The 62,322-nt window shown below is 43.0% G+C and overlaps 4 protein-coding genes and 1 long non-coding RNA gene across 6 annotated transcripts; 4 read left to right on the top strand and 1 right to left on the bottom strand.

Annotated features, from left to right (window-relative positions):
* Positions 1-8,953: 8,953 nt before the first annotated feature.
* LOC146675626 (uncharacterized) lies at positions 8,954-16,733 on the top strand. Its single transcript, XM_085400653.1, has 5 exons — positions 8,954-9,256; positions 9,341-9,439; positions 9,598-9,696; positions 10,460-10,564; positions 16,438-16,733. Exons 1-5 carry the CDS (start codon positions 9,168-9,170, stop codon positions 16,553-16,555), a joined length of 510 nt encoding a protein of 169 aa, XP_085256779.1. The 5' UTR covers positions 8,954-9,167; the 3' UTR covers positions 16,556-16,733.
* LOC146675622 (protein NLRC3-like) lies at positions 13,281-60,949 on the top strand. The gene is made up of 6 exons (XM_085400617.1): positions 13,281-14,192; positions 48,812-48,947; positions 52,591-52,667; positions 52,784-54,623; positions 55,216-55,392; positions 60,696-60,949. Exons 2-6 carry the CDS (start codon positions 48,838-48,840, stop codon positions 60,889-60,891), a joined length of 2,400 nt encoding a protein of 799 aa, XP_085256743.1. The 5' UTR covers positions 13,281-14,192; positions 48,812-48,837; the 3' UTR covers positions 60,892-60,949.
* On the top strand, positions 26,160-28,320 carry LOC146675625 (protein NLRC3-like). The gene is made up of 2 exons (XM_085400628.1): positions 26,160-26,383; positions 26,525-28,320. The coding sequence occupies exons 1-2, from the start codon at positions 26,176-26,178 to the stop codon at positions 28,318-28,320; spliced, it is 2,004 nt and encodes a 667-aa protein (XP_085256754.1). The 5' UTR covers positions 26,160-26,175.
* Positions 40,291-42,738, top strand: LOC146675624 (uncharacterized). The gene is made up of 6 exons (XM_085400634.1): positions 40,291-40,326; positions 40,443-40,514; positions 40,615-40,733; positions 40,837-40,897; positions 41,012-41,106; positions 41,217-42,738. The coding sequence occupies exons 1-6, from the start codon at positions 40,291-40,293 to the stop codon at positions 42,736-42,738; spliced, it is 1,905 nt and encodes a 634-aa protein (XP_085256760.1).
* Positions 50,282-53,150, bottom strand: LOC146675623 (uncharacterized). Of its 2 annotated transcripts, none has more exons than XR_014910307.1 (3): positions 53,039-53,150; positions 51,539-51,608; positions 50,282-51,330 (listed from the first exon to the last, which is right to left on the bottom strand). It is a non-coding gene; the product is annotated as an uncharacterized LOC146675623 (long non-coding RNA). The 2 variants fall into 2 exon arrangements; XR_014910306.1 differs by having other exon boundaries at positions 52,947-53,076.
* Positions 60,950-62,322: the final 1,373 nt, after the last annotated feature.

Below are 62,322 nucleotides of genomic sequence, written 5' to 3'. Positions count from 1 at the left end.
CCTTCTCTATTGTGGCTCCAAAATTATGGAATAATTTGCCCATGCATGTTAGAGAGGCCCCTTCACTGTCCACTTTTAAATCACATCTTAAAACCCACTTTTATTCCTTGGCTTTTAACCTCAGTGAGACTTAGTTTCTTTTTTAATGCAGTAGTTATTTAATTAATGATTTCACTCTTCTTTTATTTGTTTTTTATTTATATCTCATGTAATTTTATTTTACAGTTCCAATGTACAGCACTTTGTGTCAGCTGTGGTTGTTTTAAAGTGCTTTATAAATAAAGTTGATGATGATGATGATGAAAATAGACAACAGCTCAGCAACCATGATGAACAGAAGTGGTGAGCTGCTACATCCCTGCCTTATCCCTCTATTAACCTCAAACCTTGAACATGTACCATGTTCTAGCAAAACAGAGCTGTTAATGTCATTATATAGCATCTCTATAACATTGATAAATTCCTCTCCAAAACCAAAAGACTGCAGAGTTTTTAATATGAACGTATGTTCAACTGAGTCAAATGCTTTGTAAAAATCCAAGAACAGGATGTACCCTCTCTCTTGGATTAATTCACTGTATTCAAGGAGATCCAAAACCAGCCTAATATTGTTATGAATTAGTCTTCCTTTCAAAAAACCTGATTGTGTTTCACTGATAATGTTTGAGATGCCTTTCTTTAGCCTCTCAGCTACAGCTCCAGACAGGATCTTATAGTCAGTGTTTAGTAAGGTGATGGGTCTTAAATTGTCTAAAATTCTTTTATCCTTACCCGATTTAGGGATCAGGGTTATCAGCCCTTGTTTCGTGCTCGGCATCACTTCTTTTTTCTCTATCGATTCCTTTAATGCATCAAACAATAAAGTTCTTAGGTCCTTCCAGAAGAATTGATAAAAATTAGTAGTGAGTCCATCTGTCCCTGGGGACTTGTTTAATGCCATTTTCATGACCACCAAATCCAGTTCCTCAATTTTAAGCTCTGAATCACACAGATCTTTGAACGGCTTGTCAATACATGGGATGAGATTATGAATCTTATCAAAGAAACTATCAGAATCAGCTGCTGAATATTCTGAGGAGTACAATTTGGAATAAAAAGTGAAGACTTCTTTTCCAATCTTTCTGAAATCTTTACATTCAGTCCCATTTATCAACAAGCTTGAGATTAGATTTCTCTGCTGTCTGCACTTTTCCAGCTTACTAAAATATGATGAGTTCTTTTCACCTGCCTCAATCCACTTGGCTCTCGATCTTATAAAGGCACCCTGGGCTTTCTCTAGGTAAAGATCGTCTAATTTAGTTTGTAACTCCATCAATTTATTCTTTTCTTGCACGTTTAGTTTTTCTTTACTACAGCACTGAGTTATTTCACGAAGTAAATTACTTTCATATTCCCGTTTTTCCCTGTTCAGTTCTTTGCAGAATTTTATAGTGAATTCTCTGATTTTGAATTTAATAAGTTCCCATTTCTGTATATTACCCACTACTGAGTCATCATTTTTTATATCTGTAATTTTATGTCTAATTTTATCACAATACTTGTCCTTATTTAAAAGGCTGGCATTAAATTTCCAATATCCCCTGCTACTACGTTTCATCCTTGTTGGTTCTAAGACAAGATCAATGAAACAGTGATCAGATAGGGGTGCTTTGGAGATTTTAGATGGTGAAGTACACCTCAAAATGTCATCGCTCACTAACCAATAATCAATTCTTGACCTGCTTTCTCCATTAGGTTTAAACCATGAATAATTCTTAACTCCAGGATTCAAACTTCTCCAAATGTCTGTAAAATTATTATCACTAGAAAAGTTCTCAATAATGTTATTCTGTTGCCTCCTTCCTAAGCGAGGAGGCCATCTGTCCATCCATTCATCTGAGGTCATGTTCCAGTCTCCTCCTACTAGGATGTAATCTGTGGGGTACATAACTTTAAACTCTGAAATAACATTTGTTAGATTTTCCAATAGACGTTTATTTTGACCTTCGTTATTATGTCCATAAAGATTTGTAACAATTAGAAATATACCTTCGCTCTTCAAGCTGCAGTTGACCAATGACCCTCACTATCAGCTTTATATGTTATAATCTCCCCTGGGAACTTATTAAAACAAATCGCCACACCTCCAGATCTGTTAGATCCACGACTGAAAAGAATCTTGTCTCCCCACTGATTAGCCCAAAAGGTAACATCGGCATCCACAGAGTGAGTCTCTTGTAAAAACAGACAGTGACATTTTTGCCCCTTGCAAAATAAAAAAAGTGCCTTTCTCTTAACAATTTCCTTCAAACCCCGAACGTTTAATGAACCAAAAGAAATTTTTGAGTGAACCATAATAAGAGTATGCTAAGAAAATAACTTTTTTTTTAAAAAAGAAAAGAAAAATATATAAACATGAGTTTAAATTGTAACACTTGTCACCAACTCAGTGACTAATAACCTTTAACTTTAAGTAGAACTCTTTTGTCCCATTAATAATATTCCACTGTATACAGTCTTACATCAAGTCTTTCATTCAACGTCGATGATCCTCCGTCCTTCGATGTATCCATGAGGACCCCGGAAAAAGGCCCGTTTCCCAGCCCGTCTGGCTTGTTCAATTTGCGGCCACAGCCGCCTCCTCTCTTCCCAGTCCTCCCGCGGCAGTACCTCAGCGAAGTGGAAACCCCCGTTCTTACAGACAGCCGAATCTTTGGTGCGACGCCAAATCTCCTCTTTCACGTGTCTCAGAGCAAACAGAATGATGATATGTCGGACCTTGTTCTCAATCTTCTTCCCAACTCTATGCACCACATCCACAGATTCTTCAAGCTTTGATATCATATCAGGTGCGATCTTGCCAAGAATTACAATAACCAGCGATCTGACACCTTCATCTCTTTTCTCTTCTAATCCTTTAATCCGGAGGCACCACCTCATTTTGTACCTTTCTTGCTGTCACACTCTCTCCTTGAGATCGTAGTTATCTTTGGTCAACTGCTCGTTTCGTCTCTCCAACTCTTTAACCTTTTGTTTACATTCTTTCACCTCCGAGTTGAACTGAACCGCTTTGGCTAGGCTGGCTAGCATCGTACTAGCTTGCTTGCATTGCACACTCAGGTCAGCTAGCTGCTCGTCCACTCTTTTTTCAAGGTTTTTTCTACGTAGTCATGATCCGTTCCTTCTCTGCTGTCTTCCTTTCCATCACATGGCGATGTTGTTTCTTGTTTTTTGAGGTCGAGTTTGAATTTAGCAGGTTTAACTATACTTGGGGCAGTCATTTTACTACTTTCGAGTGGAAACAATAACGAACACAAAGTAAATTCTGGGACAAGTTCAACGAGCTCCTAATTCGTGCGACTGCTCAACTCGCCATCTTGCGCCACCGTCTCACTACTAGATGAACTTGTGACACACATCTGCAGCAGAGGCTGAGTGGCTGCTCTCACACCTGGAGCATCCAAATCGACCCACAAACACGCTGAAAGATGCAATGCCATCAATGTGGATTGTCAAGACTGAGAGACCTCTTCCCTCTGACCCCTCCCCAAACCCTCAAACCCTCCTACCCACCTCGACATACAAACTCTGTGTGGCTTCACGTGTTCTGTTGATGTTTACATGATCGAAATAACTTGAACACAAACACAAACAAACAAAGAGGAAGACCGCACCGGAAGGAAACAACTACAAGTCCCAGCATCCTCTGTGTTTAGGGAGCAGCAGTGAAAGTGAAAGCAGGAGGAGGAAGGTGGAGGTGAGGCAGGTGAGTGTTAACATGAATATGTTTCTTCTTATGACATAAAATAATTCCACGCTGTTCGTGTCTGTGGGTGAAATGTGAGGCCGGTCGGCTCCTCTGAGCGCTGGGCCCTGTTTCAGGAAGCCGGTTTGGAAAACTCAGAGTGAAAAACGACACTCACGGTTGAGTAACCCCGAACTGTCCAACTCGGAATATTCGGTTTCAGAAAGGCTGATAACAATTAGTTCAGTCAACGCGGAGTTGCTTCAACCCCAAGTGAAGCGCGCGCACGAGGATACATAAAGCCCTGATAAACGGAGCACAGATTAAGCGAGTCACCATGGAGACGGAGGGAAAGAAGGCGTGGTCAATGTATTTTACAGCGCTTGAGGCCGAAATTCTGATGGCAGCATATGCCGATAACACGCAAATTCCGCGGAAAAAAGTAACACAGCCACAGCTGCGAAAGACAGGGAGCATGCATGGCAAAACATAGCCGACAGAGTCAATGCGTGAGTGTTAATATAAACATTGATCCAGGGATTTCCACCCATTTAACACGTTATTTTATCATATGTTATTTTATTTGTTATTTTATACATTTTATTTTGTGATGTGATGTGAGCGCAGGTGCAACCCAACAGGCCCCAAACGTTCCTGGCAGCAAGTAAAAATGAAATATAAAAATATAGTCCAAACAGGTGAGGTGTAATTGTATTATGAGCCATAGTGCTTGGTCTGTTTGTCCGATGTAAATCAATTGCAGTTAGAGGCTACATTAATTTCCTTTCTGTAAGCACTTATTGAAATTATCTGAGCACATTACAAGTACATATTTGCTTACTCTGTATGCTCAAATGTGGCCCGTTATAGCCAACAGAAAAAAAGCGGAGGCCCGAAAAACAGGTGGGGGTCCTCCACCACCACCACTCACAGAGGCTGAGCAGTTGGCCCTCAGCCAAAACGGTGGGCGCCCTGTGGCCGAAGGCATCTCTGCGGGGACATCCTCTGAGTCAATAACCCCGCAAGACACAAGTGCCTACATAGGGGGTAAATCCAAAATAATACATGATGTGCATACATCCTTTCTTCACAGTCACCTTTGCAGTGCTACTCATTCATTTGATAAAGTCTTTACCATAATGGATTATTTTGTAGTGAAGTTATTTTCCTACTGATTTTGCCTTCCCTCAGTCTTGGTTGTCTTTGAGAGCATAATGACAATGAAGTGTAAGGTGCTTGGTATGTTTGTTAATTGCCATTTGGTCCCTTGTAAGTTATAAGTGACCTGTATAAACCTCATATTCTATCAGTTGATGGTGGTGGTGTACTGCATCTGGTGCAGCCTCCTGTTGAGCCAGACCAACATGCAGTTGTGAGTAATACTCCACAGATTATATGAGTTTACAGTAGAACAGCAATGTTGTTTATTTCTTTACTACAGGAAAATAATGAAGAAACATTGACAGCTGTTACAGAGGAGGAAGCAACAGAGACACTTTATGAGGTTTACATCTTTTAATACTTTGTGTACAGGAAACACAGGTGACCAATAAAGCCAGTTGAACAAAAAATCTGTTTATTCTTCTTTCAACATGTTGAGGTGATGGGTCAAAAGAAATGATTGTGACATATGGTGTCTCTGACTGCTCTTCCATCTTGTATGTCCGTGGGAGGGTCAGGATGTTCATGGTTTGGATCACTGCTGATGTTTGGTTCAGAAGGACAGTGTTCTCCTCTAATTGTGGCAATGTTGTGAAGAATCACACATGCCACAATAATGTCACATGCCCTTTCTGGGGTGACCCTGAGTCTTTGCAGGCACTGGAACCGGGCCTTAAGCATTCCGATAGTCATTTCAATTCTGGCTCTTGTCCTGCAATTAGCCAGATTATATCGCTGCTGTGGGCCCGGTTCAGGGTCAGGGTAAGGGGTAAGCAAATAGGGTAAACATGGATACCCCCTATCACCAAGCAAGTAGCCAGTGAACTCTCCTAAGACAGAAGGATACACTCCAGTTCAAATGTCCCTGAAGCAATTGGTCTTTATATATTTTAAAGTATTCTCAACTCACCATGTCCAAATTTTGTGCTCAGTGTACATTCACGGAATATTTGTGAGTCATGGACAGAGCCTGGCCACTTGGCTTCCACATTTGTGATAATGTTGGCAGCATCACATATGATCTTCACAGTGCAGAGAACACAAATTAGCATCCATTACTATGATGAAATAATTTGTTAGTTTGAAATGCTACAGGGAACTATGTACCTGTACATTAATGCTGTGGAAAGACTTCCTGTTCACATAGTCTCCTTCATTTACTGAAGGAGCAATGATTGGAATGTGAGTGCCATCTATACAGCCAATCACGCCTGGGAACCGTGAGAATAAATGTAAAATTTAAGTAGTAGTCCAAGTATCACCACATCATGAATTAAGTTTTGTTCATCCTGATACCTGCAATTTTGTGGCATCCCTCTTTGATAAATCTTGTGGGTCTATGACCGGGGAACACCACAGACGAGTACAGGAGACGTTTCAGTGCAACTGTAACATTCCTGACTGCCCGACAGACGGTAGCCTTGGAAACGTGCTCAGCGTCACCAATATTATACAGAAAGCTCCCGTTTGCAAGAAACCGAAGTGCAATACAAATAATATGCAATGAACTGAGAGGATGTCCGCGATGTGTCACATGCGTAATATATGGCCTGAGGATGTTATCCAAATAAATTATAGATTGTGCTGAGAAACGGTAACGTTCGCACAGAAAATCATCAGGAAATGATAAAATGTCCAAACGCGCTCTGATCACTCTCTCCCGGCAGAGAGCTCTGCGGATAATTTGGGCTTCACGATCTACTGGCTCTTCAAGGAAGGGACACGCCATGTCCGACACTTCCTACTGTCAGGTTTCCGACAAAGGGGCGGAGACAGTCAGGGTTAGTTGTAGTAAACCTGCTAGGGGGCAGGTTAGCTTCACGGCGTGTGTCGTCATAGTGACTCACTCAGGCTTCAGCTGAACTCGCTTTGTGAAACCGAAAACCCAGAGTTTTCGTTAACTCAGGGTATACTTACTCAGTTTTTCCACTAAACCGGCTTCCTGAAACAGGGCCCTGGTTTCCTGTAAGTAGAGAGGAAGTGAGTTTAGCTGAGCCTCCGTTTAGTGTGAGAGAGCAGGAGGAGAGTGAGAGCTGTGCTGAGGCAGGGTGAGTGTTAACACCGCTCTGACATTACTGTGTCTCTGTGGCGGGAACAACAGGCTCCGTCAGTGGAGGCAAAAATAATCAGACTTTGGTTTTTCAAAGGAAACAACTTTATGTCGGAAGTTCCCGCACGCTCATTGGATAACGATGTGTCAATCTCGAGCTATTAGCCAATGAGCGTGCGGATTCACAGAAAGACCCGCCTTTATCACGGGACTTTAAAAACTACAATGGCGACAGAAACTCCGTGAGTGGAGTTCAGGGTGACGTTATGAAACTGTGACGTTTGAGCCACTTCCCGTTGAACGTGAAACTGATGGTTTCTGGTGTTTGGGTCTGTTTTTCTGTATTTATGCAGATAAAGTGTAAACTCAGATGAATTATACCATCAAATGTTAAAGGAAAATATCAGGATGAGTGTCTGTGAGCTGAGAAGGACGTGAAGCGAGCAGTTTATCCCAGAGCTGAAGCTGCTCTGTGTGCAGAGATGAGCTCAGATTCCTGCTGTGATTGATCAACAGTCACAGAAATGTAGACTTGTAGTTATTACTGCAGTATGGTCACAGCAGATACTGATGAACATGTATTATGAGGATGGATGATCAAGTTTCTCACTCTCTCCTTTAAATCTCAGTTTTTTCTTCTTCACAGTTTATCTGTTAATTTATTAATGAATAACACTGAAAGAGTTTCTGTTATATTTCCCCTTGAACATCAGCTTATTAGGGCGGCATTAGGAAATAGCCCCCCTCCAAAGAATGAATAAATGAATGATGATAATAATAAAATGATTCAAAAGCAGAGCTCAGAGTGGTAGAATGGTCAAACATGGATCCACGGGTGGTTCAACTGCATTTGGTGACGTGACTAAAGCAAATCTTTCAAATAATCCCACCATCAACGGGATGTTGTCTCCTTTACTACGGTTACTTTACTTGGTCGCCGTGTGAATTTCTTTGAAATGAACCAAATTCTTTTATTTGTTGGTTGTTGCATATTTAACCTCTACAGTCAGGAAAGGAGGAGATGAGGCCTCAACAATGTTGGGTTGTAGCTGTGCTTCAGGTTAGAGTGAGTGTCCATGGAATAAATGTAAGTCAGTGAACTGGAAACATGACTGTGTTCAAACTTTGTTTCCTTTTTATAATGAGTCTAATCAAAGGTGGACAGAAGTATCTCCACTGTGACTTTTCTGTGTCACCATCAGAGCTTCTGCACAGTGTTTCTGGGGCAGATAACATTGCAGCATTATGGAGACATTATGGAGACAAAAAGAAAAGCGTCTGGACTTCTTTAAGTTAAACTTAAAGAAGTCCAGACGCTTTTCTTGGACTGTTGGTTTCAGTGTTTAGTCTCATTCACACACTCCCTCAGACTCTTCACACACACTGATTTGCTGACATAAACACACTCCTGTGTGCTTTCTTGGCTTCACACACACACTGAGGACCATCTACAGACTGTGAGCTCCGTCTTCTTTGTCTTTGGAGCCGAACTCTGACAAAGTTAGGAACAAAACTTTCTCCAGCGTGTGAACTTTCCTCCTAGACTCAGTCTGAGCAGTCAGACCACATATTTCTAAAGCAGCACATGAAGGTGTGGCTCACACACACACAGGTGAAGGAAACAGCTGCAGTATTAAAAACTGCTTCACTGTCTACAAATATATGAACTGAATGTTTCTTTCAGGCTGTAAAAACCTTATTTATCCTCCATTACAGTCCTGCATTCAGAGCATTACTTCTGTTATATTAGTACATGTATTTTATTCTGATGAACACATGAAACTCTGAGCTGGATTGAATCCATTGAATCAGAGTCCAGGACTCAGACTAAACACACTGAATATGTCCTGAGCTCGGCCGCTGTTCCACAGTAACTGCTGTCAGAGTCACTGTTACTGAGTTAGCTTAGCTAGCAGAGCAGCTAGCAGTTAGAGTATGAACTCTGTAAGCAGTCAGCTCGGTCCTGGACATGGTTACTGACATAAAGCTGCTCTCTGCAGCCATGTTTGACCGGCTGCTTTGTAGGACTACAGCAATGGAGGATTTGGAGGCTGAAATGGGCTCTGTGACACTTTTTGTAGTGAACTGATGAAAGCTGCGTCTCAGATGGATGTTAGTCCAACACATCAGACACGACCTCTGCAGCTCTCAGTTGATGTGCACATGAATGATTTGTGTTTCCTCTGCAGGTGAAGGTAGAAAGTGTGTGTGAGCTGATGTGAATTGAGCAGCATGGATCAGTGTGAGGACAGAGAGGAGGGAGTCCCTCCCTCTAAAAGCACTCTGTGTGGGGAACATGAGAGCCAGACCAAAGCTCAGAGGTGAGATGACCATCTCTAACTGTCCATGACTCTTCTCCATGTCACAGCTCAGCACTCACATCACTGCTCCATCATTATTCACAGGAAACAGCCTGGACCTCCACCCAGCTCTGTGTCCTCTAAGAGCAAACGGGTGAAGCATTTCTTTCATAATTTAGGGCAAAAAAAGTCATCTGACAAAAAGTAAGTTCATGTCAGTGTTAAAATGTTTGAAATTTTAATCAGCTTTTTACTATTTAACGATTTAAATAATAAACTATTTACATAGTTTGTTTATACTTTTTATGTAATGTATTGGACACATTGGATGTGACACATGTTTCATGTTCACTTACTTTTAGCGTCAATCAGAAACCATCCAGCTCTGTGTCCTTAAAGAGTGACCGGTCCAATCATCGAGGCATTGATTTTAAATCCCAGCCTGTCTCTGCTGCAGCGAGGTGAGCTGTTAGTAACAAGAACTCTCTGATTTAAATGATTTTGATGTTTCCTGGTTTCTAAAATGCATCTCTGTAGCAAAGCAGTGTCTCCAAGGACACACAGGCTCAGCTGTAACTGTCAGTTTATCTGGTTTAAGACACATTTGGACTCAATTGGCTGTTTTTAACTATGTATTTTAATCAGAGGTGTAAATCTAGACCTCACACATCTGGATCCTAAACTATGATAGAAACAGCTGCTAGCAGTGGGTAGTTTGACTTTGATACGCTGCTCTAGAAAGCAAACAAAGGTTTGTGCAGCTCCTCTTCAGAAAAGTGTTCAGAGAGCAGCTGCTGTATTAGACAAAGGCTCGTCCTGTGAGCCCAGATGTGTGTAACAGCTGGATGAAGGAGAACCATCACAGTCGCGTCTCCATCCCGCCTTTATTAATGAACTTCCTGTTGCTTGCAGATGACAGGAACACAAAGTGTTTGTGCCACGTGATGCTGCAGGATTTGTTAACGTGTCCATGATGGTAACATCTCCTCGTCTAACTGCAAACACATGAGCGCTCCTAACGGCAGCTATCACAGCCACACAGGCAGACTGTGTCTCACTGTTGCATTCAGGGACATTTGTTTTCCTGTAGAAAGCTGAACTCTAATCTAAGAGGACTGTTACTGACAGGAAACAGCTGCATTATCTGCAGTCTGTGTGATCACAGCTGCTTCAATCACTTCATCAGAGAATTGATCATTGAATAAAACATGTTTGTGTCTGCAGAGGTCAGAGGTCACAGTCTGCAGGATCCAGCTGTCCGTCTGTGAGGAGTGACTGGTCCAAACAAAGAAACCCTCCAAACTTCAGTGCTGAACCTGGACCAACGAGGTCAGAGAACTGTGATGACTCCTTTACATGTTTGTGTTTTCCTGGATAAATATGACCGAAGATTCATTAAAAAGATAAAAATATTAGACTTTGTCCTGTAGCGCTGTGTGGCAGGCAGGATTGGCCCCAAACACAACAGGATGAAGTCAAAGAGGCAGCTTTATTTCAGCTGTGAACATGCAAACAGCAGAAATAAGAAAACATAACTGTAGGTTTGCAGTGAATGAAGCCTCAGCTCGACGCTGCACTTTGTCCCTCTTTTCCTTTTCCAAACAGCCACATCAGGAGTCTCTGATGGAGTTTTAAAATATTTAATTACAAATGTCCAAAGATGGGTTCAGGATACCTGAATCCACAGTTATTAAAGCTAAAATAGTTCACAGGGTTTGGACTTTGTTAGGTGACGAGAGAACATCAAAGTGTTTTTTATCTTTAAACAGTATTTTTATCACTTCAGTTGCTCTCACAGCCCTGTTTGTAATTTTACCAGAGCTCTTATGTTTCACTCAGTGCTCCCACCAAACACCTTGGAGGACACATTACAGGGAGTGCAGAATTATTAGGCAAGTTGTATTTTTGAGGAATAATGTTATTATTGAACAACAACCATGTTCTCAATGAACCCAAAAAACTCATTAATATCAAAGCTGAATGTTTTTGGAAGTAGTTTTTAGTTTGTTTTTAGTTTGAGCTATTTTAGGGGGATATCTGTGTGTGCAGGTGACTATTACTGTGCATAATTATTAGGCAACTTAACAAAAAACAAATATATACCCATTTCAATTATTTATTTTTACCAGTGAAACCAATATAACATCTCCACATTCACAAATATACATTTCTGACATTCAAAAACAAAACAAAAACAAATCAGCGACCAATATAGCCACCTTTCTTTGCAAGGACACTCAAAAGCCTGCCATCCATGGATTCTGTCAGTGTTTTGATCTGTTCACCATCAACATTGCGTGCAGCAGCAACCACAGCCTCCCAGACACTGTTCAGAGAGGTGTACTGTTTTCCCTCCTTGTAAATCTCACATTTGATGATGGACCACAGGTTCTCAATGGGGTTCAGATCAGGTGAACAAGGAGGCCATGTCATTAGTTTTTCTTCTTTTATACCCTTTCTTGCCAGCCACGCTGTGGAGTACTTGGACGCGTGTGATGGAGCATTGTCCTGCATGAAAATCATGTTTTTCTTGAAGGATGCAGACTTCTTCCTGTACCACTGCTTGAAGAAGGTGTCTTCCAGAAACTGGCAGTAGGACTGGGAGTTGAGCTTGACTCCATCCTCAACCCGAAAAGGCCCCACAAGCTCATCTTTGATGATACCAGCCCAAACCAGTACTCCACCTCCACCTTGCTGGCGTCTGAGTCGGACTGGAGCTCTCTGCCCTTTACCAATCCAGCCACGGGCCCATCCATCTGGCCCATCAAGACTCACTCTCATTTCATCAGTCCATAAAACCTTAGAAAAACCAGTCTTGAGATATTTCTTGGCCCAGTCTTGACGTTTCAGCTTGTGTGTCTTGTTCAGTGGTGGTCGTCTTTCAGCCTTTCTTACCTTGGCCATGTCTCTGAGTATTGCACACCTTGTGCTTTTGGGCACTCCAGTGATGTTGCAGCTCTGAAATATGGCCAAACTGGTGGCAAGTGGCATCTTGGCAGCTGCACGCTTGACTTTTCTCTGTTCATGGGCAGTTATTTTGCACCTTGGTTTTTCCACACGCTTCTTGCGACCCTGTTGACTATTTTGAATGAAACGCTTGATTGTTCGATGATCACGCTTCAGAAGCTTTGCAATTTTGAGACTGCTGCATCCCTCTGCAAGATATCTCACTATTTTTGACTTTTCTGAGCCTGTCAAGTCCTTCTTTTGACCCATTTTGCCAAAGGAAAGGACGTTGCCTAATAATTATGCACACCTGATATAGGGTGTTGATGTCATTAGACCACACCCCTTCTCATTACAGAGATGCACATCGCCTAATATGCTTAATTGGTAGTAGGCTTTCGAGCCTATACAGCTTGGAGTAAGACAACATGCATGAAGAGGATGATGTGGACAAAATACTCATTTGCCTAATAATTCTGCACTCCCTGTAGTGTGATTTAGATTTCATTGGTGCAAACACCAGTCACACAAGCTAACCCATGGAGGCAGCAGCAGGCTTTGTGTTTGGTCTGTTGGCTTAAACTAAGAGAGTTTAGTTTGTTAGCACAAAGAGCTGTCAGCTAAAGCCCCGAATGCACTTTGAATACAGACGAACTGAGAAAAACACTTTAAATACAGCAAACAGTCAAACTGACCACATGTTTTTCTGCTGATCATCCACAGCAGTACGTTTAGCATTCATGCTAGCAGCAGGCTATGACTGTCCACTCAGCACCAACACAGGTAGGAGTGAGCAGTGATGAAGCAGGACTGTGGGCAAGTCTGAGCTACAATCCTATTGGCTTCTCAGTTTCTCCAAAGAAAAGGGGAAAAATTCTTGGTGTTGTGAAGATGTGAGTTGGTCTTGTTGTCGTGGGGCTGGAAGGATGCTGGCAGTGAGAGGCTTTTCATACAGTGTTCAGTAACAGAATGAGAAGAAAGCCACTGCACATGAAACAAGGTGCTCGTAGTGTTTGTTTACTGTGTTTGTGCCACAATGTCAGATCAGTTGTAGATTCACATGCAGACTTGTCCAGTGAAACCAGTGCAAGTACTGGGCCCTGTTTCAGGAAGCCGGTTTGGAAAACTCAGAGTGAAAAACGACACTCACGGTTGAGTAACCCCGAACTGTCCAACTCGGAATATTCGGTTTCAGAAAGGCTGATAACAATTAGTTCAGTCAACGCGGAGTTGCTTTAACCCCAAGTGAAGCGCGCGGACGAGGATACATAAAGCCCTGATAAGCGGAGCACAGATTAAGCGAGTCACCATGGAGACGGAGGGAAAGAAGGCGCGGTCAATGTATTTCACAGCGCTTGAGGCCGAAATTCTGATGGCAGCATATGCCGATAACATGCAAATTCCGCGGAAAAAAGTAACACAGCCACAGCTGCAAAAGCATGCATGGCAAAACATAGCCGACAGAGTCAATGCGTGAGTGTTAATATAAACATTGATCGAGGGATTTCCACCCATTTAACACGTTATTTTATCATATGTTATTTTATTTGTTATTTTATACATTTTATTTTGTGATGTGATGTGAGCGCAGGTGCAACCCAACAGGCCCCAAACGTTCCTGGCAGCAAGTAAAAATGAAATATAAAAATATAGTCCAAACAGGTAAGGTGTAATTGTATTATGAGCCACAGTGCTTGGTCTGTTTGTCCCATGTAAATCAATTGCAGTTAGAGGCTACATTAATTTTCTTTCTGTAAGCACTTATTGAAATTATCTGAGCACATTACAAGTACATATTTGCTTACTCTGTATGCTCAAATGTGGCCCGTTATAGCCAACAGAAAAAAAGCGGAGGCCCGAAAAACAGGTGGGGGTCCTCCACCACCACCACTCACAGAGGCTGAGCAGTTGGCCCTCAGCCAAAACAGTGGGCGCCCTGTGGCCGAAGGCATCTCTGCGGGGACATCCTCTGAGTCAATAACCCCGCAAGACACAAGTGCCTACATAAGGGGTAAATTCAAAATAATACATGATGTGCATACATCCTTTCTTCACAGTCACCTTTGCAGTGCGACACATTCATTTGATAAACTCTCTACCATAATGAATTATTTTGTAGTGAAGTTATTTTCCGACTGATTTTGCCTACCCTCAGCCTTGGTTGTCTTTGAGAGCATAATGACAATGAAGTGTAAGGTGCTTGGTATGTTTGTTAATTGCCATTTGGTCCCTTGTAAGTTATAAGTGACCTGTATAAACCTCATATTCTATCAGTTGATGGTGATGGTGTACTGCATCTGGTGCAGCCTCCTGTTGAGCCAGACCAACATGCAGTTGTGAGTAATACTCCACAGATTATATGAGTTTACAGTAGAACAGCAATGTTGTCTATTTCTTTACTACAGGAAAATAATGAAGAAACATTGACAGCTGTTACAGAGGAGGAAGCAACAGAGACACTTTATGAGGTTTACATCTTTTAATACTTTGTGTACAGGAAATACAGGCGACCAATAAAGCCAGTTGAACAAAAAATCTGTTTATTCTTCTTTCAACATGTTGAGGTGATGGGTCAAAAGAAATGATTGTGACATATGGTGTCTCTGACTGCGCTTCCATCTTGTATGTCCGTGGGAGGGTCAGGATGTTCATGGTTTGGATCACTGCTGATGTTTGGTTCAAAAGGACAGTGTTCTCCTCTAATTGTGGCAATGTTGTGAAGAATCACACATGCCACAATAATGTCACATGCCCTTTCTGGGGTGACCCTGAGTCTTTGCAGGCACTGGAACCGGGCCTTAAGCATTCCGATAGTCATTTCAATTCTGGCTCTTGTCCTGCAATTAGCCAGATTATATCGCTGCTGTGGGCCCGGTTCAGGGTCAGGGTAAGGGGTAAGCAAATAGGGTAAACATGGATACCCCCTATCACCAAGCAAGTAGCCAGTGAACTCTCCTAAGACAGAAGGGTACACTTCAGTTCAAATGTCCCTGAAGCAATTGGTCTTTATATATTTTAAAGTATTCTCAACTCACCATGTCCACATTTTGTGCTCAGTGTACATTCACGGAATATTTGTGAGTCATGGACAGAGCCTGGCCACTTGGCTTCCACATTTGTGATAATGTTGGCAGCATCACATATGATCTTCACAGTGCAGAGAACACAAATTAGCATCCATTACTATAATGAAATAATTTGTTAGTTTGAAATGCTACAGGGAACTATGTACCTGTACATTAATGCTGTGGAAAGACTTCCTGTTCACATAGTCTCCTTCATTTACTGAAGGAGCAATGATTGGAATGTGAGTGCCATCTGTACAGCCAATCACGCCTGGGAACCCTGAAAATAAATGTACAATTTAAGTAGTAGTTCAAGTATCACCACATCATGAATTAAATTTTGTTCATCCTGATACCTGCAATTTTGTGGCATCCCTCTTTGATGAATCTTGTGGGTCTATGACCGGGGAACACCACAAACGAGTACAGGAGACGTTTCAGTGCAACTGTAACATTCCTGACTGCCCGACAGACGGTAGCCTTGGAAACGTGCTCAGCGTCACCAATATTATACAGAAAGCTCCCGTTTGCAAAAAAACGAAGTGCAATACAAATAATATGTACAGAACTGAGAGGATGTCCACGATGTCACATGCGTAATATATGGCCTGAGGATGTTATTCAAATGAATTATAGATTGTGCTGAGAAACGGTGACGTTCACACAGAAAATCATCAGGAAATGATAAAATGTCCAAACGCGCTCTGATCACTCTCTCCCGGCGGAGAGCTCTGCGGAGAATTTGGGCTTCACGATCTACTGGCTCTTCAAGGAAGTGGCACGCCATGTCCGACACTTCCTACTGTCAGGTTTCCGACAAAGGGGCGGAGACAGTCAGGGTTAGTTGTAGTAAACCTGCTAGGGGGCAGGTTAGCTTCACGGAGTGTGTCGTCATAGTGACTCACTCAGGCTGCAGCTGAACTCGCTTTGTGAAACCGAAAACCCAGAGTTTTCGTTAACTCAGGGTATACTTACTCAGTTTTTCCACTAAACCGGCTTCCTGAAACAGGGCCCTGCAGTACAGAGCAAAGACTAAGCAAGGGTGTTATTGTAAACTTTAACAAAAGACTGTTATGTGACAAAGAGTAAGTACATTATTTTTATGAGATTGTTCATCATGTCTTTAATTTAATATTTCCAGTTTTTCCTTCCTGTCTCATGAAGCTGTTACATTTATTGTTTTTCTCTTAGGATCAATAAGAGGCCAGAATCTCCTGGACCTGAACCCAGCTGTGTTTCCTTAAAGAGCAACGAGTCGAAGGATGTTGGTGTTTACTTTAAAGGCTGTTCTTCTGCTGCTGAGAGGTAATGTGTGTCTAGATGTTGTTCCTGACTCTGTATTTTTGAATAAATCCTCATGTTTAATATCAGCTCAGCTCTTTTTCACACATTTCTATGTTGGTATGTGAAGCGGTGTGTGTTGGAGTGTTTCCACAAACACAGCAGTCAGAGTGGAAAGAGTGGATGTTATAGGAGGTGTTTGTGTAGTGAAGAGGCTGAGTGTCTGTAGGAGGCTGAGTGTCTGTAGGACTCCAGCTGCTCCAGCAGGTGTCTCCTTTGTGCTTTGCTTCAAACACAGTGTAGGGAGGAGCTTCCACTCAGGTCTTTCAGGTGTTGCTGGATGGAGGAGGACAAATAGTTTTTCCCTTCAGTGACACTTCAGCAGCTCAATGTTCTGGGAGATGTTTGTCTTTATGAAGGTTTATGGATTCTTGTTCTTACTTTGGTTAAACTGAGCAACACATTTTCCATCTAACATTTAAAGTAAATTTCCAGGTGAATAAAAGATCTGCAGCTGCAGCCTCTGTGATGTTTCACAGTCTGAAAGTAACAAATTCAACCAGAGTTCAAACAAAGGCTTAATATACGTGTGTGTTTGATATAATGCCAACAAGTACAAACAGGTGTTCTTACAGGTCTTAATCACAGAGCTCTGATAAGTCTGGTGACTTTCACACTCAGCAATTTTGCTGCCTTTTATTTTATATTGGCCTTTTTAAAGCCCTTCAAAGTCTCCCACATTCATACAGAGCTTTTAACACCAAACTCCTTTACAGTCCTTCTCCTCTCACACACGATCACACGACTGATTTGTCTGCAGCAGCTGTGTTACTGCTAGTATTTTATTATGTGTGTAATCTCCTCATATTGTTCCTGTGGTTTAGTTTGACGTCCTTCTGCAAACTCAGCTGCTCTGTTGCTGATACACGTCTCCATGAATATGATTGATCAGATGCTGCCAACACCATGTGTTTCATGTGAGCGCTCAGCTGAAACCCTGGGTTGACTTATCGAGTTAATAACAAGCTTCACGTGACTGTGAATGCTAAAGTGAATCCAGATAAAGGAAAGAGACCCTGCTAATGTTGGACTCACTTCTTAGTGTAGATCCCAGGAGGAAGTTCAACATAGCCATTCTTTGTGCTAGCTCGACCAAACCTGAGACCACAGTGCAGGATAATGATCATCATCTGTCTCTGTCAAGGACATTTAAAATCCACAAATAACAAACATAATTATATTTGATCATTAAAAATGATGATTAAACAAAGTGTCAAACATACTTAAGTAGAAGGACTGATGTTTGTGTTAAAATACCCTCTTAAAGCTGAAATACTGATTCAACTTCTTTACTCAAGTAAAGGTAAAAGAGTCCAGGCTCTGAAATGTACTCACAGTATTAAAGTAAAAACGCCATCTTTGAAGGAAATTTCTGCCAGTTTTTGTGCAAAGTTCCCTGAATTTCTACCTCCAACATTAATATGAGAAAATTATCTGAACTTTTATTCTAATGAATTTAATCAGCTTGAACATTTTGTAGCACAAAAGTAGAAAAAACCCAAAGGGAATCAAAAATAGCTCCGTTTGCTGTTGCCTGCATTGTAGATGGACGGCTTTGCCTCAACACCTAAACAGGAAAATGAGTTTAGTCAAGTATTAAAGTGGGATTGAAGAGGTGAGGAAACCAGAGATCAGGTGTTGTGGTGCAGCATTAAGATAAGATGGGGCCTGATTATTTAAGACCTTGTATGTGAGGAGCAGCCAATGAAGGGAAGCCAAAACAGGAGAAATCTGCTCTCTTTCTAGTCCCTGTCAGGACTCTTGCTGCAGCATTTTGGACTAACTGAAGGCTTTTCAGGGAGTTTTTAGGACTTCCTGATAATAATGAATTACAGTCGTCCAGCCTGGAAGTAATAAATGCATGAACTAGTTTTTCAGCGTCACTCTTTTTAGCATTTTTTAACAACAAGCTTCTATCTATTAGGGCTCTTGTCTCGCCGACTGCTGCCTCAGATCCGAGTCTTTCTCCTGTGTGCTCAGCTGTCTTAGAGCAGTTTGATCCCGTCTCCCTTAATGACTTGACTGCGGTAGTTCGTAACCTAAGATCATCACACTGCCCCTCTGATTGTCTCCCCCCAACTACTCTTTCAAGGATTGTCAGGTTGGAGATTGGCCTATAATTAGCTAAGACAGCTGGGTCTAGGGATGCTTTTTAAGTAAAGGTTTAACTACAGCCAGCTAGGGATGGGTACCGTTTAGATTTGAAAACCTGCTAAATCAGAATCAGTTGCTGATGACGGCTTTTTTCTTTTACATTAATCACGTATAATCTTAACTCAAAGTGAACATAGACTTGATTGCTCAGATCAGCCAATTCAAAATGCTAATTCAATCAACTCTGAGTTCATGGCTAGACTCAGTTTGTTGGCCCTGCACCTTAAAACTATTTCCTGTTTGTCTCTCGTGTTTTTTGGATATTGTTTTCACATCTTATGTCACGGCTAGCGGGGCGAGCCATGTTGAATTTAATAAAGGACCCAAGATGCAGACACTGCTGTGAAGTGAGTGAGCGTTATTGAAACGGTGAAGTGCAGTGGAGATGGCCTGTGCAGAAGCTAAGATAACCTCTACTGAAAAAACTACAAAACTAACCTGAAACCTTAAACGGAGACACGGGGAGACAACACAGACGAACCAGCAACAAGCAGGAGAAAACAAAGGGCTCATATACACAAAAGAGCCATCAGGGAATGAGAAAAGGGAGACACAGCAGGATTCATTGGACATAACCAGACAAGGGGAAGCAAAAGTAGACACACTAACGTAGGACATGGCACTGTCAAAATAAAACAGGAAGTGAACACAGAGACACAATACTAACACAGTACAGAGGGAACACAGAAACCAAAACCTCAGAACTAGAAAATCTTAATCAGAATGAAATTGTAACAAAAGACAATAACAATCAAAACAAAACTACTGAGTCCACAGACTCGGGACATACATCGGCTCAAACTGTGGTCATAAATATTTTGTACTTGTAAATCAGACTGTGTAGTTTTGAACTGAGTTTTGTAACATTGTGAAACAAAATATCTGGAAAGTTCATGTTTTTGCGTTCATTGATTTGTGTGTGTAAAAATGTAAAAAAATGTAATAAATGTAAGAAACATTAGAACTACTTTTTTTTTTTTTTTTTTTTGGCCTGTCCCGTTTGGCTCTTTTGCCATCAGAATTGTTGTCTAAAGGCAAAGAAAGATGCCCAACGGATTTACTTTACCAAACTGACCATCCCAGCCTTGCCGTAATGGTCCATTTGATTCACCTTTTATTGTTTATTTTATTTTCACTTACTGAATACGGGACAGACTTGACTGGGGGAAAGAAGGGGAGAAAGAAAGAGGGAAAGAGAAACAGCTGAGAAGAGGGACGGGGGAGAAGGGCAAAAAACAAAAACCAACAGAACGGGCAGAGAAAAAAAATGCATATATCAATCACCTGGATCACCTGCTGAGAAAGAAAAAAGAAAGCAAGCAGAAGAGAACAAGAGTAATAGAATAAACAACATCACAATGATATATGGGAATATGACAGTAAATACTAAATTTTAAACATTATTGTGCAGCACATAAGATCAACAGAACACAGTGTGCTTTGAGGTAGGAGCCAAAAAGGGTGTAGTTTGTGGGTGTGATCACCCGTGTGTACACCTGTGAGCATGGACGTGCTTGTTTTTTGTTTTTTTAAAAGGTTCCTTCATGTAATAATCTGCTAGAGGGTGTGGGGGGGCCACAGCCCCGTCCTCCAGGGCGTGAAGCAGGTGTGGAGGAGATCAAAACTCCAGACATCCAGAGGCCCCCAGAACGCAAGAGACCAAGGAAGACCAACAGAGGGGCAGCTGCGCCACTGTCCCGGAAAGAGCTGAGGAGTCCCAGATGAGGGCTCACTCAGCAGCCGCAGAGCAGAAGCCAGGGGGAGTTGCAGTGACGCGCCCGTGAGCTCCGCCGGCAGCCAGCTGCGCCTGAGTGACCGAGCCCCAGGCCGAGAGGCCGGGGGCACCCCACCTCCGAAGTGGCCCGAGCGAGCCCCAGGCTCCAGGCCCCGATAAGCGGCCGCCAAGGAGTGAGCCGGTGTGTACCTGGACGCCCATCCCCGGACACAAAGAACCACCAACGCACCGATGTCTGAGGGGGTCCGCCACTGGCAGGGGAAGTGGTGGTAGGGGGAGATAGGCCTCCAAACCTTGGAGGGCCTGAGATGTCCCCAGAGAGGTGGCGCCTGACACCCAACCTGACATATAGACACAGACATACAGGCACACACAGACACAAACATCCATTCCCACCCTCATGCTCTCATATGCACTTACTCCACACTCAACCAACGTGGAGACAGACATAAAGAGACGTTGTACACACGATCACACTCCCCAAGCGTACTCTACAAACCGGGTCTAGGTGCCCCCGCCCCTGGAGGGGGGAACTGCACCCAGACCCAGGTAGTGTTTCCCTTTTCCCTGCGGTGGGGGGAGGCAGACCGCCCCGACTCCGCAGCAGCAGGAAGGCTCCACACTCCAGACCGCAGTCGGACGGCCAACTCCTCCTCCTAGTCCTAGCCCCCCTGCTCCAGCAGGTCGCAGAGAACGGGGGTGAGAGAAGACTCCGAACCTCCCTCCACCCGTTCATTGTAATGTTGATGCATGTGTGTTCTAAGGTGCATTTAAAACCCAGGAGGGCTTGGAGCTACCTGCCAGAGAGCAGCAGGTAAGCGCATGGTCCCTCCTGCTAGCCCTCAATGTCTACGTGTATTTAAAATTGAGAGGTGGGCAACGATGCCAGGGGTGGAGTGTACACCCTGATGGTACTTTGGACTCCGTGTATCGTGCCCACCCCCAAGATCCTATATGTATGTGTAATGAGAGTGTGAGTAATGTGAATGTCTAAGTTGTGGGATAAAATTGAGGCAGAGGCAGCCAGAAGGGGACAGGGGGGGGGGGGGGGGGGGGTAGCCTCCTCTGCACCCTGGTGACATACCCCTACTCCAAGGCCCTGCATGTGTGGGTGGTTGTGGTGGAGCGGGAAGAGGGAGGCAGCTGGAGATGGGGAGGGAAGGAAGGGAGGGGCAAGTGACCCCTCCCTGGGGCCAGCTCCCCCGCTGACCCCAGTAGGCACCCCCATACTCCGCGACCCGCCAGGGAAAGGGGGCCCAGGCCCATCCAGACCGGGCCCAGTGCAGCAGCGCCGCCCGGCCCCACAGAGCCCGGGACAGTCCACCCAACCCCACCACAGAGAAAACTACACCCACCCCACCATCCACTCATCTTCCAGACTACATAAGACAATAAACACCCAGGCTGAGATCTTCCTCCACCTCTCCTGTATCTCCCCCTCCTGCAGAGGCAGCTCCTGAGGAGAGGAAAGCTCCTGCAAGATGTGACAATCTCCCCCACCAGTTGAAGAGCCCCCCAGGTGGCTCGACGCACCGGCGGCACCCTGCTCCAGGGCTGGGCCCCCATGCACCCACCCGCCCACAACCCCGGCAACACACCAACCAGGACCCAAGCCCCCGAGGCCCGGTCCGGGTCCCAGCCCAGAGACGGAGCGCCCCCAGAACCTCACGCCCATCCCGGACCCACCCAGGGGCAGCCAGGCTACCAGGTCAGTAACCCACGTCCGTCAGCACAGACCCTCCCCTAGCCCCGCTGCACGCAGCCGCGAGGAAACAGTCACCGGAGAGCCAACAGAGCCCCTAACCGGACATGACCGCTACCCCGGGTTGAGCCCCCAAGGAAGATGCCTCCGGGGAACCCCCCGACGCCCTAAGCCTGTCCCTACCCCCACACCAATCACAACAGTGAAGGCGGGACCAAACTATGACCCCCCACCCCCACTAGGTGATGGAGCTGATCAAAGGAGCCCAGAGCAATTGATCTGATGTGGTGGCAGAGGCTGTGTCAAGACTAATGTAATCTAATAGATAATTTCTATATTGGTTAGAATTAAGATTATTTTTATTTTTCCAGTTCATGAGGACTGTTTTCTTGGCTATGCATAGGGCAGTGAAAACCATATGGGCGATATTCTTTTCTGAAGTGACATTATCTAAGCTGCCCAACAAACACACTAAGGGGGAAGTTGGAATGTTACATTTCAGACACTTCGATAAGTCTTCACATATCTCGCGCCAAAACTTCTGAACTGGTGGACAGAACCAAAGAGCGTGGATGTAATTGTCCGGTGAATTGGTTTGGCAGTGTGAGCAGTTGTTGGTAGACGTAAAGCCCATCTTGAACATCCGATGACCTGTATAGTGCACTCTATGTAATATTTTGTATTGAATTAATTGAAGACTGGGATTTCTAATTAGATGAAAGGTTTTTAAGCAAATCTGAGACCAGAAGTTTAGGTCTAAGTTAACTGATAAATCCGCTTCCCATTTTGCAATAGGAAGTGATATTGATTCATCTGTTTTAGAAAGCATTCTGTATATTTTGGATAGTAATTTGGGGGGTTTAAGAGTAAGAAATTGAACCACACTTGGTGGTGTTTGTAGTTCAACTTGACCCGGTTTAAATTTCTTTTTTACTATGGATTTAATTTGTTGATATTCTAAAAATCTTTTCTTGTTGATCCCATATTGTGTAACTAGTCCGTCAAATGAAATAAATTCTGTTCCTTCTAGTATATGTTCTAAATATTTGATTCCTTTATCACTCCAATCTGAAAAGTTTATCATATTATTGTTTTGTAATATGTCAGGGTTGTTCCAGATAGGTGTACGTTTGCATGGGATTAATGAAGACGCCGTCAATTTTAGAAACTCCCACCATGCTGTCAGAGAAGAGCTGATGTTGATGCTTTTAAAGCATTCATGTCGTTGGATGTTTGAGCTGATAAATGGTAGGTCTGAGATCTCTAGATTATTGCAGAGTGCTTGTTCTACATCTAGCCAAGGTTCATCTAAGAGGGTGTGTTTTAGCCATCCTGAGATAAACTGAAGCCTGTTGGCTAAGAAGTAGTGCTGAAAGTTAGGCAGTTCTAGTCCTCCTTTATCCTTGGTCTTTTGTAGTGTTTTTAAGCTTATACGTGGGGGTTTATTTTTCCAAAGGAATTTGGACATACATGAATCTAGAGATCTGAACCAATCTTGTGGCGGTTTAGTTGGGATCATTGAGAATAAATAATTTATTTTTGGTAAGACCATCATTTTTATAGCGGCAACCCTTCCCATGAGTGATATGGGTAGACATTTCCATCTAGCCAGATCATCTTCTACCTTCTTTAAAAGTGGGATATGGTTTAATTTAGTTAGATCTGCAAGCTTGGGAGAAACATTAATACCTAAATATTTTATATTTCCCGATTGCAGTGGTGTAGAAGAGGAATTATGGAAGGAGCAATTAATCGGTAGGACTGTAGATTTTGACCAGTTAATTGAGTAATCTGATATTCTCGCAAAAGAGTTTATCAATTCAATCACCCCAGAGATATTGGTTTGTGAATTTTGGAGAAAGAGTAACACATCATCCGCATAAAGGCTGATTTTATGTTCCACGTTCTTGCATTTTATGCCCTTAATTACTGAATTCTGTCTAATTGCTGCTGCTAGTGGTTCAATAAAAATTGCAAATAGTGAAGGGGAGAGTGGGCATCCCTGCCTGGTGCCCCGCAAGAGACAGAAGCTGGAGGATGTCTGGTCATTTGTTCTAACACAAGCTGTTGGGGAATTATATAATATTTTTAACCAGTTTATGAAAGAGGATCCAAAACCAAATTTGTGTAAAGTTGCAAATAAAAATTTCCAGTTAACTCTGTCAAATGCTTTTTCTGCGTCTAAAGAGAATATTGTAGTTTCTAGGTTTTTACTGTATGAGTAGTCTATCAAATTAAGTAATCTACGTGTATTTGTTGATGAGTGCCTACCTTTTATGAAACCAGTTTGGTCAGGATGAATTAAGAGGGGGGTTATTTTCTCCAGTCTCTTTGAGAGAGCTTTGCAGATTATTTTAAGGTCTACATTTATAAGGGATATTGGACGATAGCTTGAGGGATATACAGGGTCTTTGCCTGGTTTTAGCAGGAGATTAATGTTTGCAGAATTCATATTTGATGGAAGTCTGCCCTTTTCTTTAATTTCCAACAACGTTCTGTAGAAAACTGGTGCTAGAATCGACCAGAATTCTTTGTAGAATTCTGCAGGAAAGCCATCTGGACCTGGAGCCTTATTATTGTGCATACTTATCAGGGCTTCCTGGAGTTCACCTGGTGTCAGTGGTGAATCCAGTGCCATTGCTTGAGTGTCCAATAATTTTGGAAGAGTTATGTTGTCCAAAAACTGATCAATTTCTTTTTTAGATGGGTTTATTTGTGGTGAACACAACGTTTTATAGAAATCCCTGAAAATGTTGTTTATTTGTATCGGTTCATATAATGTGTTCCCAGATGAATCTTGAACAGCACATATAGTTGTTTTTTCTTTATTTATTTTTAGCTGGTTTGCTAGAAATTGACCGGATTTATTACCATGTTCATAATTTTGTAGGCGTAGTCTTTGTACTAAGAATTTTGTTTTTTTATCAATTATCTCATTTAATTCTAGTTTTGTTTTGCGTATTTTGTTCAATGTTTCCTGATCTTGGTGGGACGCGTAGGCTTCTTCTAGTGATTTGATGTTTTTTTCTAATTCCTGAATATTTTTGTTTTCTTTTTTCTTTTTATGTGATGAGAAAGAAATTATTTTACCTCTCATCACAGCTTTCCCTGCTTCCCATAGAACAGAAGCTGATGTTTCGGGAGTGTCATTATAGTTCAAATATGAAGTCCACTCTTTTTTAAAATATTTAATAAAGTCTTCATCTTTAAACCAGTCACTGATATAAAGAGAGCACCTTGTTCCAGGGCATCTGAGCATGGAGGGAAAGCTTTATGCAGGAGATGGTAAGAGCTGTTGGGACTAAAGAAACTGAGCAGAAAACTACAGACATCTGGAAACTGAGTTGTTAATTCTCAGTGGGATCAGCAGGACTAGCAAAGCTTCACCATGACAGTCATCTGATTGACTGAACCCATCCAAACATCACTTCATGGACCTTTAGCTTGTGTCTGTGTGTGGACAGACATAACATGAGCTAATTATACATTACTCCTCCACAGAGTGGACCAGCAGAGAGCAGAGGTTTCCACTGGTCAGTCTGCACAGCAGCATCAAACACACCTGGACTCTGTGGTTATGGTTTGTAGTACTACGTCTACATTTGTTCTTTTCAGTCACCTCTATGCTGCACTTTGTGGACCAGAGGATTGTCAGTGTGTCCAACATAAATCAGAGTTTGGGCTCCATGATTTCAGTCAGATTGGGGTGACTGTAGCTCAGGAGGGGAGCAGGTCAGCTACTAGTTAGGTTTGTGAATCAAACCCTGGCTGGCAAATGTACTGGGTAACGTACTAAACCCAAGCTGCCCTCTGATGCATCCATCAGAGTGTGAAAGAAAGTATTTAAGCATAGAACAATGTGCTTGGTTGAATGAGGCATGTTGTATAAATGCTTTGTGTGCACAGAGTATCAAAGAGAGCTATATATGAACCAGTCCATTTACCACTGGGTAATTCATATAGTCTTCTTTTCCAGCGGCTGGAGGACAACATCACCATGTTTGTGAAGAACGAGCTGAAGAAGATCCAGAAGCTTCTGAGTCCAGATCACCCAGAAACTTTAAAGAGCCAGATGGAGGATGAGGAGATGTTTGAAGGAGAGGATGAAAATGAAAGAAAGAGCTGCAGAGAAGCATTTCTGAAGATCACACTCCACTTCTTGAGGAGACTTAAGCAGCATGAGATGGCTGACCATCTGCAGAGCAGTAAGAGAATTTCTCTAAAGACTGAATATTGATCTTTCCTAATAGCTCAAGAAATGGACCAATAGACAATCATCCTTTCAGGGTACTGAAAGGCTATGATATTTATTATATAATATTTGTTTCTGAATTTCTTACCTTCAGAAATATTTGCTCCACTCCGTAAACGAGAACTTAAAGCCCAACTGAAGAAGAAGTTCCAGTGTGTGTTTGAGGGCATCGCTAAAGCAGGAAGCCCAACCCTCCTGAATCAGATCTACACAGAGCTCTACATCACAGAGGGAGGGACTGCAGAGGTCAATGATGAACATGAGGTCAGACAGATTGAAACAGCATCCAGGAAACCAGACAGACCAGAAACAACAATCAGACAAGAAAACATCTTTAAAGCCTCACCAGGAAGAGACGAACCAATCAGAACAGTGCTGACAAAGGGAGTGGCTGGCATTGGGAAAACAGTCTTAACACAGAAATACAGCCTGGACTGGGCTGAAGACAAAGCCAACCAGGACATCCAGTTCATATTTCCATTCACTTTCAGAGAGCTGAATGTGCTGAAAGAGGAAAAGTTCAGCTTGGTGGAACTTGTTCATCACTTCTTTAATCAAACTAACGAATCAGGAATCTGCAGGCTTGAAGACTTCCAGGTTGTGTTCATACTTGATGGTCTGGATGAGTGTCGACTTAATTTGGACTTCAACAAAACTAAAATCCTGACAGAAACAAGAAAGTCCACCTCATTGGATGAGCTGCTGACAAACCTCATCAGAGGGAACCTGCTCCCTTCTGCTCGCCTTTGGATAACAACACGACCTGCAGCAGCCAATCAGATCCCTCCTCAGTGTGTCGACATGGTGACAGAGGTCAGAGGGTTCACTGACCCACAGAAGGAGGAGTACTTCAGGAAGAGATTCAGAGATGAGGAGCAGGCCAGCAGGATCATCTCCCACATCAAGAAAGCTCGAAGCCTCCACATCATGTGTCACATCCCAGTCTTCTGCTGGATCACTGCTACAGTTCTGGAGGATGTGCTGGAAACCAGAGAGGGAGGAGAGCTGCCCAACACCCTGACTGAGATGTACATCCACTTCCTGGTGGTTCAGGCCAAAGTGAAGAGGATCAAATATGATGGAGGAGCTGAGACAGATCCACACTGGAGTCCAGAGAGCAGGAAGATGATTGAGTCACTGGGAAAACTGGCTTTTGATCAGCTGCAGAAAGGAAACCTGATCTTCTATGAACCAGACCTGACAGAGTGTGGCATCGATATCAGAGCAGCCTCAGTGTACTCAGGAGTGTTCACACAGATCTTTAAAGAGGAGAAACAACTGTACCAGAACAAGGTGTTCTGCTTTGTTCATCTCAGTGTTCAGGAGTTTCTGGCTGCTCTTCATGTCCACCTGACCTTCATCAACTCTGGACTCAATCTGCTGGAAGAGCAAGAAACAACTTGGAAGGTGTTTCAAACAAGAAAATCTTCAAAGAAATACTTCTACCAGTGTGCTGTGGACAAGGCCTTACAGAGCCCCAATGGACACCTGGACTTGTTCCTTCGTTTTCTCTTGGGTCTGAAGACTAATCAAACTCGTTTGCAAGGCCTGATGACACAAACAGGAAGTAGCTCAAAGAGCAATCAAGAAGCAGTTCAGTACATCAAGAAGAAGCTCAGTGAGAATCTGTCTGCAGAGAAAAGCATCAATCTGTTTCACTGTCTGAATGAACTGAATGATCGTTCTCTAGTGGAGGAGATCCAACAGTCCCTGAGATCAGGACGTCTCTCCACAGATAAACTGTCTCCTGCTCAGTGGTCAGCTCTGGTCTTCATCTTACTGTCATCAGAAAAAGATCTGGATGTGTTTGACCTGAATAAATACTCTGCTTCAGAGGAGGCTCTTCTGAGGCTGCTGCCAGTGGTCAAAGCCTCTAAAAAAGCTCTGTAAGTTATAAAGTTTTTATTATTTAATTTGGTTGGTATGTTATGGAAAACACACTGCCATGAACCTCTGTTTTGTTTTTGTCAAAATCACTGTAATATAATCACTGTACCTTTATATACATGTGACTTGTATTAATGCTGCTGCCCTCTTGTGGCTAAAGTGTAATTATGTTATTGTTATTAGGGAGGATTTGAGAGTAAGGCTACGTTCACACTGCAGGCGAAAGCGCATCAAATCCAATTTTTCTGACCTTTATAAATCTGACTTTTTTGACCCTATGCGACCCATATCCGATCATGCTATGACAGTGTGAACGTCGCGAATCCGATATTTTCAAATCCGATCTGGGTCACTTTCGTATGTGGTACTGAATCCGATACATATCCGATGTTTTAGAAAGCGACTGCTGTTTGAACGGTCATGTCGCATTAAATCCGTCTTTTACGTCACCAACACAAGACAGACGCCAATTATCAGCGCCCGATAAGACATCGCGAACGCTTCCTGGCCATCCCGTGTAGATGTCAGTGAAACTGTTGGGAAGACAACGTTGGAGAAACGTGAACATTTTATTTGTACTGTATAATCTGCAGATTCTGAGAGAAATCTGCAGCTATCCTTTGAAGCACCGCTCCTCTAAAACAGCAATAAGGATCATTATTAGGTTATCTACATTATTATGTAAATAACAAAATAACTTAAAGCAAAAATTGGGAAACGTAAAGTCCGAAGTCTTTATATTAAGGGCCATCTGTCAAACAATATTCTTTGCTCTGGGTCTAAACAGAGCGCGTTGTGTGTGAAGTCTTCTTTTGCGCATGCAAATGCACAAATGCGTCCTTCATTTCCCCGAATTTGAAGGATTCGTCGGGTGTGTCCTTCGTGGCCCACCATATCCCAGAATTCATAGTGCGGCCCAGCCAAATTTCAGCTGCCAACAATGGCGGCAGCTACTAAGTTTTCAAATTACTCTTATTAATCTTTCTGGGTCACAAAATAAACTTTTAACATATTTTCAGGCGAGAAAGTAGCTGTGTAAACTTCAAATATCTGCTCGGTTTATCAAGACATCGCATATTTGCAAAAGTGTGCCGACGTTTTCGGAGACGTCTGTTACCCACCCGCTCGCTAGCAAGCCGGGGGGTTCAATGGTCACTCCAGCCGGCGAGAGCAGCGGACGCCCGGCTTCATCGTTTTCAGACCCTGCTCTTTCGCTACTCAGGTTAAACATGATATATAAGTCACCCGGATAACTTAAAAATGTAATTGTTTGCCTTTTTTCTGTGTTTTATTTGTTCCGGAGTAAATCGGTTTGGCTGAGATCAAAGTTCCTCCGGGATTTTCACACAGCTGAATAAACGTTAAACAGGAAACTGATTAAACAGAAGTGTGAGACGGTCGAGAATTTACGCCAGTGTCCTGTTATATTTTAGATAGCAAGGAGCAGACGGCCGAGTTTATTAAACTCCACAAAGACAGCGGTGACGCAAATCTGAAGGCTAGACCGTCCCATTTCACAGCCTCGCACTTCCAGCCTTTTCGGTCTTTGAAGGACCCGGCCCACGTAGACCGCGAATACCGGGTCCTCCGAAGGATGCAGCCGACGTTTTGGGACACAGCTAGTGTGCGATGTTCTTTCAGTGTTGCACTTTGTAGACGCTCCCTGAGCACTGGTCTCACAGCCAGCTGCACATAGAGACCAGTGTTGTTAGTCCAGGTCAGAAGATGACTTGTTGGAATGAAAATGAGCTTGTAGTTTGTCTGCTTTAATAATGTGACTGGAAAAAGGTGTTGGACTTCAAATATGTCCATTTCTTTCACACTTCACCTTTAAAAGTGAAGCCTTGTGGTTCCTGGAAGGAAAAACACGACTTTTTCAAGTCTTTGTCCTGTTTTTATGATAAATGTACGACTTTAATGTGAAACATTCAGAGTTTTTTCTCTTGTTGTGTTTGTTTGAAGCTGCTTCCTGTTGGCTTCAGCTGTTTGGAGTTTCCATTTTCTAAACTTCTACATTCTGAACCTTCTTCAGCTCTGAACAGATGATGAAACACTGAATGATTTCAAGCTCACACTTTGTCTAATAGACTTACATCTTTCATTCTTTATACAGATTGTGGGGCTGTGGTTTGTCAGAGATCAGCTGTGATTATCTGGCAGCAGCACTGAAGTCCAACCCCTCCCATCTGAGACAGCTGGAGCTGAGCTCCAACAACAAGCTGCAGGATTCAGGAGTGAAGCATCTGTGTGGTTTCCTGGAGAGTCCAGGATGTGGACTTGAAACTCTGAGGTCAGTCAGCATGTTTTAGTTGTGCTGAGATGAATATGATGTGAAAGTTGTGCTGACACTAAACTGCAGACATCAGGCTGATATTATACTGATCCACACTGAGGATCTTCATGGTAAAGTCTGTTTTCTTCTTCTCTGGTTTAGTCCATTGACTGCAGCAGAACAATGTTCACATTTCAAACCTTCAAAGAAGAAGAAAAATCCTCCACTGGATAATTCACTGTGAAACTCTCCAACTCTTCATTCCACCTTAAAGTCTGTCTGACACTGAAATCCAAAGCAAAATGTGCGTTTGCTTTACAGACAGCAGTCCAACACAAATATACACACATCATCCAAAACACAGTCCAACATCCAAATCTCCTCCACTGCCAGCATGAATGATGGGAAAGAGAAGGAGGAACACTCTGACATTCAGGGTTAGAATGAGTTTCATGAAGCAGACTGTGAAGATCAAAGCTGCATTAGAAAGCTTACATGAATGAATGAGTGGACAGAAGTGGACAGAGATCATCTGAAGCACTTCAAAGGCTTTAAATCAGCACATTTCTCTTTATTCTTTATCAACTTTGTTAGTTTCTCTCAGTTTTATGTGGAATGAAGCTAACAGCAGGCTAATAAGATGCTGACCAATAGGTTTCTATTAAAGGTTGTAATTTGTATATGAAAAAGTGCTTTGGCTCAGCAGGGATCAGCTTACAGGTAGAATACAGCTGCTGGATGGGATTAGCATGTCATAGCTATCTACCAAACTGCTAACTGGGGGATTTCAGGCCATCTATGGATCATTTTTGCTAACTGTTTATTCAGCTTAGGCTCACAGGGCTGCAGCCTGTGCCCTAGCTGTCATAGGGCAAGAGGCGTGGTCCACCTGCACAGGTGAGCAGTCCATCACAGGGCCAACAGAGAGAGACAGAGAAGCACTCTCTCACATCCACACCTACAGCCAATTTAGAAGCACCAATGAACCTAAGCAGCATTTCATTGGACTGTGGGAGAACATCCAACCTCCACAGAAAGGCCAACAAGCTTCAACCTACAACCTTCTTGCTTTAAGGCACTAGTGCGAACCACTTTTCCCCATTTCAGCCCAAATCCTGCATCTTCCTGTTTCTGACTCCAGGCCAGCTCCACTAACACTTTCTCATCAGACACTGCCACCTAGTGGAGGAAGTCTTAGTCCCATTTGAAGCTTCAGATTACAGTTAGTTCCTTTACAAAGAGGTGGAGGTGGTGGGGCCACAGCACCATCATCACTGAGTGCCATAGGACACTTAACCTTTGTTTCCATATGCTGGGAACTTCCTGTTGTTCCAAGGAGGACTGGAAAATGTGTGAAAATCTCCCAGTCAGTTCCTCACAGCACACTTCAATCATTCCCCTCCCACAGCATCAGGACCAGGGCTTTTTCTCTCTTTGGTCCCACTAAGAGATTTCCACACAAACACCTCATCAGTGGGACTCTCAGAGCTACCAGCCCTTTGCTACAATCACAAAGCTCTTCATTGAAATCAATGATATCAAAGCTGGAATCAAATGAGTCCAAGTCTTCTGCTGATTCAGCATCACATTCATCTTTGCTCCTTGTCCTGCATCCCCACCATGGACTTCATTCCTTTCCAAGCCAGCCTTGAGTGTCCTTTATTCAGCTCATCCTCTGCTTTACTTTTACACCTGATTTTAGCTGCTTTATCTCTCTTTCAACAAGTTTCTGTGCCTCAATCTTTTTCTTCTCTCCCTCATAACAAGACAGCTTCTTCTGCCTGAGAACATGTTGGAGTGATTTACTAATCCAGGGCTGCTTATTGGGGAAAATACTTCCTGTTTCCAAAGTAATCCCCATTTTTCCCAGAAAGAAATGTAAGTAGAAATCGATGATCTAAGTGAGAACATGAGCCTTTAAAAAGTCCCAGTGGGTGCAGTCAAAGCAGTCCCTCAGTCCCAGTATATAGTCTTTGGTCCAGACTGGAACAACTGTGTGCCCAGTTTGAGCTCTCTTCAGTGCTGTGACCTGACAGACCCAGAGGGGCCATCACATCACATTTAGAAGCTCCCCTAATGGAGCCACAACACATGTCCAACACTTAGTCTGTCTTGTTGGACCAACTGGAAGAAATGATTCAAGGACTTAGTCACAGAACAGAGATTCAAATCTCCAAAATCCAACTGGCTGCATCAGGACATATAGTCTGAAACTCTGCACAGTTTCCTGTTTGAAGCTGCTTCCTGTTGGCTTCAGCTGTTTGGAGTTTCCATTTTCTAAACTTCTACATTCTGAACCTTCTTCAGCTCTGAACAGATGATGAAACACTGAATGATTTCAAGCTCACACTTTGTCTAATAAACTTACATCTTTCATTCTTTATACAGATTGAGGTACTGTGGTTTGTCAAAGATCAGCTGTGATTATCTGGCAGCAGCACTGAAGTCCAACCCCTCCCATCTGAGAGAGCTGAACCTGAGTGAGAACAAACTGAAGGATCCAGATGTGAAGCAGCTGTCTGATCTTCAGCAGAGTCCAGACTACAGACTGGAGACTCTGGAGTAAGTAGAGTGATGGAGTGAGTGGGTGGTGCTGTCAGCAGTATTGTACTAAACACAGTCAGTATGAAACAAAGATCCAGTGTTTCCTGTAAAGCTGCAGCTTCTCAGTGAAGCTGTGAGAGGAGAACGGTGACAGGCTTCAGGATTGGACACAAACACTTCCTGTTTCTGACCTTTATGGTCACCATAGTAACGGCTGACACGCTCTGATCAAACACTGTCAACAGCCAATCAGCTCTCTGAACAAAGCAGCACGCAGACCAATGACTGCATTCGTTTCCAAGTTTAAAGCAGTGAAGAACACAGTCTGTAGGTGAGGAAGAATTTAGTGAGAGCAGATGTTTGGATGGAATTCCTCCAGTTAACAGCTGGAACCGTCCATCTGGATTGTTGGGCTTGTTGTTGGGGTTCCTACAGAGCTCAGAGTGGACACACCAAGGTTCTTCTAATGAATGAAAGTCCAAACTCAAACTAGGAGGGAAAAACATTTTCATCAACTTCAATAAAAATCCAAAGATTAGAAAAAGTGAAGCAACAATGAGTCCTAGTACAGTCCCAGCACTGAAGTCCCTGCTGCTCTTTATACTGGATGTGCTGCATCACTGACTGACAGCTGATGAAGAGTCTCTGGAAACACTCGTTTATCTCCTCTGCTCTTCCTTCTTCTCTCTGCAGGTGGAGCTGATGATGGTAAACAGGACGGTGTGTGTGCTGAGAGAGGAGGAGCTGTGTCCTGATGATCCAGAGAGGTTGAAGCAGCAGCAGCTTGTGTGTAGAGACGCTCTGACTGGGCCATGTTACTGGGAGGTGGAGAGGAGAGCTTCATCCAGCAGTGACTGACAGAGGAATGAGAAGAAGTGCAGATGACTGTCAGTGCTGCAGAGTGAACTGCTCTGAGAACAGCTCCACTGTCAGACACAATGTAGAGTCCAGCATCATCCCTGTGTGTCCCTCTGGATCTGACAGAGGATCATCAGTGTATCTGGACTGCTCTGCTGCTGCTCTGTCCTTCTACAGTCTCTGCACAGTCTCTGTCTGACTCTGGCTTCAGACCCTCCTGGATCAAACTCACCTGGAAAGACTTTCAAACATCACTCAATAGATTTGAATGCAGAATATATTTGATATATACTGTAGATGTACTGTAGAGTTGCAGTTTGTCACTTGTAAATACAGTCTGTGAGCAGCTGTGAGCTGAAAGATCTTTCTAGAAACACGAAATGTTTTCACTCTTCTGTTGCTTTTTCATATATTTCCACAACATTAATATTGATCCCACCTGTCTCACCTGTTTCATGCTTTTATACATAATAACAGGACACGTGTGATCTGAGCGCTGCTGTGGTTGCTGTGCTGCACGTCTTCATTTAGATAACAGAGACATCTAGTGGTTCAGAGGGAGAACTGCAGGAGGTGGAGCTGTGTTTTAGCGTGGAAAACTTTTTATCTTTTAGGCGCAGATACAAATATGACAAGTATCAGTGTGAGATACAAAAGGTCACATCAGTCAGCAGAGGGAACAGTGATCACACAGCAATGTAAGAATAGAAACATAACAGTGAATCTGGACATGTATACAGATGGAAGCAAACAAACAGGATGTAACACTACATTAAAGCCACATTGTTCAAAGTCTGTTAATGAAACTTTATGAAGTTTATGTAGGATGTTTTTCCTATTTTGTATTTGTTTGAATTATGATGTATTTCTGACTCTTTCTGCCATGATGCCAGGTCTCTCTTGAAAACAACATTTTTAATCTCAATTAAATTTTCACCTGGAGAAATAAAGATGATAATAATAATTTTGTCTTCAGGGAATCATTTCTCTGTAAAACAGCTTCTTCTGAAACTCTTGTTACATTTCTTGTTTATTGTTTGCTGGTTTTAGAAAAATGTCATCGTCTCTGTGTGAACTTAAACTCTACATGTGGTGTCAGCTATAAACGAGCTCTAGAGTCTAATAACGATGCTTTTATTATTGTCTGGTATCCAACCTAACCCTGGGCCTCTGGCTGAATGTGAAACACCAGCAGATGTTAAAAACTGTCTGGGTTACACGTGCATCACGTCGTGTGCTTCCTAACATGGATATGATTGGAATCTGGGCCTGTTCAAGCGGTGCTGGTATCATTGTTGTTTCTGAGACTTTCCAAATCTTTACTGGATAAAAACGTAGCAACTGATGGATTTAACATTTAGCTCTCAGACTGTCCCAGAAAAGGCGGAGGTCTGGAAGTTTATGTGAAGCTCTGTCTTGCTGCTCAAGTCTTGTTCTCTCCATCTGCACCTCAGCCATTTGAAATCTTGGCCTTAACTATTGATCTGTTTGGAAATCAGACTGTTGTTGGCTGCTATCAGCCTCCACCTGCTTCCCCCAGCACATCACCGTCTCTGGTTCAACTTTTATCTGAGCTGCATTTTAATGACGTCTTTCAGATGGATGATTTTCATTGGGACTGGCTTTCTTCTGTGTCTGATGAGTTTAAGGCACGCTGCTTGTTTTTAAAACTGACTCAAATTATTTAAAGCCTCACACGCCTTGATCCTAAACACCCAGATAAATCTGCTCTTATTGACCTTTTTTAACTAATATGCTGCGTAAGTTTTCCACATCTGCAGTTTTTGCCAACGACCTGAGTGATCACTGCATAGTTGGTGCTGTGAGAAACACTAAAATCTCACGCTCCGAGCCCGCATCAGTTTGAACTGGGGTCGTATTAAACAGGCTGACAATGTCAGTTTGGGAACATTTACAGGAGAGTTGTGTCTACTTTGTGGACAGACACGCCCCTTTTTGCCAGGTCAGGGTGAAAGGTCGGGACAGGCCTGGTTTGGTTCAGTACCGGCCGATCTCCTACATGAGAGAAACCAGGCCTGGGCAGGAAGTCTGGCTCTGATGCTGATTGGCTACGTTTTCATTAGCTGTGTAATCGGATTACTGCCTCCATCATCAAGATGTAACTATTTTTTACTTTAACGACTGACAGTCCAAACGACCGTAGGAGGTTTTGGCAAACTATAAAGTGTCTCTGCCAGCTGTGACTCCTCAGAGCTTCCTCCTCACTTAAATATCGACTCCACTCCTGTGTCAGACAAAACTGAAATGTTGCTTTAACAAACACTTTGTTGCTTCTTGCTCTTTGTTCAGCACAGTATCTGATGGTAAACCTCTTGCACACAACTCTGCTCGTAGTTCCTGCTTACTGATACCTTTTCCTTCACACCTGTCACAGTAGAAGAGGTTTGTAAGGCTTTGAATAGCCCCAACACCAGAAACTCGTCCTCACAATCGTTCTCCTTCCTTCTTGCACTTGGCTGCAAATATCATAGCTGAGCCAGTGTCTTATATTTTTAATCTTTCTCTACAACAGAAGGCTTTACCACAGATGTGGAAGTGTGCCTCTGTACTCCCCCACTGAAAGCTGGTGATTCTTCAACAGTTAGTAATTACAGGCCAATTTCCAAACTCTGTGTCTTATCTAAGGTTCTTCAAAGGCTGGTAAATAATCAACTTCAAAGTTATCTGGATGAAAATAGGATTTTATCTCCCTTCCAGTCTGGTTTTAGGAAACTGCACAGTACTGGAACTGCTTCGATAAAAGTTCTCAAAGACGTCTATGAAGCGCTGGATGCAAAGAACTACTGTGCAGCAATACATGTGGCAAAAAAGTGAGGTGTTGTGGCCATACTTGCCAACCTTGAAACTTCAGAATAAGGGAGACATTCAAAAGGGCTGTTGGGGGGGTGATAAATACATTTTACAGGGTTTATTTATCGGGTAAAATACATTAAATGTCACCGTTATTATTGGCTGGCCGGAAACAGCGGGGGTGTCCAAATTCAGAGGCTGCTTCCACCTGAGGACCGGCCTTCGCGGTCTAAAGAAAGCCGGGTAGTACATCACGAGCTCCCTCGGTGGAGTGAAACTGCCGTCTGCTCCTTGCTATCTAAAATATAACCGGGCGCTGACTGAAACTCTTCTGTTTAACTCATTCACTGCCATTGACGTCTATAGACGTCAATTACGTTTTTCAATGGGAGGGGCCAGAATACAACCTCGGGCAGCTTGTCAGTGAATTTTATTTTTTCATATATTTGTAAATAAATTGTTTTGATAAAACATAACCTTTCTCAGTGTTATTTCTGTTTTATAGAAGTGAAAAACTATTTTATATGTTAGAGGTGTCACAAAGCAAGAAATATTAGTGTCAAAAATACATTTCTGCTTGAAATGTATTTTTGACAAAAAGCTCGTTTTCTCCCTTTTTTTTGGTCAAAACAGGCATTTTTGGTGGAACCCACCTCTCTTCTACAGCTGATTACTAAAGAATGGAAAATGGTAGAAACAAGCTTTTTTTTTTGGATGAAAGAAGAGAGTCTGTTCTTCATTTTGGTAGGTTCAGCGTTCAGCGATCATAACACACAGTTTTCTGTGGCTCTTCAAAAATGAGTAAAAATGCTCAAAAACCCCGGCAGTGGGGAGTTACCTGATTTGAAAATGGCTGGCAGTGAATGAGTTAATCAGTTTTCTGTTTGACGTTTATTCAGCTGTGTGAAAACCCCGGAGGAACCGTCCCGAGGGATTAATAAAATTTAATTTAATCTAATCTAATAACTTTAATCTCAGCCAAACCGATTTACTCACGAACAAATAAAACACTGAAAAAGCCAAACAATAACATTTTTAAGTTATCAAGGTGACTTATATATGATGTTTAACCCGAGTAGCGAAAGACCGCGGGGGTTTGAAAATGATGTGTCGGTCGGCTCAGATATTTGACGTTTACACAGCTACATTCTCACCTGAAAACATGCTAAAAGTTTTTTGCGACCCAGAAAGAGAAATATGAGTAATATTAAAACTGCCGCCATTGTTGGAAACTGGAATTGGCTGGGCCACGCTATAAATTCTGCGATATGGTTTTTCAATTTTGTTGTCTGGGTGGGAGAAATTCGGGAGAATGGTGGCTCCGGGAGATTTTCGGGAGGGGCACTGGAATTCGGGATTCTCCCGGAAAAATCGGGAGGGTTGGCATGTATGGTTGTGGCAACATCACTAACCTTGCAAACACCTCAGAGTAAATCATATCACAGAATATAACGAGCGTATGTTGAGTCGAACTGAAGAGGAGGACAGGGACAGGGACGACGCTGCTAGGGTGAGACAGACGTCTCTCACGGAGTCCTTTAGTGCTGCAGGCAGGCAAGGTGTTCAAACAGCGCACAACTTCAGTTTTTTTATTTCTATATGATGAACTCTGCATTATTAAGTGATAAGAACAAGAAATCTGATGTCCTGTAATCATTATGACGCTATAATTTGAGATACAATAAATAAAATAAGTTTTTGTACAAAGTATTGGTATCAGATCAGTATCGTCGATACCACCCTGAATATTACTTGGTATCGGATCGGAAAGAAAATCAGTGGTATCGCACATCACTACCTCTGACCCCCTAGGTATGTCTGCAGATATCCGATCTTCATCACTCCATCAAGAGTCTACCCTGTGTGTAGATCAGTGGCGGAGCGGGGGGGTGACTTACTGGACTTAAGCCCGGGTTGTTTTGTCAGAAGCCCGGGGTCTTTTGGAGTGTAATTTTTTCATAGTTAGATGCCTGGCTGACAACTTTATAAAACAAAAACTACACACAATATTCGAAGCACATAGTGCACACTGTGGGAATTTACGACTGTGCATAAATCCCCCCTAATATTGGTATGATCCGAGCTCAGGCACTAAGCGACTGAGCGAGGGGGCGGGGCAGCTGGTACCGGCGAGTGCGCTGTTGGAGAAGCGCAGCCAGGCAGACAGAGGAGAACTGGAGGTACCAAAGCAAATCATTGGTACTGTACAAATAATGTAAATACGACGGTTTATCACAAAAGATTGATATCAAACTGATCACTTGGCCCATATTACGTTCCTCTTTCTTAGAGTGAATCAACAAATGGCGAAATGAAAAGCCGAACAACAACAATGCTGTTTCTTTAGAGAGTCTTAGCTTACATGTGTGTTTATTTCATATTTCAGTTGTTTCCCTCCACGGCTAAATAAATCGGTTTCAGTAATGCACTGATATACAAGAATGGACATAAGGAGCTTCTTTCAAAGAAAAAACTCTGGTAGATGTTATTTTATATATTATGCCTTGGATGTTGTTCAGTATATTTCTATGCAAAACAAGAGGAACTTCAACACACAGCAGTATATTCACAGTTGAAACCAGATATTTACATACACTATCTCTACTTTTAAGATAAGGGTTCAAACTTTAATTTTTGCTAAAGCATATAGTTAGGGCTGGACCAGGTGACCCTGAATCCTCCCTTAGTTATGCTGCAATGGGTGTAGGCTGCTGGGGATTCCCATGATGCATTGAGTATTTCTTCTTCAGTCACCTTTCTCCCTCACTATGTGTTAATAGACCTCTCTGCATTGAATCACACTTGTTATTAATCTCTGTCTCTCTTCCACAGCATGCCTCTTGTCCCATCTTCGTTCTCTCACCCCAACCACTCCTGGCAGATGGCCGCCCCTCACTGAGCCTGTTACTGCCGGCGCTTCCTCCCTGTTAAAAGGGAGTTTTTTTCCACTGTCGCCAATGTGCTTGCTCATAGGGGGTCATATGATTGTTGGGTTTTTCTCCTTGTGTATATTATTTTAGAGTCTACCTTACAAAGTAAAGCACCTTGAGCCGACTGTTGTTGTGATTTGGTGCTGTATCAATAAAACTGAAGTGAATTGAAATAACATAAAAGGACATAATGCTGCAGGTTGGCTTTCTTTCTTTTCTGATTCACCAGTTTGTATGCATCTTTTCACAGGAGTGACCTAAGGACGGCTGTAGCCTACCCTTATTTACTTATATAATGAACAACATATAGTGTAATGTAGTGTAAAATAGAGTGTTTTCTTTTAATTTAATGACATAAAGCAGGGATCAAATGTTTCCATGGTGACTGTTTTAGAATTGTGTATTTTTAAATCTGCATCAGACTTGAAAAAGAGCTCATCTGTGCAAGAAAAACCATCAAGTCAGGAGTATTTTCATATCTACATTTGATCTTACACAAGTTTTGAAGAGTTTTGGAAAGTTTCTCTTCCCCAACTGTGATAGAACAGCAGCGTTTTAATGGAAGCCAGTAAAGGGATCTACAAACCCATCAGGGTATGTGACACTTTTTGTTTTTACTGCATTTTTGAAGAATTTGATGTAGTTTTAATAAGCTGACAAACTGAGAATCAATTTAAGTTACAATGAGTAATTTCTTATTTCTTTGACAGGTGCTGTTCAACACACCCATATATAACACAGCTGTGGAGATCTGCTGGTATCTACCAGGTTACAGGGCTCAGGTAAGACCCAGATCCATCCAAACCAAAACTGAGATAAAATGTCAAGTGATTTCTGAAGACCTGGGAGTGATGCTGATTAAATGTCTCCTTTTATTTTTAGATTGCAATGATGACGGAATTCCTCAGACTTCAGAAGGAAAACCAAATACCATCAAGCCTCACTGCAGAAGATATGGGAGATCTTTTGGTGGAGAGGAGCAAAGAGACAGTCAGAGAGCAGTGAGTTACTGTGACACCTACAGACCATCCACCTCACACCTGAAACTGTTTGTGCTGAAGTGTAAATGCTGAGAGAAAACCTCTCTTTTGTTTTCTTTTGAAGACTTTGGGAGTTTGAATTGGAGGGTTTGGAAGAAACAGAAGCCAAACCTCTTCTGAAACTGGTAAGACTAGAAAACTCACAAGAGTTTTAGTCATTTGGAGATCTTTTTTTTTTTTTTACTACAATCACATAACCTCTCAACAAAACTGCAATGTAAACATGCTTTCTGTTTCAGGTGTGGGCAGTGAACACAATAAATAAAATGAGGGACATCGAGTTTCAAGCCCGGATGCTGCTGGAATTTCCAGAGGCCATACCTCCTAAATTTCAGTGAGTCACCTCTGACATAAAATCATTAACAGTCCAGCTACAGTATTTCAAAATTTCTGTTATTTTTTTAAATAGGTGTAAAAGATCATTCTTATAACTTTATTCTGCAGAACACCTAAGCTCCTCAGCAATGTCAGGAAGTACATTGACCTCCTTAAAGAGAGGCAGCAGGACGCACAAACCTCCAAACTGTTCACTGCAACAGACGTGGTGATAGAGGTGGTTCCCCGTGTCCTGCATGGCTTCTGGAAGCTTCCTTCTTACCCCCTACTGAACATGTCCTCCCAAAAATTGAGCATCCTCTCCACCAGTGTGACAAAGGCCACTTTGGATCGAGTGTCCAAATCTCTCCTAACAACGGAAAACCAGGCCATCTTCTCAAGGTCCATCAGAGATGACATGGTGCAAAGTATCCTGTCTGAAGTCAGAGAGAAATATTCAGAAAAGATTCTGCTGAGCCACATTGCAAACTTTGCACCAGGACTACTCAGGGCAATTTCTGATGTAGCAAAGACGAGCATATGCCAGATCTTCCAGCCCCCTTGTGAAAGTCCAGTAGTGTCTGATGTTCTTCCAACTAAAGAACCTCATCCTGAAGGTCTGCTGAAGTCAGATGTTCTTCCCACTTCCCAACCTCCAGTTGAAAGTTCACGAATTGCTGATATTTTTTCCACTCACGAACCTCCTTCCAAAAGTTCAACAAAGGCTGATGTTCTTCCAGCTAAAGAATCTGCTCATGAAAATCTGCTGAAGTCAGATGTTGTTCCTACTAAAGAACCAAAAGGACCTGATCGTGAACGTGTTCTGAAGTCAGATGTTCTTCCTACTTCCGAACCTCTTTTTGAAAGTTCCACAAAGGCCAATGTTCTTCCAGCTAAAGAACCTGCTCATGAAAATCTGCTGAAGTCAGATGTTGTTCCTACTAAAGAACCAAAAGGACCTGATCGTGAACGTGTTCTGAAGTCAGATATTCTCCCTACTAAAGAACCACAAAAACCTGCTTGTGAAAGTGTTCTGAAGTCAGGTGTTCTTCCTACTAAAGAACCACACGAACCTGCTCCTGAACGTGTTCTAAAGTCAGATGTTCTTCTTACTTCCGAACCTCCTTTTGAAAGTTCAACAAAGGCTGATGTTCTTCCGACTAAAGAGCCTGCTTGTAAAAATCTGCTGAAGCCAGATGTTGTTCCTCCTAAAGAACCTCAAGAACCTGCTTGGGAAAGTGTTCTGAAGTCAGATGTTCTTCCTACTTCCGAACCTCTTTTTGAAAGTTCAACAATGGCTGATATTCTTCCCACTGGAGAACCCGCTCGTGGAAGTCTGCCAAAGTCAGATGTTCCAGATGTTCATCCTACTAAAGAACCTCTCATTGAAAGTTCATCAAAGGCTGATGTTCTTCCTACTAAAGAGCCTGCTTCTGAAAGTCTGGCAACGTCTGATGATCTTCCTAGTGAGGAACTCCCTTCTGTATGTCTATCCATGTCTGAGCCAGTTGTCTCTTTTACTAATAATTCAGAGAAGTCTGACAACATTAAAATCAAGGAGAAAAAGGAGAAAAAGAAGAAAAAAAAGGGCTTCTGCCAAAAATTCAGAGCCCTGTTCTGTTGTTGCTTCAGACCCCAAGAAACTGACTGATTTTGAGAATCCAATCTGTTTGTTCCAACTCTACAAAATCAAATAAAATGATTAATCAATATTTTTTCCATGAGTCTGCATCTATGATTAAAGAATATTTTTCCTTCAGATGTTTATAAGGGTTCTCAAAATACCTCCACAAGTCCAACAATTGTTAACATATTAGTGTTGTTATCTTTAAGAGAATCTGAACTTATTCTTACTCTTAACATATCAACAGCAGTAACTGAAACCTGGAAATGAAAAAAAAGTTACCAACAATTATTAACATTGCTTCACATCTTTGTTTAGTAATGGCCCAGATACACATTGGCACATAGCAGGACCTCAGTGTTTATGAGTATTCTTCCAGACTTAGGAATATTAATAAAAGGAGCATCTACATGCCACAAAGCTGATGAGAACCACACATGTCTTCCAACATCCTCAGATTTGTGTTTTACAATTAAGAGGAACTTTGCATAATGTTTGCCATATGCTCAAATCCTCAAAGGTCTATTATTTTTCAAAGTTTGTCCTTTCAACCAAAGTTAAAAACTTCTGCGGACATCAGCAGTTTATTCTTTTGCAATCAAACTCTTAAAATTAGAACATTTCCACCAAACCTGGGTGGGTGCTGGAGCTCCAGGAAGGAAAACTCAGAAGAGGAGGAAAAACAGTCCAAAGAAACAGTTCAGGAGGCCAACCGCATGGCCATCAACTGAGACAATTCAGTTCAGGAGGCGTTTCTCCCATTGAAAATGCTACGTCCAGGTGAACAGAATCACCCTTTTGGGATTTCTACCACGTATTTATCACTAGATTTACTAAACCTGCACAAATTTGCGTAACTTCCCTAAACCCAACACCCCCTAGAATTACTGGCTTTTTTATTTTCTGGTGCAAGTCCCGAGGTGTTAATCACCCCTGCTGAGATTTTCACAGGTCGTCAGCTCATTTCTCCTCCAGCTTTTGTTGTGCAAACCACCCATTATCCTTGAGGCCTGGCACATTTGCATTTGCACACTCAGAGTTGCTCAGATCCAAGTCAGGCCAAACCTCTGTGTTACGACTTTCAGAAATGCCTGCCGTATCTATACAAAATATCCCACACATTGACTGACCTGCAAATATAAAAGACACACATTCACACCTTCCTTGAGTCTCAGCACAGATCTTCCATTGTTCCACTGTGACTGTGTATGTGAGGGAGTGGCATTGCTTGACTACAGCACAGTGCTGTGCATAAAAGCAGACCGACCCAGACGGGAGAATCATTTCTTGTTCGCATTTCTGAGAACGCACATCAGGATGGCCTCCGTATCACTGCCACGCAGGAAGAACCTCTCCGCGCAACAGGCTTTGGCTTTGCTTCAGAAAATGGACGAAGCAGATTCTGATGGAGGAGAGGTTTCATTTGTCCAGCAGGCCACTGATACCTCCTCAGAAGAATCTGAAAAGGAGACGGAACAAGAACCCAACATGCCTCCACAGAAGAGGCCCCGTGGTACTGGGAAGCCCAGCCAGAGCCACACGGCAAAAGACGGCACTGTAGAGGAGGACATTGCAATGCCCAGTGCAGTAGCAAATCGTTCGTGCTTCACTGCGCAAGCTGGACCCACAGAGTCTGCTAAGGTTTGTCACTGCCATAGTAGATATGATATTTATATAAACCCATTTAGAGTGAGGTTCATGTAAATTTACCATTCTCTATTTGTTTATCTTCCGACAGCGCAAGATTACAAGTGTGCTCCAAAGCTTCCTTTGCCTGTTAGACGTGGGAATGCTGCAGACCATCAGGGAGTGTACGGTCCATCAAGCCCACAGAATAGAGCCGGACTGGAATTTGTCAGTTCATGAACTGATGGCATTCATTTCAATCCTGTTTGTAAGAGCAATCATGTGTCCTGTTGGTGCCATTGTGGATTGCTGGTCAGAAAGATTTCTGGTGCCAGTAATCAAAGAGACAATGCCCCGAGATAGATTCATTTCAATTATGCAACACCTTCGATTTGATGACAGGGACACGCGGGCAGAACGGGTGAAAACAGATAAATTTGCGGCGATCTCCGACATCTGGACACGCTTCAACAAGAACTGTGCTAAGAGTTTCACTCCAGGAGAACACATGACCATAGATGAACAGCTGTTCCCTACCAAGGTTCGTTGTCCATTCACACAGTGTATCGCAGCCAAGCCAGACAAATTTGGGATCAAGAACGTGGTCATGAAACTGATGGAGCCGTTTTTGGATGATGGGAGAAACGTCACAACAGACAATTTCTTTACTTCACTGTCACTGTCGCACAGACTGCTGCAGCGCAAAACGCCGTTATGGGGCACGGTGAATAAAGTCTGGCGTGAACTTACTCAATTTGTGCGGATGTATTCCATAAGAGCAGCAACATGCAGGTGGTCAGTAGCGGTTTTCTACAATATGCTGGACCTGTTAGCGGTGAATGCCTACATTTTGTACAAGGCATGTACAGGGTGGACAGGCAAAAGAAGATTGTTTCTGAGTCTTCTAGCTCAGGAACTTCGTTGCCGATTCATGTAGCACAAGGAAATATTAGCACAGACGCAGGCTGCTGAAGCTGCTGCAGCTGCTGTGCCAGGGACTGTAAAGACAACGCAGTGCCAGTGGAATTTACGCAAATTTGCGCAGGGCTAGTAAATCTAGTAGTAGGGACTCGCACCAGGGAAAAAAAAGGCTCAGTAATTCTAGTGTTAAGGTGTGAAACAGCTGTGTACTGCCTTTTGTTCCTGGAGAAGGTATTTAACTGAGAGCCATGCTAGGCTCAGGGAGACTCTGCTGACCCTGCCCCGTGGTCATGTAGGCTCTCCATCAAGCTTGGTTGTCTGTTCTTTGTGTGTTTTGATTAAAGAATGTTAGCTACCGCTCACCGCTCGTCTGCAGGCTTTATTTAAATGGAAAACTTCCACAACAGGCGGGTCTAGCAAAGTGTTGCCAGGGGGCCAGGTAGGGCATTAACAGGGAAAGGGGGGCACAAAGAAATACTTTTCTAGTGTATGAATGTGTGTGTGAATGGGTGGATGATTGTGTATAGTGTAAAGCGCTTTGGGGTCCTTAGGACCAAGTAAAGCGCTTTACAAATACAGACCATTTTACCATTTTTCTTTCTTATTCTCATTTAAAATGTCTCACTGTTATTAAATAATTATCTGAATCTTACAACCAAAGTTTTTATCTGATGTAAAATGTATAGAAATCATACATATACCAACAAGACTGTACATCACTGTCACAACAGTGTTTGTTTTCATTCAAAGGCTTTATGGCTTTAATACCTGGGGGGCCGGTCTCTAGTCAAAATGCCCGATTTTCTGTCCCAGGCCAGTCCTGGCCAACAGGGAAACAAACGCCGACACTGTGCTGCAAGTCTTGGACGACAGTACACCTAAAGCTGGGCAAACACTGCAATTTTCAAACTGCACGATTGGCTCGCAGTTGGTAGGTCACGATGCAGGTCTCACACTATACCGCCCGATGCTCTGATGCGACCTGAGTGCGCACACTGTGCCTCCATATAATGAAGGTTATAACAGAAAATCTGTCGCTCTCTCTCTCTCTGTCTTTCTCTCACACAGACACACCACCACCATCAACTTTGCTAAATTGCTAATGAAAAACATTGATCAGGCAGCTGTGATTGAGCAGCAATGTAAATCCAACTATGTTCACGGTTGTTGTGGTCGTGATAATTTTGTGATGCCACATCGAAAAGGCTCGGATGAGCTTTCCAAAGTTCTACAAGTTGTGCCTCCATCGCTTGTGTCCAGATCACACGCTGCACTACCGTGCTGCACCGTCTTTTTCACCGACGTTTACGTGTTTGCGTGTGAGCAGTGTGAGCGGCTGTGGCGACACGCTCACGAGCGAGCAATGTTTGTTCCCCTCAGAGAAAGAAAAAAAAGGCTGAAAAAGTACAGGGAGGAATGGGAAAAGGAAAACACCTGGCTGGAAAAGTGCACGATAACACCTATAAAGCACACTGCACTGTGTGCCGGTGCACTTTTTCCATAGGCAGCTTCTAGTGGTGGGCACATGAAGAACATGAGGGACGTGAAAGCTCGGGGAACCCTAAACCAATTTTTTGTCCACCAGGCCACGGCAGAAGCAGATATGGTATGTAAACACTGTCTCTTTTTTTAAACCCTCTGGTTAAGGTTAATATGGGCATGTGCAGTGAATATCAGCGCTATGTGGCCAGAAGTGTGATAATATAAATTTATTTTGTGTAATAAACAACTGCAAGGATAGATGATTACAACAAATAGATGACTAATACATAAAAGTAATACATGAATAATGATGATGAGTTATGATGCGTACTCAAGCGGGTTTACAAACGGGAGCAAAAGCTGAAATAATGCCTCTACTGAAGCCAATTGTACTAAATGCACTAAATGTGCACTGTTACAAGAATATTTTTCTTTCTATTGTTTTCTATTAATTTATATAATTTTAAGTTAAGCAGGACAGAGTTCTTTTAAAGAAAGATTTACTTATATTCTCAAAAGTTAAGCATGACAGGCTTCTGCTTAAGAAAGAGACCTATTTTACTGTGTTAATGTTGTCATTTTGAGCTAAAAATAAATGGCTAAATGATTTTCATGTGTTCATGTCACAAAGAATATGCATCTGCTTAAATCAAATTCAAGTCAAATGGTTAAAAAATAATTTCACACACAAAAAAAGAGCTAAAAAATTCACCACACTGGGAAGGGTGAAGACAACTGGGTCGCCCGGCCCTGGCCACGAGGTGTCCCTTATTTATTTTTCATGGAGTTGGCAACCCTATGTTTACATGATCGAAATATCTTGAACACAAACACAAACAAACAAAGAGGAAGACCGCACCGGAAGGAAACAACTACAAGTCCCAGCATCCTCTGTGTTTAGGGAGCAGCAGTGAAAGTGAAAGCAGGAGGAGGAAGGTGGAGCTGAGGCAGGTGAGTGTTAACATGAATGTTTCTTCTTATGACATAAAATAATTCCACGCTGTTCGTGTCTGTGGGTGAAATGTGAGGCCGGTCGGCTCCTCTGAGCGCTGGTTTCCTGTAAGTAGAGAGGAAGTGAGTTTAGCTGAGCCTCCGTTTAGTGTGAGAGAGCAGGAGGAGAGTGAGAGCTGTGCTGAGGCAGGGTGAGTGTTAACACCGCTCTGACATTACTGTGTCTCTGTGGCGGGAACAACAGGCTCCGTCAGTGGAGGCAAAAATAATCAGACTTTGGTTTTTCAAAGGAAACAACTTTATGTCGGAAGTTCCCGCACGCTCATTGGATAACGATGTGTCAATCTCGAGCTATTAGCCAATGAGCGTGCGGATTCACAGAAAGACCCGCCTTTATCACGGGACTTTAAAAACTACAATGGCGACAGAAACTCCGTGAGTGGAGTTCAGGGTGACGTTATGAAACTGTGACGTTTGAGCCACTTCCTGTTCTCAGTCCCAGCGTCCTGATCACCGAGGTTTCTGTTGCTCTGATATCTGATATTGATTATATTGGTAAACAGGCTGTAGCATAAACATCAGGTCTGTTCTGAAAACTGGCTTTATTTTTTCAAAGTAAGGGAATATCTGTGGTCTGATACCGCGGGCTCATGGGCTAAGGACTTGGATTGACAAGTCAAGCACAGATGATTGTGTTGTTTCTTATAAAGGCTTGTGTGTGTGTGCCTTCCTGTGTGTGTCCTTGTGTCAGTGGAACTGAATCAGTGTGTTAGAGAAAGTGCTCCTCTGCTGTGCCGTCATCGTGTGGATGCTTCTTTTAAAGTTGGAACTCATGTTTTTATGATCTGCTTCATTTCATTGAACCTTTATTTCTAACCATGAAGTCCCTTTGAGGTTACAGCCTCCTGGTTAGGTTTAGGCTGTTATTGTGCTTCAGGCTGAAATATGAGGAGGAAGGAGTGGGGCTGGTTAGCCCTCATGACCCTCACCATAACACATACGTCACAGGACAGTGTTTACCACAGAAACTCCATGAAATGATCAATGAGAACTTTAGAAACCCGTCAGTGTGATGCTTCCAGTACAACAGCACCTCTGAGTGTGTGTGTTTGCCTCTCAGACTAACTCCACCCTGACATCAAGAAGATGGAGGAAGAGGATGGAGCAGGATCTGCAGCATCCAGCTGTGTGTCTGTGAGGAGTGACCGGTCCAAAGGAAAACCTCCAGTGTTCACTAATGAACCTGCAGCAACAATGTAAGAGAGCTGCTGACTCATTTATTCAGTGTAAATAATGATTTTTGATGCAGTGGGAGAAGAAAAATGACAAAAACAGTTTTAAAAATAAGGATTAAAATATTACAAACTATGTTTTTGAGTTTCCTGATGTAGCACAAAAATATATGAACATAACTGTATATAGGCTCTCAGTTAATACTTGACAAAAGAAATCTGCCACCACAATTGTTAATGTTTACCTAACTGGGCTAAGACAAGTAAGACAATGACAGATAATTGCCATTACTGATCCCTTTATCTGTTTGCTTTAAACACAATTCATTTCTTTTACTGAATAGACATGTATATGACATTCCTTTTGTCAGGTAATCATATCTGTAGAGGCTAAGCCTACGCTTGAAGCCACTGAGGTGGTCGTTAACGGGGGTGACGCGATGTCACTGGTATGCATGAATTAAGTTCACAGTCCAATAAATCCAGCAGTATGTATCTTGTCCTTTTTGGTCTTTATTCCGTATCGATATTTTACGGTTCTTTTAGGCAGCACCAAAAAACAAAAAGACTATTTTTAAGCTGTCTGAGGTAGTGAGTCAACATGTCACACTGGATCAAAGGTCAGGGAGTAAAAGTGTGTTTTAAAGGAGGTTTAAAAGCAGCGAGTGAAGGAGCCTGTCGAGGTAAATCGTTCCATAACTGATCAAATTCAGTTGGTGGACCTCTGTGTGAAATCAATCATCTGGTTCACAGAGAGGATAACCCTCACATGGGCTGTACAACATTATATAGGGAGACAAAAACAGAGATTATCAATCAATCAATCAATCAAAGCTTTATTCGTCACATGCAGGTTGCCCTGCAGTGAAATAGGACCCCCCCCCCCCCCCCCCCCCCCCCGACCTTACACATATAGCACAAACATTACATGGGGATACAGGTCGGAGATTGGTAGAATCAGAGAAAAACATTGAAATGTACACTACACTGGGGAAAGTACAAGAGGAAAAAAAGAGACCCCTACTCATGCTATGCTTCCATGGTAGGACAGCATGAGAACAGGAAACAAAAAAACTCCTCTGCACAAGAAGCACATAAATGTCCACAGCACAACATTGTGAAGACATGACAAGCCACAGGGGTGGGTGGGGGTTGAGGAGTAATCCGAAGCGAACACAGCAGCCACCCTGCACAGCGCTACCGTTCCAGCGCGGCACACAGACCCGCCGTGCTGCCCCTTCAGGAAACAAGCATCGAAGGCGTTTGGAAGGGAGGGGGGATGAGTGTGTGCTTATCAGTGTAAGTGTATGTGTGTGCGTGTCCAGAGTTCAGCGGAGAGTGTCCTTCGGCCTATCAGGCTAAGTAAACAGTCCTCCAGCCAACCCAGGTGGCCTTCATGGGACGGGAAGAATAGTCATCACACAGTCGTTATCAGGGAGTTGTTTTGGTGGGCTCCAGCCTTGGGCCTGCAGCTGGCGCCGTGGTGTCCGAATGTTGAATATTGTTGATTTCTGTTGTGAGCAGCTCGAATTTTAGCACTCTGAGACAGGTCCCTCAACCTCCCGTTGGAGAGCTGCGAGCCTCCCCATGATGGTAGCAAACTTCAGTTCCAAGGTGTTGTCAGTCTTTTGATTCTGAGACTTCACAACTGCAGTGATCCGTTCCGCGATGTTTTCCAACTGTCGCTCAAGGGTGTCATTTTGAGCAGGCCTCTCTCTGATGTTTCCCCTCATACGCTCAATGGTGTTGTTTTGAGCCTTCACAGCAGCTGTAAGCGTCTCCAAGGTGTTGACCATATTACGTTCGTTGTGAGAGGTCGCACCTCGTCCCAGCGCTTCGAATCCAGCGGGCAGCCATGTGGGGGTTTGAACAGCCGGTTCCGCTCTCTTATTTCTCCGATAAAGTGGGGCTAGGCCAACGCCGATCAGCATGAACCCTGTTATCATGGTTCCGAATAGGTAGATATCTTCAGCGTCCTCGATCGACAGTCCCGCCAGGCACACGGTCCTCCAGTTCTGCCACCCGTCCATCGTGTAACCGGCAGGGAAAGTCCCTCCAGGGCACTCAGGCTCTCCCGAGCCCCGACTTCTCGTTGAGAAAAGGGTGTCAATAGCACTCAGGGACCAGTTGATCAAATCCATAATTCTCTTTTAGGTTTAGAGAACGACAGTGAGAGACTGTTCCAGGGAAAAGTAAATTCACACAAGACAAGACAAGGACATAGAGGCGAAGCAGGGAAGATAAGGGTGAGGAGGAGAGGAGAAAAGTGCGACCGCCTTCGCTGAGAGCTGAGAGAGGAAAATCGATTATCGTAGCCATCGCTCTCTCGCATGGACGTGGCAGTCTTGCTGTCTGCTGCGAATCCTCCCCGTACCTCCGTGACCTCGTCTGGTATCTGCTCCCTCCTCTGTAAGAGACAGTAAAGGAAAACACGTCTCTGCCTAGTCTTGAAAATCTAATCTTATCATCCATTGTTCTTCTAGGGCCTCTTCTTCTTGTGGCCTCAGCTAACTGCTAATATTTAAATGGATAACATTAACATGTGTGCCAGCCAGGTTAACATTTATGATGAACTATGATTAATTAACTGATGTTGAAACTGCAGCTTTACTGACCTCTGAAATTCCTCCTAAAGTGTTATTCAGTGTTGTGACAGTCAGCTGCTTCAGCTGCTGCTGGGATGGGCTGTGGCAAAGAGAACAGAGAAAATCCAAATCAGAGTTTTTCTCTGAATTAAAAGCAAGGAAACAACAATATATTCTACATGGTGAAACTGATGGTTTATGGTGTTTGGGTCTGTTTTTCTGTATTTATGCAGATAAAGTGTAAACTCAGATGAATTATACCATCAAATGTTAAAGGAAAATATCAGGATGAGTGTCTGTGAGCTGAGAAGGACGTGAAGCGAGCAGTTTATCCCAGAGCTGAAGCTGCTCTGTGTGCAGAGATGAGCTCAGATTCCTGCTGTGATTGATCAACAGTCACAGAAATGTAGACTTGTAGTTATTACTGCAGTATGGTCACAGCAGATACTGATAAACATGTATTATGAGGATGGATGATCAAGTTTCTCACTCTCTCCTTTAAATCTCAGTTTTTTCTTCTTCACAGTTTATCTGTTAATTTATTAATGAATAACACTGAAAGAGTTTCTGTTATATTTCCCCTTGAACATCAGCTTATTAGGGCGGCATTAGGAAATAGCCCCCCTCCAAAGAATGAATAAATGAATGATGATAATAATAAAATGATTAAAAAGCAGAGCTCAGAGTGGTAGAATGGTCAAACATGGATCCACGGGTGGTTCAACTGCATTTGGTGACGTGACTAAAGCAAATCTTTCAAATAATCCCACCATCAACGGGATGTTGTCTCCTTTACTACGGTTACTTTACTTGGTCACCGTGTGAATTTCTTTGAAATGAACCAAATTCTTTTATTTGTTGGTTGTTGCATATTTAACCTCTACAGTCAGGAAAGGAGGAGATGAGGCCTCAACAATGTTGGGTTGTAGCTGTGGTTCAGGTTAGAGTGAGTGTCCATGGAATAAATGTAAGTCAGTGAACTGGAAACATGACTGTGTTAAACTTTGTTTTCCTTTTTATAATGAGTCTAATCAAAGGTGGACAGAAGTATCTCCACTTTGACTTTTCTGTGTCACCATCAGAGCTTCTGCACAGTGTGGAGAAAGATCCAGAAGCAGAGCTGGACTGCAGACAGCCAGTCAGAGCAGCTGTGTACAAAGTAAGACTGAACATCTGTCTGCTGATGGACTCATTTCTGAAAACTGGACTTCTTGTGTTGTTCAGACATTGAAGAGTTTTCTTTCTCTTTAGTCTCATTGTTTTTTTTTCTTTCAGCAGATGTTGGTCTGCAGGAGGTTTTAGATGAACATAAGATCAGTCTGAGGAGGAGATGTGAACGTGTGACTGAAGGAAGTGATGAAACAGGAAGTAGAACCCTCCTCAACAGGATCTACACTGAGCTCTACATCACAGAGGGACAGAGTGAAGAGGTTCATACCCAACATGAGGTGAGGCAGCTGGAGACAGCTTCCAAGATGGACGCCCTCCATGACGCTCCAATCAGGTGCCAGGACATCTTTAAAGCCTTACCTGACCAACAGAGACCCATCAGAGTGGTTCTGACCAACGGCGTGGCTGGTGTTGGAAAAACCTTCTCAGTGCAGAAGTTCACTCTGGACTGGGCAGAGGGCTTGGAGAACCAACATGTCGGTGTGGTGGTTCTGCTTTCATTCAGGGAGCTGAACCTGATCAGAGATGAGCAGTACAGTCTTCTGGAGCTGCTCCATGTTTTCCATCCAACATTACAGAAGGTCACAGCAGAGAAGCTGGCTGTCTCTCAGCTTTTGTTCATCTTTGACGGCCTGGATGAAAGCAGACTTTCATTGGATTTCACCAACAGGAAGCTGCTGTCTGATGTCACACAGAAGTCATCAGTCAGCCAGCTGCTGACAAACCTCATCCAGGGGAATCTGCTTCCCTCGGCTCTCGTCTGGATAACTTCCCGACCCGCAGCAGCCAATCAGATCCCTCCTACATGTGTTGACAGGCTAACAGAAGTACGAGGCTTCACTGACGCCCAGAAGGAGGAGTACTTCAGGAGGAGATTCAGTGATGAAGAGCTGTCCAGCAGAATCATCTCCCACATGAAGACATCCAGGAGCCTCCACATCATGTGTAGTATCCCAGTCTTCTGCTGGATCACTGCTACAGTTCTGGAGCACATGTTGACTACAGAGCAGAGAGGAGAGCTGCCCAAGACCCTGACTGACATGTACTCACACTTCCTGCTGGTTCAGACAAAGAGGAAGAAGAACAAGTACCATGAGGGACGTGAGACGAGTCCACAGGAGCTGACGGAGGCTGACAGGGAAGTTCTTCTGAAGCTGGGGAGGCTGGCGTTTGAACATCTGGAGAAAGGAAACATCATGTTCTACCAAGAAGACCTGGAGCAGTGTGGTCTGGATGTAACAGAGGCCTCGGTGTACTCAGGAGTTTGTACAGAGATCTTCAAAAGAGAGTGTGTGATCTTCCAGAAACCAGTCTACTGCTTTGTTCATCTGAGCATTCAGGAGTTTCTGGCTGCTGTCTACATGTTCCACTGTCACACCAACAGGAAGACAGAGGTGGTAGAAGGTTTTCTAGGGAATTTCCGAGAAGGATACAAAAACAGATCTTTTTTTAAGAACATGTTCAAGTCTTATAGCTTCCCATCAATGGATGTCTTTTTGACTAAAGGCATGTATAAATCCCTCCAGAGTAAAAATGGCCACCTGGACCTGTTTGTTCGCTTCCTTCATGGCCTCTGTCTGGAGTCCAACCAGAGACTCTTAGTAGGTCTGCTGGGTCAGACAGAGATCCGTCCAGGAACCATCCAGAGAGTCATCAACAACCTGAAAGAGATGAACAGTGATGAAATCTCTCCTGACAGAAGCATCAACATCTTCCACTGTCTGATGGAGATGAACCACCTCTCATTATTTCAGGAGATCCAAGAGTTCCTGAAGTCAGAGAACAGATCAGAGAAGGAACTCTCTGAGATCCAGTGCTCAGCTCTGGCCTTCATGCTGCAGATGTCAGAGGAGGTTCTGGATGAGTTTGACCTGCTGAAGTACAACACATCAAAGCGGGGACGACAGAGACTGATTCCAGCTGTGAGGAACTGCAGAAAGGCTGGGTGAGTCCAGATGTGATCATTAACATCATTGATCAGTGTAGGTTAGTAGTTTAATGTTGAAAATAAAATCAGATTGTAACCACAAAGTGTTTGTGTCCGTACGCTGCAACCTTCCACACCATTCCTTTATTGTACAGACTCAGCAGCAGCTCCATGGATCCCAAATCCAAGAGTGGAGAACAGATTTGAAGTGTGTCACATCCATGCAGTCACAGCTGTTTCCACCATGTTTCCACTGATATTAATCCTGTTCAATGACACGTTTCATATCAGTGAATATGTTCTTTAGGACGTCCACTGACATGTTTAAGTGTCCTGCTGGAAATCACTCAAATCATCCATGAAATCCATGAAAAAGCCAAAAGCAGATTAAAGCCAAACAAAGATTCTCATTAAAAGTCTGCAGGTCTGAGAGAGACTCAATCGTTGTGTCATGTCAAACACAGTAAGAGGAGCTGAAGCACAGATGTGAAGAGCAGATTCATCAGATTATGACCTCACTCTGTTTTGTCTTCATATACATTCAGTCTGTGTTTATAATGCAGATTTTCTGCTTTTATAATAACACATTTTATATTTTCTATCATCACAGACTGACTCGGTGTGGACTCTCAGAGTCTCACTGTGAAGTTGTGGCCTCAGCTCTGAAGTCCAACCCCTCCCATCTGACAGAGCTGGACATGAGTGGAAATGATGGCCTCCAGGATTCAGGTGTGAAGCTTCTGTGTGCTGGACTGGAGAGTCCAAACTGTCGACTGGAGACTCTGAGGTGAGTTCACTGACTGCGGCTGTTGTAGTTGTTTTTCTATATTTCAGGTCTTTGATGGATGTTTGAAACTTTCTTCAGTTCCTAAATGTTCAGGATGTGTCTGAAGACAAATGTGAAGAAGTTTGAGTGCTTTCAGAAATGTTGTCTTTCCAAACGACTGAACAACAGTTTTTCCTTTTGGCTCCAAACAGAAGTGACAGACTTGAGCAGGGTTCATTTAAAGGCTGACAGAAGTGGAGTGGTGACGGGGAGATGTTTGACAGGACAGTGTTTCAGCCTCCACTAGGGCTGAACGATATATCGCATTTGCGATAATATCGCGACATGATCAAGTGCAATTTTCTAACCGCAAAGGCTGCGATTATACTCTGGACATGTCCAAATTCATGGGCTGCATCCTCCTGAGGCCGCATTTGTAGACCGATTACGTCACAGCGACGCGCCGAAGGCTGTCCAAATTACTACCATATCCCAGAATTCATAGCGCGGCCCAGCCAAACTCTTAGTGATGGGATTTCCGGCTCTTTTTAGAGAGCCGGCTCTTTCGGTTCGGCTCACTAAAAAGAGCCGGCTCTTTCGGCTCCGAACCGGCTCTTCAGGTTGTTTTGTTGCTTTAATTAATTTATTATTAACAATAATATAAAATTATGCACAAAAGGAATTACTAACGTAAAAAAAAGTGGTTTTATTTGTATATGTTTATATATAAATATATGCGGTGGCCCCTAGAGACAAAACACGTACAAACTCCAAAACACATTTCTAGCATGAACTGAACTTCCAAAGCAGAGCTACTAGATCACTTAAATTACACAATTGAAAGCATGTGTGTATTGTTTGTGTATTTATACACAGGCACTCATATATATTCAAATAATTTAAAAAAAAAGTTCATTTATCTGTTACTACCACACACCAAATCCGGTCGTTGGTACTTGCTGGCTTGTGTAGCCACTAGGTAACAAAAGCTCAACACTGCGCCCAGCATCCTGGAGCACTTCTGTTGTCTTTTGTACGTGTTTTGGAGTTTTTACGTGTTTTGGAGTTTGTACGTGTTTTTATGTGTTTTGGAGTTTGTATGTGCTTTGTCTGTAGGGGCCACTGTAAATATACTTTTATTTTTTCACTCCACATGAAATGTAATAAATAAATCATATAATACAAAAATCAACTATTCACATTTCAACTTTTAACTATTTAAATTTTCAGCTTTTTCCTTTTACAAATTTGAAGTGAAAACAACACAAAACACTGCAAACCACAACACAATTAAATATAAATTATAATATGAAAACAAAAAGAAGATGCATATTCTCTGTCATATGGACCTGCATGAATAAATTTTCTGAATCCTTTATTATCTGCAACCGAAAATAGTTGTGGATGATTACTATACCTTTCTAATGTGATGTTGTTGTCCCTGGCTCTCTTTCTCTTTCTCTCTCTCTCCCTCTGGCTCTGTTCCTGTGCTACTGAGTGTAACTACCGCCCCTCCCCCCTCTGCCCAGCGTAAAGCACAAGGCTCAGGTGCGAAGTGAAGCGGAAAAAAAGTGCGAGAGAGGGTGAGAGAAAGAAAAAAAACCCCCACATGACGGCTCGCGATAAGGAGCCGGCTCGCGTCGTTCACGTCAAAGAGCCGGCTCTAAGAGCCATTTCGTTCGCGAACGACCCATCACTACAAACTCTAGTTTCCAGCAATGGCGGCCGCTACTAAGTTTTAAAATTACTCATACTAATCTTTCTGGGTCACAAAATAAACTTTTAACATATTTTCAGGCGAGAAAGTAGTTGTGTAAACATCAAATATCTGCTCGGTTTATCAAGATATCCCATATTTGCAAAAGTGCTTCGACGTTTTCAGAGGCGTCTGCTACCCACCAGCTCGACAGCTAGCCGGGAGCTCGAGGGTTACTGATGCGGCCGAGAACGGCACAACTCCCGGCACATCATTTTCAGATCACCGCGGAGTTTTGCTGCTCGGGTTAAACGTAATATATAAGTCACTTAGACAACCTAAAAATGTTATTGTTGGGCTTTTTTCAGTGTTTTGTTTGTTCGTGAGTAAATCGGTTTGGCTGAGATTAAAGTTATTAGATTAGATAAAATAAAACTTTATTAATCCCCCGGGTGGGTTCCTCCTTGGTTTTCACACAGCTGACTAAACGTCAAACAGAAAAATTATTAAACAGAAGTATGAGACAGTCGAGAATTTACACCAGTGTCTGGTTATATTTTAGATAGCAAGAAGCAGACGGCCGAGTTTATTAAACTCCACCGAGACAGCGGTGACGCTAATCAGAACCGTCCAATTTCACGCCTTTAAATTTTAAAGGCGTGTTTGTGTGTGTGTTTATACAATTGCTATTATGTTTGCACTTTATGTGTAATGTTACTGACTGCAGAGATCAGTAAGATGTGTGTATTTTTTATTTATTAGTTTTATTTATTTAATATTATTTTTTAATTGAATGACTGTCTAGTAGTTCACAGATGTCGAAAAACTGAGTGTGGTAAAGCCACTGATTTTGTTTATGTATATTTCTGCAATCTGCACATTGTACTGACTTTCATTTTAATGTTTACACCAGGGTTCCTTGTCAGCACTTTATGCTCAGATGTTTGTAAGCTAAAAATAAACTATTGTGTATGTTCAAATATACTGTTGTGATTGAAGAAGTTAAATAAAAATGTCAGTCATCAATTCATGCATCACCTCATGTCATCATAACAGAGGTCTGTCTTCCAGGAAAGAACAGTTTAAAATTAATGTAATATAGTATTGGCCATACTATATGATGTATTGCTTGTCTTTGTTTAATAATACAGAAGACAAAGACCTTAAAAAATAATCGCATATCGCATCGCAATCGCAATATTGGGGCAAAAAAATCGCAATTAGATTATTTTCCATAATCGTTCAGCCCTAGCCTCCACAGGTTCATGTTGTGCTCCATCAGTCAGTGAAGATGAAGTCGGTGCTGATGAGGCTGTAGAGTGTGTGAGGGATGTGAATGAGGATGATGAAGATCTGATGATAGCAGATAAAAACAGGCTGCAGAGACTTTGAGCCATACAGGGCACACAGTGTGTGTACAGAACAGCTGAAACCATTATGGAGGCCTCACTGGGATATGGAAGCATCACAGTACAGCTTCAGTGAAGCATTAAAGTCTCTGATATGAGATGAGAAATGAAGCAGCCAGAGCTTTTTCATGAGTGGAAACCCACTGTGACTGTGAGCTGCTGCTACAGCCTCCAGATTAGCCAGCAGCTCATCCTGCTCAACATTTTCTCACCAACTTTAATGGAAGTGTGATGTTTTCAGCTGGAGTGATGGTCAGGGTGGCCTCCCTCTCCTCTTCTTCTCCTCTTCCTCTTTCATTTGTAAAGCCACTTCTGCTGCTTTCATTCATTTGGAAGTCCTGTAGCTGAGTTTGGGAGAGACTAACAGCCTCGGCAGCAGAGGGGAGAAAGGCTGTAACACCACCACTTTACTCTGTTCTACCTGTCACATCATTTTATCAGGAAACAAATATGCTCATGTTTTTACTATGTTTGTCTTGAAGATGTAAGAAGATCACATGGTGCTTTTTATTATTGTGTTGGTTTGTTTGCTGTCTCTTGGATGGAGCCCAGCTGTGCGTGGCCCCTGGGCCTGTGGTCAGAGTGTGTGCTGGATAATCCGGCCCAGGATGAGGCCAAACTGACATGGGATGAAATGTCTGTCACATAATTGAGCTTAGTGTAGTTTCATTTCTGCACAATTTAAAAACAACCAAAACTTTGTTCTGTCTTTTCTATGTTATACTGTAGACTTTCTTTGATACTGTGTCCAAAAGGAGCAGCTTTTACTTTGAAGGGGAGCCGTCTCTGTTTCCTCTTCAGGTTGGATGATGGAAGCAAATTAGTAGCTGTGTCCCAAAACGTCGGCTGCATCCTCCAGAGGCTGCATTTGAAGGCCGATTACATCACAGCCAGGCGATGAAGGCTGTCCGTATTTGTCGACTCCTTCAAATGTGCCCGACAAATGCGTCCTTCATTTCCCCGAATTTGAAGGATTCGTCGGGTGTGTCCTTCGTGGCCCACCATATCCCAGAATTCATATCCCAGCCAAATTTCAGCTGCCAACAATGGCGGCAGCTACTAAGTTTTCAAATTACTCTTATTAATCTTTCTGGGTCACAAAATAAACTTTTAACATATTTTCAGGCGAGAAAGTAGCTGTGTAAACTTCAAATATCTGCTTGGTTTATCAAGACATCGCATATTTGCAAAAGTGTGCCGACGTTTTCGGAGACGTCTGTTACCCACCCGCTCGCTAGCAAGCCGGGGGGTTCAATGGTCACTCCAGCCGGCGAGAGCAGCAGACGCCCGGCTTCATTGTTTTCAGACCCCGCTCTTTGGCTACTCAGGTGAAACACGATATATAAGTCACCCGGATAACTTAAAAATGTAATTGTTTGCCTTTTTTCTGTGTTTTATTTGTTCCGGAGTAAATCGGTTTGGCTGAGATCAAAGTTCCTCCGGGATTTTCACACAGCTGAATAAACGTTAAACAGGAAACTGATTAAACAGAAGTGTGAGACGGTCGAGAATTTACGCCAGTGTCCTGTTATATTTTAGATAGCAAGGAGCAGACGGCCGAGTTTATTAAACTCCACCAACACAGCGGTGACGCAAATCTGAAGGCTAGACCGTCCCATTTCACAGCCTCGCACTTCCAGCCTTTTCGGTCTTTGAAGGACCCGGCCCACGTAGACCACGAATACCAGGTCCTCCGAAGGATGCAGCCGACGTTTTGGGACACAGCTAGTGTGTGATGTTCTTTCAGTGTTGCACTTTGTAGACGCTCCCTGAGCACTGGTCTCACAGCCAGCTGCACATAGAGACCAGTGTTGTTAGTCCAGGTCAGAAGATGACTTGTTGGAATGAAAATGAGCTTGTAGTTTGTCTGCTTTAATAATGTGACTGGAAAAAGGTGTTGGACTTCAAATATGTCCATTTCTTTCACACTTCACCTTTAAAAGTGAAGCCTTGTGGTTCCTGGAAGGAAAAACACGACTTTTTCAAGTCTTTGTCCTGTTTTTATGAGAAATGTACGACTTTAATGTGAAACATTCAGAGTTTTTTCTCTTGTTGTGTTTGTTTGAAGCTGCTTCCTGTTGGCTTCAGCTGTTTGGAGTTTCCATTTTCTAAACTTCTACATTCTGAACCTTCTTCAGCTCTGAACAGATGATGAAACACTGAATGATTTCAAGCTCACACTTTGTCTAATAAACTTACATCTTTCATTCTTTATACAGATTGAGGGACTGTGGTTTGTCAGAGATCAGCTGTGATTATCTGGCAGCAGCACTGAAGTCCAACCCCTCCCATCTGAGACAGCTGGAGCTGAGCTCCAACAACAAGCTGCAGGATTCAGGAGTGAAGCATCTGTGTGGTTTCCTGGAGAGTCCAGGATGTGGACTTGAAACTCTGAGGTCAGTCAGCATGTTTTAGTTGTGCTGAGATGAATATGATGTGAAAGTTGTGCTGACACTAAACTGCAGACATCAGGCTGATATTATACTGATCCACACTGAGGATCTTCATGGTAAAGTCTGTTTTCTTCTTCTCTGGTTTAGTCCATTGACTGCAGCAGAACAATGTTCACATTTCAAACCTTCAAAGAAGAAGAAAAATCCTCCACTGGATAATTCACTGTGAAACTCTCCAACTCTTCATTCCACCTTAAAGTCTGTCTGACACTGAAATCCAAAGCAAAATGTGCGTTTGCTTTACAGACAGCATACACACATCATCCAAAACACAGTCCAACATCCAAATCTCCTCCACTGCCAGCATGAATGATGGGAAAGAGAAGGAGGAACACTCTGACATTCAGGGTTAGAATGAGTTTCATGAAGCAGACTGTGAAGATCAAAGCTGCATTAGAAAGCTTACATGAATGAATGAGTGGACAGAAGTGGACAGAGATCATCTGAAGCACTTCAAAGGCTTTAAATCAGCACATTTCTCTTTATTCTTTATCAACTCTGTTAGTTTCTCTCAGTTTTCTGTGGAATGAAGCTAACAGCAGGCTAATAAGATGCTGACCAATAGGTTTCTATTAAAGGTTGTAATTTGTATATGAAAAAGTGCTTTGGCTCAGCAGGGATCAGCTTACAGGTAGAATACAGCTGCTGGATGGGATTAGCATGTCATAGCTATCTACCAAACTGCTAACTGGGGGATTTCAGGGCATCTATGGATCATTTTTGCTAACTGTTTATTCAGCTTAGGCTCACAGGGCTGCAGCCTGTGCCCTAGCTGTCATAGGGCAAGAGGCGTGGTCCACCTGCACAGGTGAGCAGTCCATCACAGGGCCAACAGAGAGAGACAGAGAAGCACTCTCTCACATCCACACCTACAGCCAATTTAGAAGCACCAATGAACCTAAGCAGCATTTCATTGGACTGTGGGAGAACATCCAACCTCCACAGAAAGGCCAACAAGCTTCAACCTACAACCTTCTTGCTTTAAGGCACTAGTGCCAACCACTTTTCCCCATTTCAGCCCAAATCCTGCATCTTCCTGTTTCTGACTCCAGGCCAGCTCCACTAACACTTTCTCATCAGACACTGCCACCTAGTGGAGGAAGTCTTAGTCCCATTTGAAGCTTCAGATTACAGTTAGTTCCTTTACAAAGAGGTGGAGGTGGTGGGGCCACAGCAGCATCATCACTGAGTGCCATAGGACACTTAACCTTTGTTTCCATATGCTGGGAACTTCCTGTTGTTCCAAGGAGGACTGGAAAATGTGTGAAAACCTCCCAGTCAGTTCCTCACAGCACACTTCAATCATTTCCCTCCCACAGCATCAGGACCAGGGCTTTTTCTCTCTTTGGTCCCACTAAGAGATTTCCACACAAACACCTCATCAGTGGGACTC

The sequence above is a fragment of the Rhamphochromis longiceps genome, linkage group LG3 (assembly GCF_057381845.1).
Source record: "Rhamphochromis longiceps isolate RC_006_pf linkage group LG3, R_longiceps_female_GT1.1, whole genome shotgun sequence".
Lineage (NCBI taxonomy): Eukaryota > Metazoa > Chordata > Actinopteri > Cichliformes > Cichlidae > Rhamphochromis > Rhamphochromis longiceps.
This window is presented reverse-complemented; position numbering and strand designations above follow the sequence as displayed.

Coding starts and splice junctions, on each gene's coding strand:
- LOC146675626 (XM_085400653.1), top strand. CDS start 9,168: ATGGATCAGTGTGAGGACAGAGAGGAGGGAGTCCCTCCCTCTAAAAGC. Junction 9,697..10,459: donor CCTGTCTCTGCTGCAGCGAG/GTGAGCTGTTAG, acceptor TTGTGTCTGCAG/AGGTCAGAGGTCACAGTCTG. Junction 10,565..16,437: donor GCTGAACCTGGACCAACGAG/GTCAGAGAACTG, acceptor TTTTTCTCTTAG/GATCAATAAGAGGCCAGAAT.
- LOC146675625 (XM_085400628.1), top strand. CDS start 26,176: ATGTTTGTGAAGAACGAGCTGAAGAAGATCCAGAAGCTTCTGAGTCCA. Junction 26,384..26,524: donor GGCTGACCATCTGCAGAGCA/GTAAGAGAATTT, acceptor TCTTACCTTCAG/AAATATTTGCTCCACTCCGT.
- LOC146675624 (XM_085400634.1), top strand. CDS start 40,291: ATGGAAGCCAGTAAAGGGATCTACAAACCCATCAGG. Junction 40,327..40,442: donor GGATCTACAAACCCATCAGG/GTATGTGACACT, acceptor TTTCTTTGACAG/GTGCTGTTCAACACACCCAT. Junction 40,898..41,011: donor CCAAACCTCTTCTGAAACTG/GTAAGACTAGAA, acceptor TTTCTGTTTCAG/GTGTGGGCAGTGAACACAAT.
- LOC146675622 (XM_085400617.1), top strand. CDS start 48,838: ATGGAGGAAGAGGATGGAGCAGGATCTGCAGCATCCAGCTGTGTGTCT. Junction 48,948..52,590: donor AATGAACCTGCAGCAACAAT/GTAAGAGAGCTG, acceptor TGTCACCATCAG/AGCTTCTGCACAGTGTGGAG. Junction 54,624..55,215: donor AGGAACTGCAGAAAGGCTGG/GTGAGTCCAGAT, acceptor CTATCATCACAG/ACTGACTCGGTGTGGACTCT.